The 65276-nt window shown below is 43.7% G+C and overlaps 1 protein-coding gene across 1 annotated transcript; it reads left to right on the top strand.

Moving 5' to 3' along the window:
• Positions 1-30660: 30660 nt before the first annotated feature.
• LOC143275249 (short stature homeobox protein 2-like) lies at positions 30661-59061 on the top strand. The gene is made up of 4 exons (XM_076579224.1): positions 30661-30849; positions 31468-31644; positions 33937-33994; positions 58700-59061. The coding sequence occupies exons 1-4, from the start codon at positions 30661-30663 to the stop codon at positions 59059-59061; spliced, it is 786 nt and encodes a 261-aa protein (XP_076435339.1).
• Positions 59062-65276: the final 6215 nt, after the last annotated feature.

Genomic DNA, 65276 nt, shown 5'->3' on the forward strand with positions numbered 1-65276 from the left:
TTCCCGCCCACCTACAGCGGTCAAGTTTATATCAGCGTGATCAGTATGATTTATTCTATTTTATCGTGAAAAGAACGGTTTTGTTGCAGACATTTTGACCATTTTTGTATCTGTCCTGGACAATAATTTTTTTATGTCCTCAGTCATAACCCCCGTGTATCGTTGGTCTGAATCTTCTGCTGATCTTATTTGTGGGTGTCAGGAAGTTATCTGGTGGTAATTCTGAAATGTCTGCGATCCTGTACAGGGTATGGAGGCGGATATTGCTGCGTCGTTCTCCATGGACGGTTGTCTCAGATCTTGTAGCATGCGAATCACGCAGCCTCTTTCTTTCTTTTCTTTTTCTTTCTGAAGGAAATTACAACAGATGGTTTTACGGTCAACTGAGAGTAAAAGATTACAGTGCTTTCGGAGGTTGGTACATTGGTTGGTTGGATGCTTGGATGGTAGGTTTGCTTGGACGCACGATTGACTTTACTGCCATCGGCATCAGTGTCGGTCTGTTGCCGTGAATGACTGATCAGCAATAAATCGAACAAATAATTGATCTGTTATCTCTGATCTGTTGGTTCGCTGATTTAGCGGTTATTTTTGTCAGCTGGTCGTTTGGTGTTTGGGTGACTGACTGACTGATGGCTTTGCAGGTCGATTCACAGATTCGCCAATTGATTGAATAATTGATTGACTGACAAAAAGGAGAATGATTAACTAGTTCATTGATTGACCTTTTCGTTCCAGATGGATGCTATAACAGCCAGTCATGATGTCGGTTTTATACTTTACTTATGCGTATTGTATCTGGCTCTTTGCTGAGTGCATAATTATGCTAAACTAGAAATGAAGAAAAACAAGGGCTTCAAGACTCACGTGTGATAGACACTTAATCCAAACAAAATCGCAAAGCAGATAATATAGGAAAAAGACACACACTTACATGTGACCTTTATTTTTACCTCTGAATTTACAATGCATTTATACTCTGGCCAAAACAAACCACCACAATGCCATAATTAATGAAAGCTGGATGAAAACCCGAGTTCTAATATGCTTCTACATTTTCCCAGTACGCCATGTTGTGACCCTGACCTTGGCCTCTGACCTCGTCTATCTGCACAAATTTTGTTCTCGCCATGATCAATCAATGTGAAAAAAAAAATTGATGAAAATTATTTATAACATTTTCTCTCTTGCACACAGAAGTTTTACCTACGAATATCGTATGCCATATTGTGACCTTGACCTTTAACCTCGCACTCAAAGGTTATTTATGTCCAGTTCTCATTTTGAATCCAGACCTCTTTCTGTTCAATATGGTGTTCCCTAAGGTTCAGATCTTGGTACAATATTATCCACACTGTACATTCAGCCACTCTCGACATCACCAGCTAACACCGATGTGATTTTCACAAGTTTGCAGATGACATCCAACTCACAAAAGCTCATCTAAGTAATTTTGCTATCCTCCGCAAAAAACATAGATGTGCATTGTTGCAGTGAAGGAATGGATGCTTACGAACAAGTTTAGACTTGATGACGTCAGGACAGAAGCCGTAGGCTCTGAGTCTGCTCTTCGTCGTATTTCAGACCATACATTGACTGTCTGCAATGCTGATGTCAGCTTTCAAAATCTTGTCAAAAACCTGGGTACATAGTTTGATTCAGCTCTGTCCATGCATGATCATTCAATAGTTTATGTAAAACTGCAAACTTCCAGTTGAGAAAAAAACCCGTTCCATTCAACCGTATCTGTGAAGCAACCACCCAGCTTGTTCGTTCCTCAGTTGATCTTAAGTCGCATTGACTACTGCAATTCACTACTTGCTGGTTTGCCTTCTGATTTGTTGTCATGTCTTCGGATGATTTTGTACAATGCTGCAAGATTCATTTTCAGAAAGTAGAAGGAAAAAAATCACATTACTCCACTCTTACGTCAACTTTATTGGTTATCCATCCAGTCCCTAATTCGCTACAAAATTGGCATATTGAGTTATCGCCACTTTGAAGGATCTCTCCCATCTTACTTATCTTCTGTCCTTTATACTTACACCCATTCCCATTCATTCAGGTCTTCTGGAGAAAAGCTTCTTCTAATCCCCAAACCTCTTCAAAGACATTCGGCCGAAGGGCCTTATAGTATCAAGCACAATCTATCTGGAATTATCTTCCCCTGGATCTTCGTCACTTACCGACACTGTCCTCTTTCAAAACCAAAGTTGCTCAAACTTCAAATTGGCATTTGGATGTGACGTGACGACCCATAGTTTGCTTTGTCTGCTACCTCCCACCCAGCCCACGCTCCCCCCCCCCCCCCCCACCAACATTGAAATCATCATAATATAGTATGTGTGTGTGTGCCTGGGAGTGCCGTGGGTGTACTGTGTGTGTGGGCGTGCGCGAGTGTACGTATGTGTGCTGTGTGCCTCTAAGTGTGCGTTTGTAAGGAATATTTTGTGCCTTTTGTGTGTGTGTGTGTGTGTGTGTGTGTGTGCGTGCGTGCGCGCGCGCACGTGTGTGTGATTGTTTCTACCTGCAGTTTGTAGTATTGTCATAGAGATGTACATATATGTGTTGTCCTTTTATCCCCTGATGTATGTTATCATGCACTGTATGTGTATTGTTTCATGTGAAGCGCAGTCGCGTTTCGAGCCCATCATATGGAAAGTCTGCACCATATAAGCAAGCTGAAATCAAATGAGGATAAAACTGAAATAATGATTATCACTCCACAAAGACTTTGCCACTCAGTCTCTCCTCCTTCCTCAGTCTCCCCCAGTGGTACCGACATTCCTCTTTCCTCTTCCGTCCGTAATCTTGGTGTCATACTTGACCAGTCTCTTTCCTACCAGCGGCATGTTGCAAATATGCAAATTGTGTTACTTTGAAATTCGCAGAATTGCATCCATTCGTCACCTCCTGAATTTGTGCTGTTTCGCCTGGCTTCAGAAAATCCAGAACCATGCTGCTCGTCTTGTCTTTCGTTCCTCTAAATTTGATTACGTCTGTCCTCTCCATGCTTTACACACGCGCAAGTTGACCGTTGTAGTTATGCAATGCTTAGCGGACCCATCACGAGAGAGGTGTGTGTGGGCAGTATTTGAAATTGTGTATGTGGCTGAAACCGCCAGGTGTCAAGATCACTCTGAGCAGTGTGTGAAAGACAACCTACAAGCTTCAGAACAAGATAAGTGATTTTTCTGTGAAGTTGATTAATAATTTGTTATCGCGTTATTGTTTAATGTTTGAATTATTAGTAAATTATTGAGAGGGCTCAAAGATAGATTGTCCGTCGAATGCATGGAAAAGTCGCTTATCTTTTTTTTTTTCTTTTTTTTGGACAGAGTAATTTTTCTATGTGATTGACTGATGATTTGTCATCGCGTTATTGTTTAATTATTGAATTATTAGTGAATGACAGAGAGGGCTCGCTCGGGGAATATTAGAGAAGGACCTGTATTTTTCTGCAAAATAAAATCTGCTACGCAAAAACACCCAGATACATCCTTCCACTGGCTAAGAGGAGTCAACCTGACAAAATCCCCAATCCCACGGCTTTCATACAGTACCAATGGGATGAATGGCTGTTGGGTTAAACAGTCACTAACTGTATGCAGTCTGGCCTTAGGGCGACACCAGGCTGACGGACTCCACACAGATGGACATCCATTGCCCTTCCCTGATAAGAGGCTCTGTCAGGGCGACCAAATTTTTTCCCTCACCACATAGAACACCCTTCTATGGATACCAACAAAACCCTGTCTCGCGTGCACCTCGGGGATCAGCTGCATAGCACGAGACATAAATTCAGATCCCCCAAACCCCAAAACAAGCGTGGCAAAAGAGGTGAGAAAAGATTGTGCTTAGGTAGCAGAATGACAAAAGCAGAGCGGCTGTCAAAGAAATTCTTTAGAATTGGCAGTTGGAATTGTTCCAGCGCGAGAATGAGAATTTCAACAATTGAGAAATTGGCATATGATTTTGACATTTTATGTCTCCAAGAGACCAGGACAAGTGCAGACAGACCAATACATTTTGAGAATTTCACAGTCTTTCAAAGGAATGAAGGAAGAGGAGTAGCAATCATACTGAACAAAAACCTAAAAAAACAAAGTTTCCACCATAAATCTAGAGAAATGGTGTAGCAACTCATGTGAACTAGTGGGGGTGCATCTCGAAAAACCTGACGGAATTCACAAAAGCATCGTGCTCATCAATGCCTATGTTCACCCAGGAACCTGCACAACAAAAGAGGATTGGGCCTTTTTAGAGGAAATAGAGAACGAACTTGGAGACTCAGTCATTATCTGTGGAGACCTCAATGCAAGATCGAAGCTATAGGACCAGCGGAACACCAACCCACAAGGACTCGCACTTGAAGGAATGATAGGGGAAATTCTTCTTAGCCCATTAACAACCACATCCCCAACTCGCCTTGGAACAAGACAAGGGGACAGTGACAGTGTGATTGACATCGCTCTAACATCTCCAAAATTCAGAGCAGAAATGAATGCAGAGACGCTTCCACACCAAGGCAGTGACCACCTCCCGGTAGTGTTCAGTCTACAGAAACTGTCAGATAAACCCTGTATGAAACCGCGTGATCCATTTCAGAATGAAACCAAAGAGACAACCGTCATCGAAAAATTAAGACGCAGAAGAAACAAAAGAACGGCACCGAACAGGATGCAAACTATTCAGCCCCCATGGTGGAATACCGACACAGAGAGAGCCTGGATAGAAAAACATGTGGCTGTCAAACTTTGGCAAAAAGAAAGAACAAAACCATCTCCAGACAAAGATATTGAAACAAAAATGAAAGAAAAAACTAAACAGTTTGAAATCATTGCTCAAGAGGCCAAAAATGACAAGTGGAAACAGTTTTGCGAGGCACTCAGTTATGACTCAACATTGACAGAGTTCTGGCAATTTTATAGTCGCATGGAAGGGAAAACGTGCACAACAACAACCCCAGACATGGTAGACACTGACGGAACCAAGCTTAAGACAAACGAAGAAAAAGGATCCGCCCTGCTCAGACGTTTCATACAACAGAGCGATCAAAGAAACTTAGATGAGAAAAAGAAATATGTTGAGGAGTTAAACCAAACCCTTATGCAGACTGGACCTGATGATGACTTGACAATAGATGATCTAAACGAAGCAATAGCTAAATTCAAGAAAGAATCAGCTTCTGGCCCAGACAAAGTTCGCTACTTGGACATCAAGGAACTATTGGAAGAAGACAGAAGCAACCTTTTCAATCTATATCAAAACAGTTTCCACAATGGACATGTGCCGGAGGACTGGACACACAGCTTCTTAAAACCCATACCAAAACCAGGAAAGGACCATCATCAGGTAAGCGGCTACTGGATCCTAACCATGCAAAACATTGTCGGAAAGCTCATGGAACGCATGATAGCCAGGAAACTTGCAAGGGATCTTGAACACAGGCACATTCTCCCTTCAAATCAAGGTGGTTACAGAACAGGCAAGTCCACATGGGAAAACGCAGCTGCTTTTGCATATGAGGTGTATGAAGGATTTCAAAGAAAAGAAGAAACACTAGCAGTAGCAATCGATCTTGAAGATGCCTACAATAAGGTCCAGTTTGCGCACCTCATGGAGCTGCTACTAAGGTATGGAGTAAGTTTGACACTGACAAGATGGATAGCAGCAGCGCTTCAGGAAAGAACCGTCGTCCTACGCCTCGGAGATTGGATGTCTGCACCTTCTAAACTATCCATGGGACTGCCACAAGGGTCTCCGCTTTCTCCTGTCCTCTACAATGTCTACACGAAGGGCCTTGCAGACTTAAACAACAATGGAATAGCTCGGGTGCTTACTCTTGCGGATGATGGCCTGGTCTTCAAAACTTCGAGAGATGCTCAGGAAAGAACTAAAGCCGTCCAGAAACAACTAAACAATATTGCTCAATGGTGCAAAGACACAGGATCTTCCATCAATCCAGCGAAAGCCCAAACGTTGCTGTGCACCCTCAACAACAGAACCGCGAGCAAATCACCACCTTCTGTGTCACTCGATGGGATTCAGATCGAGAAAACTGAATGCCTACGCTACCTAGGAATACACTTCGACAGGATGCTGACCTTCAGAAAACATACGGAAAATACTGTTCTCAAATGCAAAAAGGGCCTTTCAGTCTTAAAAGCAATGGCAACCAAAGGTATTGAACAACGCCACCTCTTCCTGCTATACCAATCACTCGTCCTCAGTGTGATCGACTACGGACTTGGGCTAACAACACCCTTTTAAAGCAACCTCCTAAAATTAGAAAGAGTTCAAAATGAAGCTATGAGGCTGATCCTTGGAACAACAAAAGACACGCCCACAGAAACCATGCGATACCTGCTTGACCTTCCTTCAGTGCAGGCCAGAAACAAGTTAGAACAGGTCAAGACCTTCTTCAAAGCATTAGAAAACCCTCAAAACCCACTGCATGACGCAGTCAAAGAACCAAAAGGCAGCCGCCTAGGACGAGGAAGATCATGGATGGGGCAAGCAGAAGACACAATCCAGCTAGTATGCCGACTACAAGACCTGAAAGAAACAAAAGAATGGGAGAAAAAACCCTAAAACCTCAACCATCTATTCAACACAGCCATTTCACCCACTCTAGGAAGACATTGTCGGGAATGGCCAGAGGGCAAAACTGATGCGGAAGTGAAGCTACTCATAGAAGAAAACAGTAAAGAAGAGGACATCATCATATACACAGATGGCTCAGTCACCAAAGACCAATCCGGTTGGGGATTCACTGCGAAACAAAATGGAAAAACAGTTAGGGAAGAGAATGCTGCCTACAAAGTCACAACCTCCAGCCTAACGATGGAAGTTGAAGCTGTGACACATGCCCTCCAGTGGCTATCGTCCATCCATACGCCCGGAAACCAACATGCCATGATTCTTACAGACTCAATGAACCTCATACAGAAAATTGAAAACGGAATGGGAAGCCCAGAGTGGCATAAGGCAATGCGCAACTTTCAGATTAAAAAACTCACATGGTCATACTGCCCGGGACATGCAGGTGTTAAGGGAAATGAGCGAGCTGACAGACTTGCTGGTAACGCAACACCGACGAGCGGCCTACATCTAGGAAAATCGGAAATCCTCAGAAAAGTCAAAGAATATAAAAAAGAACAGGTACAAGGCCATCACACCATCGATCGCCTCAAAGAAATAAAAGCGGAGAGAGGGAGTGGCCGTAAGTCTAACATGAAAGGTAGAGCACGATGCTTTGCAAATCAAACAAATATCGGCATCATTTCCAAACCAACATTGCGCAAATTTCTTCAAAACGGAACAGAGTCTCTGTGGGCTTTTCCAAATACAATAAACTGAGCAACACACTAGACGCCACGTTCTTGGCATCAGAGATCTTTTCCCATCCCTCTTGCGGCCAATCAGTGGCAGCCTCTGTGCGTGTGTGTATGTGTGTGTTTGTATGCATGTGTGGGTCTGTATTTTTGAGTGCGTTTGTGCATGCGCGAGAGTGTAAGTGTAAGTGTCAGTAGAGTTCTGTGCACGTGCGTGCGTGTGTGTGTGTGTGTGTGTGTGTGTGTGAGGGGGAGGTGGGGTAGAGGATGAGGTATGTGAGTGTATGCATGCCTACACTGTGGGAGCAACAGGATATTGGAATATATATATATATATATCTTTGTATATATGTGTGTGGAGATATGGGCATATGTGTGTGTGCTTGTACAAGTAAGTGTTCATCTCTGTGTGTGTGTGTGTGTGTGTGTGTGTGTGTGTGCCGTGGAAGCTGTGATACGTAGACTAGAAATGAGTGTTTGGAGGAGGGGGGTAGAGGAGGTGCAGGGTAATGTGTTGGTGTGTGTGTGTGTGTTGGAGCTCATGTACGTTTATATGTATTTGACTGTGCTTTCATATCTGTGAAACTGCATGTTCGGTGCATATCTGTTATGCATGTGTGGGTGTATATGTAAATGTGTGTCTTCATGTTTTACATCTATTTGCTTATTTATCATCATTGTTATCTTTTTTTTTTCTTTTTTTTTTTTTTTCTTTTTTTACATTATAGTTATTATTTATTTTATTTATTTATTTATTTGTGTAAGCTTATCTATTATTTATTCACCTTTTTTTTCTTTTTTTTTTCCTCAAGGCCTGACTAAGCGCGTTGGGTTACGCTGCTGGTCAGGCATCTGCTTGGCAGATGTGGTGTAGCGTATATGGATTTGTCCGAACGCAGTGACGCCTCCTTGAGCTACTGAAACTGAAACTGATATCCATGCTTTACACTGGCTCCCAGTACAAGAAAAAATTATTTACAAAGTCGTCTCTCTTTGTTTCAAGTTCATTGAGGCTACTGGTCCACAGTATCTTTCCGATCTCATTCATCCTTACATACCCTCACGCCAACTCCGATCCTCTTCTGACACCCGCATACTTAGGATCCCCCGTCTTCGAACCAAAACGTACTGGCAACGTTTTTCATACCAAGCCCCCACTCTTCGGAATCAACTTTCTCAGCCTCGCCATCACTTAGCTTCCATGCAGTCTTTTTAAATCCAGTGTGAAGACCCTCCTGAATAATTTTCAACAGCTCATCCCTTTCTAGTACGAACTAAAATGACTATCAGTGAGTGAGTGTTTTCTTAGTTTCAGAATTTGTAGGTTGTATTTTTGATTGTGTGCTATTTATGATTGTGTACTATGACTTTTGTATGTGCGTGCACGAGTGTTTGTGTGTGTGTGTTTGGGTGTATGTGTGTGGGAGGTAGGGGTCAATGTTTGTAGTAATGTTTTGCATCTTGTGTTCATGCTCATCTTGCGTAAATGCTCACAACAATGATAATATAAAGATTATATATGATTTATCTATTTGTTTATTTATTTATTTATTTGATCAGGCTCTACCCATGACCAATTACAATACCAAATTTGATTAAAATTGAAAGTAAGATATGGTCTTTATGAAGCCTGTTCTAGTTTTACAAATAATGATCTTGACCTTTACCCTTTGACCTGGCCATATCATCATCAAAGGGCTTGACTTCAAAATGTCGTAGGTACATTCCTACCATCCTGCCAAGTTTGATACCTATGCCAACTGTAGCTGCCGAGAAAATGCCAACAGTAAAGTTTACCACGGACACACATTGCACTCAGTGTTATTACATTCTCCCATTTTGTTAACACACGTGAGTGAAAACACGGACTGATAAATTCTCACGTATAAATTTTACTACTTACATCATTTGCTGTTTTACACATTACATTATTTCAAAACCATTAACAAATAGACTGCATACATACATACATGATGATGATGGAGTCTCCCGTCGGTCCGACGGATGAGTAGGCAGGCAGGCTTATCTGTCGGTGTGTGTCCTCATATGGGAGAAGAGGCCGATTCTAGATGCGCAGCACTTCCCACAGGTGTTGCAAGAGAAAACGTCTCCAGAAGTTGAGCCCTGCTTTCTTCGCTCACGCTTCTCCTTAATGGCCAGCGTTCTCTTGTTTTCAAACGTCTTGATGCCACTAGAGCACCGCATCCTCCAGCGAGAGCGGTCAAGGGCATCAGTTTCCCCGGAAGCGATGTCTATGTCACAGGCTTTGAGGTTTGTCTTCAAGGTGTCCTTGAAACGCTTGCAGGGTCTTCCAAGTTCATGGTGGCCTTCCTTCAGCTGGTCATACAAAAGCATCTTCGGGATCCTACTGTCTGTCATGCGGACAACGTGTCCTGTCCAGCATAGCTGGCACTGGATCAGCAGGCTTTCGATGCTGGGCAGGCCGCTCCTCTCTAGGACCTGGAGGTTGGAGACCCTGTTTTGCCACTTTATGCCGAGGATCTTTCGTATGCATCTCTGGTGAAACTGCTCAAGTTGTTGAATGTGACGGCGATACGTTGTCCATGTTTCACAGCTGTACAACAAGGTGATCAGCACAACAGCTCTGTAGGTTTTCATCTTAGTGCTGAGCCTGATGCCTTTGTTGTTCCACAGCCTGTTGTTGAGTCTGCCAAAGGCGGAGCTGGCCTTGGCGATACGCAGCGTCACTTCCGCATCAAGGGCTCCGTTGCTGCTTAGGGTGCTGCCCAGGTAGCAAAACTTGTTGACTGACTTGATCTCTGTGTCGTCGATCTTGATTGCAGGTGGGGGGGAGGCACTGGCGTTCTGTTAGCTAGCTGGTTGGTACATGGACTCGGTCTTGCTGAGGCTGATGGTGAGTCCAAAGCGCCTGCAGGAGGTTGAGAACCTGTCCATAATGAACTGCATGTCCTCATGGGTGTGTGCAGCAAGCACGCAGTCATCAGTGAAGGGGAACTCTCTCAACAGTGCCTCAAACACCCTGGACCTGTCATGGAGTCGCCGCAAGTTGAAAAGTTTGCACCCCCGAAGACGGAGTATGGCTGCCTACATGGCGGGGTAAAAACGGTCATGCACGTAAAAGCCCACTCGTGTACATGCGAGTGAACGTGGGAGTTGCAGCCCACGAACAAAGAAGAAGAAGAAGAAGAAAAGTTTGCCATCTGTGCGAAACTGAATGTAGATGCCCCGGCGGTCACAGTCTTGGAAGGCGTCAATCAGCATGGCGGAGAAGAGAATGGAAAACAGTGTGTGTGCCAGGACGCAACCCTGCTTTATTCCATTTACCACAGGGAACGGATCCGACATGTCAGCATTTTCCTGTACTCTCGCCTGCATGCCATCGTGGAAGGACGCAATCAACTGGATTAGGCTCTCTGGGCAGCCGAACTTTAGGAGGATCTTCCACAGACCACGACGGTTCACCGTGTCGAAGGCCTTTGTCAGGTCTACAAAGACCATGTGGAGCTCCTTGTTCTGCTCACGGCACTTCTCTTGCATCTTGAGTACAGCAAACACCATGTTACATGTTCCCCTGCCTGAACGGAAGGCGCACTGTGCTTCAGGGATGACTGTGTTGGAGACATGGTCAACCAGTCTGTTCAGTATGATGCGGGCGAACATCTTGCCGGCAATGCAGAGGAGAGAGATTCCATGGTGGTTATCGCAGGGTGTTTTGTCTCCCTTCCGTTTGTAAATGTGGACAATTGAAGCATCCTTGAAATCCTGGGGGACCTCCCCTCTCTCCCAGATAGACTGGAACAGGGCGGTTAGCTTGTCTGTCAGCACCTCGCCTCCATACTTGTCCAAGGCTCGGACAGGGGTTGATCCTGTGACTCTCGGCCCATACGCAGCTCGATGACCATCATGGAAGGTCTTCATGTAGTGAGCATCAGCAGCGGACTGAAGCTCTTCGGACTTTCTCTCCCACCAGGTGTTCTTCATCTCACGCAGCCTCTTCTGTACGAGTTGCTTGGTTTGCAGGAACTGGCTCTCCTTCCTCTGGCAGTCTTTATAGGAAATGTGATCCTGATGCCGTATATGCAGTGTGTTCAGGAGCTTAGAGATTCCAGAGTCGTTCTCGTCAAACCAGTCTTTGTGGCTCCTCCATACACAGCCGAGTGTGTCAGCTGCTGCTGTGTACACAGCATCTCTAAAGGTGCTCCATACCTTTTCTACATCAGTCAATGCAGGAATTTCTTGGAGAGCTGCTTGGATTTGCTGCTGCAGCACGTCCTTGGTGATAGGGAGGCGGTGGATGTTCAGCTTCCTATGGGGTTTCTGGCTGGCTGGTTGGAGCTTGCGTGCAAGTCTGATGTTCATCTTGCTGCGTACCAGGCGATGGTCTGACCAACAGACTGCTCCTCTCATGCAGCGTGTAATGGAAACATCACCTCTGTCCTTCTGCCGGACAATAACATAGTCCAGCATGCCATTGCTTGGAGCGGGGGTGCATCCATGTGTTCTTGTACTTTGTTGTTGTTGTTGTTGTTTTTTGTTTTTGCCCCATCTTCTGCACCATTTCAGTGGCATTACTCTCACGCCGCTCATTTAGATTCCCCCATACACGGCCACACCCGGGTTCGTCCGTCACAGTTCCAGCGTCGGCAGTCAGCAGGGAACCATCGATGTTAGGTCGCCAGGAGGCCACACACCAGAGGAGACCCCGCACTGCTGCTGAGTCACTTCGGTGGTGTTCAGTGGTGCCACAGACTTTGTTTTGTTTATATTGATGAGAGATACAGACACTTGCAGTGTTGGTCAGGTAATTAGAGCAACACACCCAAATACGCATCCTTGAAGTGGATGACACTCGACTGTGTGGTCCCAGTCTCCCCATTTAAGCCCACAGCACACTCAACTCTGGGTAGGAGCCGGCCACGGGCCGAAAAACCCACCTCCGCTGGGATTCGAACCCGCGTCCTCCCAGCCGTCAGTCCGCGACGCTAGCCACTTCGCCACGGTGGCTGGTATGTGTTCTTGTACTTGTCCGCTTGTTGGAAGAGGGTGTTGTTGATGATGGTCAGTCCGTGCTGCGCGCAGAGCGAGAGCAAAAGCAGTCCGTTGGAGTTGCGCTTATTATTGTGCCGTGCTGTCCTAGGACTTTTGGCCACGAGGAGAAGTCCACGCCGACGCGGGCATTGAAATCCCCAAGGATGATCAGCCTGCCCTTTCTGTCTACCGCTGAAATGGTGCGGCTGAGCTCCTCGTAGAATGCTTGTTTGATGTCATCAGGTTTGGTCATCGTCGGGGCATAGCAGCTGATGACTGTGGAGAAGCGATCCTTAGACAACTTCAGACGCAGGGTCATCAGCCTATCGTTTATCCCACGTGGAAGGCTGTCAAGCTGTCGTGCAAATTTGGTTCGTATGGCGAAGCCCATGCCTGAGGTTCTTGGGGTGACATCTGGCTTCCCAATGCAGTAGAAGGTGTAGCCCCCTCCAACTTCCTCCAGCTGGGTTTCACCGGGAAACCTGGTTTCGCTCAGGGCTGCTATATCCACCTGGTAGCGATCAAGCATTCTAGCAATGAGCACTGTGAGTCTCTCTGGTCTGTCGTCTCTGTCTAAGAGGGTGCGAACATTCCAGGCACCCAGAGTCAGGGCATGACTCCTGGTTCTTTTCTTCTGTTGTTTTCGACCGCTAGTGTTGGATGTCCAAGTAGGTGTGGTTTCCTACTAGGTACTAGGTGAAGCAGGCTTTGTTTAGGGATCCTTTTATCTCCCCTTCCCCACGTGGGGAGAGCAGTGCTGTCCCTAAAAAGGGCTGCTCTGACATTGTGGGAGAATACGGGCGCCGCATCCGCCCCAGTCTACGGCGGACGACCATCACCCCACAGCCGCCTGCGTTCAGAGTCGTGACTAGGAACTGCCAGCAGCATCCTCTGCCTGTCCCCGTTACCACTTTTCCATCGCCGCAGGGCTTGGGAAAGCTGGTTGTTGACGGGCTAGCTCGTTTTCCGACATTAGCCTGATTGCCTGACCAGCACAGGTGACTTTTTTTTAGTGAGGAGGAGTTGTGCAGTCTCTTCCCCACTCTCTCGCCTACCGACGCTAACATTCCCACAGGTGCAGATACTGCCACGTGCAGGACGGCCTCGGCAGGAGCAGGTTTTTTCTTCGGAACTCCGTCTCCTAGGAGGACTTCCAGCCAAGGATAAGCGCTCCCCCTGCCCTTTGGTCATCCTCTTCCGCCTTCACAGCCGTTGGGAAAGGTTTCCTCCTCCGCCTGGTCCGTCGTTGGGAGACTTCACATGCGGCAGGTAGTACTGGGTTACATGGTACCAGTAGCAAGGACTATGCCCCTGACCTGACCCCATACATACATACATGGGAAAGGCTAAGTGGCAAGAACGAGGGACTTTCAGTTCATTGTATTATCTTCGTGGACAGCTCCCAATTTCACTTTTTCCACGTGAAATCGTCGAGTAGGTATATAGCTTTTGTGTTGGTGTTGTCACTGCTGAACGGAGATTCGATTTTCTCTGTGCGGTCAGTGACAACGTTTGTGGCTTTGCGCCTGCGCCCGTTTGGTGTCCGGGGCTGTTTCCATTTTGGGTTATTTTTACTTTATCTTTTTTTGTTCAACCCGTGTGTTTTTTTGTGTTTTTTTGTGAATCAGAATCAGAATCAATTTTAATGTCAATTAAACCTGAACAATGTTTATAAGACACGCAAGCAAAGTTACATGAAACCACGCACAAAAAAGCAAAACAAAATAGATAAATATTGAACAAGTCATTGAATCACTCCTGCACGCTATGGCGTTTTTGACAGCAGTTACTGACAAATTTCCCAGTCCCACAAGTTTGTCTTCCAGTATTAGCTGACTGGGTTTAATAATATTTGGAATGTAATTTTGAATTTGTGTGTGTGTGTGTGTGTGTGTGTGTAGTAAAGGTATAACTGCTGTTGGACTTTTCTGTAATTGTTGCAGTGGATGGTATCAATATCATCATCATTACCGTTATTATTATCATCTTGATTGTCAGTTGTTGGTGGTGTTGATTTGTATTGTATCATATTGTAGTGTGTGTGTGTGTGTGTGTGTGTGTGTGTGTGTGTGTTTTATAATTATGTCACAACATATATCTCTGTCTGAAATTTGGACTGATCTCCCAGGGGGGAGAGCACAGCCGTAGGCAGCGCCATCCATTTTCTTCTTTTTTTCTTTCTGTTAGTTTTCATGTATTTGTTTAACATCAAAGTGGATTTTTTATACTGAAGTGTGTTAATTGAGTACATGCAGCACACGGGATCTCGGTTTATCATCTCACCGAATGACTCCACCCAGACATCCCTCAGTGTGGTGCTGGGGGAGTCACGTAGAAAGCATGGTCCGTACAGGAAACGGGAATCAAACCGTGGACACGACGGGCGCAATAGCCGAGTGGTTAAAACGTTGGACTGAGGGTTCCGGGTTCGAATCTCGGTGACGGCGCCTGGTGGGTAAAGGGTGGAGATTTTTCCGATCTCCCAGGTCAACATATGTGCAGACCTGCTAGTGCCTGAATCCCCTTCGTGTGTATACGCAAGCAAAACATCAAATACTCACGTTAAAGATCCTGTAATCCATGTCAGTGTTCGGTGGTTTATGGAAATAAGAACATACCCAGCATGCATACCCCCGAAAGCGGAGTATGGCTGCCTACATGGCGGGGTAAAAACGGTCATACACGTAAAAGCCCACTCGTGTACATACGAGTGAACGCCGTGGGAGTTGCAGTCACGAACGAAGAAGAAGAAATCGTGGGCTCTTCCTTCCTAGTCGGACGCATGACCACCAGGCCACTGCTCGAGAATGATGACGATGATTTTGTTCTCGTTGCTATATTAGTTTGATTTAAAGAGGCACAGTCTGTCGATACAGTTTGTATGGCTCTTTCGACTGACTGGATCTTCAGTTGATTTCCAAAACGCCCAACTGTTTCTCTTTTCTTTGCAAGGCTTTCCATGCAACATCTGGAACTGATTGTTGAATTCCTGATTTCTCTGTTGGCTGTTGGCACTGGGACTGCTGTAGAACAACCTGCGTGTGGCTGTGTGTGTGGGACTCAGGACGAGCGGCGTGGGACTGATGGCACTGCTCTGGCGGTGATGACGGAGCGGAAAATACGAAACAAAACTCCACTACCACATCACTTCTGCCATCACCACCATCACCGACAACAACACCAACGACAAGTTTTCAAGCATATTGAAGAGAAAAGTTGTCCTGGGTTATCACATGTAGGCCTGTATGGTAACTCGTCACAAACAAATACTAATTGCAACCTTGATTAATTTTTGTCATGTTGTGCTATTTTCCCCATACTATTTACAAATGTCGGCTACAACTTGAATGTTTGTAAACAGACATAATACATATATCATGATGACTGAAGCTAAGTGTGACCATTTTCCCATGAAATAACAAATATTAGCAGCAAGTTAAGATCAGATGTTGTTGAACTACTGATTTTAGACAGCATGTTATTATTAACATTTTTCTACCATAGTTCTCATTTGGTATTATCCTAAGCGCATGGCTGACCAGATATTACAATCAAAGTGGAACACATATTGCTGAGATCAATTTTCACACACAAACACACACACACACACACACACACACACACGCTTTTTTTTTATTATAAGGACACTAAACTGATTTTATGTATTGATTGATTGAATTATAGACGGTGAAGAGGTGAATGTCTACATCGGTTACATTGTTTTCTCATCAATTGTGTGTGTGTGTGTGTGTGTGTGTGTGTGTGTGTGTGTGTAGTAGTAGTAGTAGTAGTAGTAGTAGTAGTAGTAGTAGTAGTAGTCGTCTTCAGTTTAACGTCTTCCACTTTAAGTGATATTAGACGGAAAAAGGGGGGTGGTGGTGGAGGGCGGGGCGTGGTAGAGGGAACGGTATTGGGCAGAGGGTGAAAAATGGTGTGTGTGTGTATGTGTGTGTGTACGTGTGTGCGTATGTGTGTGTGTGTGTGTGTGTGTTGGGGAAAGATACAGAGCATTGGAAAAAATAAAGCATTGAAACGGGAGACACAGGCACAATATAGAAGAAAACGCTAACATCAAACAACTGTAACAACTATAACAAATGTCCAGTTGGACTGTGCAGCAAACCTTCTGCAATAGCAGATAGCATCTTGAAATTGTCAAAAATACATTCAAAAGAATTTTCCGAGAAGTTTGGTAAAAACGATTTAAGACTCTGACATTCAAAGAGTATGTGTTTTCTAGAAATAGATTCTCCACATATGCATTTAACATCTCTGCTGAACTTTGTTATAAAAGCGTTCAGCTTTATCCTGTTTGATAATGCCTGAATTTGCCTTAATCTGAATAAATTACTGAATGTATTTGACTGATTGATAGATTCCGGTTGTTGAATATTATTTATACTTTTATTTAAAACTTTGCCATTTTGCTGGTATACTTCCCTGAATTTGCGCGCGCGCGTGCGTGTGTGTATGTGTGTGTGTGTGTGTAAATCGATTGCACCAATATGTGAAGCTATCATCTCCATACCGTTTTAAATGTATGCAGCAATCAAATGTTTGTGTACAGATATACATATGTCAAGCGGAGTTCAGCTAAGTGTGAGACATACACATGTTAAGTCGACTGATGCTGAGTGTGATTTTCGATGTTTCCCCCAAGTGAAACAAATTCTGACTGCAGCCATTATTAATTCATGATGTGGTGCTATTTTCCCTATGCTATTTACAAATGTTGGCAGCAACCTAAGTCACATGTCTGGAAGCAGACAGTACAAGTAATATGGGATTTATGCTGACTGCTACTACATAGGTTCTCATGCAAATCGCAGATGTTAACAGTAATTTATGATTAGGGGTCGGTAAGCAACTGATTACAGATAGCGTTTCACTTCCTTATCTATCATTGTTCTAATTTGATAATATTTTAACATAGCATATCATTCATTATAGGCGTGAGTGCAATCAAAGACTTTATTCTTACAGAGTTTGCCATATGACTTGTAATTATGTATGATAAGTGTTTTAATTATATAGTTTGATAATTTACACACCATTGTATAATATCAGTGTCTTTTTTTTTTTTTTTTTTTTTTTCAATTGTATTGTAACCTGTGTTACTTCATGGAGAACTGTTGGTTCAGCACAAAAATATGCTTATATGATATTTTCCTGCATGGTCTGGATGTAACTGTTATTTTATTTATTTCTTTTTTAACAATAATTTGGAACTGAAGATGTTGGAAATGGATTATATCTGCAGTTACAACAGGTTCAGTATACTGGTATGAAGTTGTGGGGCTGATATGGAGAAGAAAAGAACAATTACAACAACACGAGTGCAAGTAAATTAAGAAGTAAACACATAAATCAGTAAACAAATTATTAAAAACAGACAGACAGTTGGACAAACTGACCCGTATAAGGAATAATACAAAAATAGATAAACAAATACAATTCAGAATACAAGATATCTTCACTGGGAGAAAGGGTTACTGAAAAAATGGATGGTAAACTAGCAAAATTATTATAAAATGATAATAGGTCAACAGTGACTTAGTAGTATGCAGATAAAACAGAATAACGAATAAATGCAGTGTTATGTGTATAAATAAAATGTCTATGACATTCATGAAGTGAATGAAATGAAATGAATGAATATATGAATATAATGAATATGATTAGATATAATTTTATCCAGTTTAACTAACTCCCTGAATGAACAGACAGTTGATATGATATGCCAAACAACGCAGATTTTATTTCATTATATTGTTTGAGACAGTGAACAGATAAGACAGATCATTTGATTGATGTAACAATGAATAAAATGACTGGTGAGTGAAATAATGATCAATCGGACTGCGGATTAAATGATTGATTTTGCAATGAATATCATGCATGGAAAAGTGATTGAATAATAACTGACAAGTAAATAAACTGCATAAATTGTGTGATGAATCGATACTTGGAAACGAGAGAAATGATGTATTTGAAAAAATATCAGAAGAAAAGAAGAAACAAACACTATCTAAAACAGCAACAAAACAAAAACATGTCCTATCTGTTGCCCCCTTTCAAACGTGATTTTTTTTAAATATAGTAATTATATAGATTTTAAAAGGTCAGAAAAGAAAAAACGAAGTTTTAAGATTTTCTTCCTGGGAAAAATTGGGGGCAGGGGGGCGGGGAAGGGGGGGGTGCATTTTCATGGCGACAGTCACTATAACTGTCTCTTCAGTATCAATAATATCGCCAAGGCGACGCCGCTGACAGCACGTAACTTTCCAGATAAGGAGTGTGGTGCCTGATGCCCGGGGAGGCTTGTTGCCCATGTGTGAGCTTCACACCTCGCTGTACGAATGCCATGCACTTCACGTCTTCAGCAGTGTTGATCCATATCCCTGACCAACACTGCAGGTGTCTGTATCTCTTGGGCCCGGTTGACGGCAGGATAAAAAAAAATTAAAGAACCGTTGGGAACTGTCCTGTCACGTGGTGCCATACCTGAACAGACGCCCACAGCAGATTCGTCATCACCCCCATTCATCGTCAAATATAAGAAAGATGAAGGAAAAAAGTCCCCAATCCTTGAGCAGTTCTGCCTTGTAGCTCTCACGGTGACCTGTTCCCGTCCTCCCTCAACTGCCATGCCTGAGGTGAGCCCTGTCAGTCTTCAGAGGGACTGTCTTTGGAGGGACGTGGTGCCAGCTTCCACTCCAGGTGGCACGCTCACGCAGTCTGGCTCCGCGACAATATAAGCGGTTACTGGTCAAGGAAACACTGCACTGGATAGATACCAAAAGAATGATTTGACTGGAAACTACCTTGTAAGCGCCCACCCTCACGTTGCATAAAATTCTCCTGATGTTGGGGGTGAGCTTTTAGTGGGACTTTACCCTTTGAGGTTAATTTCCATGTGGATTAATCAAGTGATTTTGAACTGAATTGAGTTGAGGAAGCCAACTGAATTCCCTCAGACAGCTTCGTTTCACCAGACAGCACTGACTGGGCTGGGAGAGAGAACCAAACGCCAGCTGCTGAAACAGACACTACGTCACGGAGTGACGTCTTGCTCTCACTTGTTTTTGCAATGATATAAATATGCACTGATTTGTAAAGCAACACCTTCACGAACTGAATTATTAGTTCATGATGATTTTTCTTTCTCTTTCCTTTTTGTTCTGAAGTGGGGGATGGGAGTTTACAAAGTATTTCATCTTTTGTACAGTATATGAGGGGTGGGATGGGGGGTTGGGGCGTTTCCTATATACTAGGCTTTACAAAGAAGTTTACAGTAAATACGTCATATGGGCATACTTTACAGTACGTACTGTTGACTATGATGTCTTTTTCAATCCCGCCTTCGATACCTATTTCATAAAAGCATTATCATCACCAGATGTGGGTATACATTGCAAATACTGCACTTTTTCTTTTGTAAGGGATAAAAAAAGGTGTGTGTGTGTGTGTGTGTTTATGTCCGTGAGCGCGCGCGCGCGCGCGCGTGTCTGTGTGTGTGTGTGTGTGCGTGTGATTGTGCCCGTGTGTGTGTGCGTGCGTGTGTGTGTGTGTGTGTGTGTGTGTGTGTGTGTGTGTGTGTGTGTGTGTGTACGCGTTACACATGCTTATGCAATAAAGACCGTGACCTCTCATTCAAGGGATGCTTTGAAAAAACATTTTTCTCCGGAGTGAAATGAATCGTGTCAAGTGAAAACCTACGAAGATATGATAAGATGAGAAGAACTTTATCATCTCATTAAGAGAAATTACATCAGGTGCGGCAAAACTAACGTAGACAATTACTCAACAAAAAAACATGACTTAATATAAAAAATCAGTAACATGTAAAACATTCATATAAAAAGTATTGTATATAATTGTTCACTCAATCAAAATGTTTTAATTAATCATGATTGTATACATATCGAAATACACCAAGATTAACATTGCATGTATCATATTGCACATAAATTAAGATAAGAATGATTTTATTATCTCATTAAGAGAAATTACATCAGGTGCGGTAGCGCACACGAACGCACGCTCACACACACACACACACACACACACACACAATAATAAGAATGCCTCAACTGAGCAGGAACAGCAAACATATGTATAAGTGTTTCATTAAAAACAGGAGAGGCAAGGCCTTCAAGACTCTCTTGTGATACACTTTTTAAAAAAATCTAATCGTTAAAATGTGTTCTGTATTTGTTATTACAAAGCTTCGCGTTTAATAAATAAAAAATAATAATAATAATTTTTTTTAAAAGTCCTAACAAGATTTGAACCCCGCGTGTTCGGGTGAGAAGAAACTGCCTTATCCATTACACTATCGTGGCTCTTTAACTGACGTTCTAAAATTTAACATTTGAACATACTTTTTTAAAGGGCGATAAATCAATTGTGGTATTCGCAGTGAGAACGCTGTTTAAATCATATTATTCTGGTGTATCTTGGGCATTCAAAAAATCTTTAAGGGCAATAAAAAATTCTTTTTAATGGCTATCGCCGCAATCACACTGCAACATTTAGCCGTTTTCACTAGATCTAGATAGATATACAAGTTTAGTTACACCCGCCGGGAGTGTAGTACGACACGGTCGATTCAATTTCTCTTTTATGTTCATTCTAGTTTTAAAGTTGATATGAAAATTGAGTATTTTGTTAAACTAATAACATGTAGAGCCAAGTACAAGTACTTCTAAACGTCGTAAGAAGTGAAAAGGACTTCATTTTGAGAAAAGTCAAGACTTTGGAAATTTTTTCGTTTCATCGTGATCAATTCAAGGGTATTAACTCGCATGGTTTACAATTTTTAACTGTGAATTCCGACTGATTCTGTGGATATTTTTATGGCAGTTTGGGGCATAATCCAGTAAGTGATGAGGCGTTCACAAATCTTTCTCTGAATAAATATTTAACAGTCACCTTCTCCAACTTTCCATCACATGTTATCGTGTATTGTCCATTGAATATAGGATTGAACGGGCAGGTCAACAACTTGAAACAAAATGGCGTCGTTCGCGTTCGCGAAGAATATGAGCACGCGCTTTGAATGTGTATAAATATGTGTACGCAATTGATTTTTGCCCATGACCTTCAGGGCTCAGCCAACAAATCTGTAAAGACCACTCGTCGTATTGATTTGAGTATTTTCCGAAAAAGACCACTTGGGCGAATGAACCTAGTGAAAGCCCTGTACACTGACAGTAAAACACACAAGCTTTTTATGTATTGAGTATAATTTCAAAATGTAATGTTTAAGATGAAAAAGATCAGTTAAGTCCCCTAGCATTAATTACAGATTAATTTCCCTTTTTTACTATCTGCACCAAAACGTTTGCAAAATAAATAAAACTTCCATGCTTAGCAAAAGAAGTTCCTGTTTGAACAAAAAATGATAAAAATGACTGCTCTCTTTGTTGTGTCAGAATATCAGATCAAAGTGCCAAGTTTAGAGAATACAAAAAATATAAATATAACAGTAAATGCAGTTTGCATATAATTAGGCTTCATTTTTGACTCACTTGTGTAAACAAAGTGAGTCTATGTTTTCACCCGGTGTTCGGTTGTGTGTGTGTGTGTGTGTGTGTGTGTGTTTGTCCGTGTGTCTGTGTGTCTGTGTGTCCGTGGTAAACTTTAACATTGCCATTTTCTCTGCAAATCCTTTGTCAGTTGACACCAAATTTGGCATAAAAATAGCAAAAATTCAGTTCTTTCCAGTCATCTTGTTTAAAACAATATTGCACCTCTGGGATGGGCACAAAAAAATAAAAAAAGAAGCCCAATTTGCTTTAAACTGATCTTTCTCATCTCAAACATTACATCTTGAAATTATACTCAATACATAAAAAGCTTGGATATTTTTTAAGTGTATCACAAGTGAGTCTTGAAGGCCTTGCCTCTCTTGTTTTTTTTTGGTGCCCATCCCAGAGGTGCAATATTGTTTTAAACAAGATGACTGGAAAGAACTGAATTTTTCCTATTTTTATGCCTAATTTGGTGTCAACTGACAAAGTATTTGCAGAGAAAATGTCAATGTTAAAGTTTACCACGGACACACACACACACACACACACACACAGACAGACAGACAACCGAACACCGGGTTAAAACATAGACTCACTTTGTTTACACAAGTGAGTCAAAAATAAATTTAAAAAACAGCAACAAACAAGTTAAGTACGCATGCCTTGTGCACTGCTGCCGGCTGCATGAAAGGGAGGGGTAGGGGGGGCGGGGGGGTGAAGGGGTGCGGTCAGAGGATGGATGGACTTCGCAAACCATCCTAGTCAACTACACCAGTTACATTTTCTTCTTTTCCTCGATCTGCCCACAACGGTCGTGACCACATGACGCCACACCAAACCATCCAATGATAGCCATCCCTCGCACGCAACCAGACCCAACTGCGTCGTACACATGAAACGCGGACCCGGAGTGAGTAAATTAATCGTAAATAGGCTACTGCTGAGTTGGCCTCCTGTGTGTGCGCGCGCGGACTTCCATGTGTGTGGTGTGTGTGTGTGTGTGTGTGTGTAAATGGGAGGCGTAAAAAGTATACATAACATCGTCAACAATAAGTCTGACTTGATTTGTCGGGACAGACGCACAGCGTCACAAACTGTGACTGTGGGACGGTAACCAGAGACCGAAGGCTACAGTGATAATTATAGGTATGCACAGTCTTTGCTGCGACAACTGGGACAACCATGGAACCGCCGTGTGTTACACAGTACTGGATTCAAAGCTCAGTATGAGAAAAGCACAAAGAAACTAGCTATGTAAGGGGAAAAAAAAGAAAGAAAAAAGAACAGGATCCGTCGAGCACTGAAATGAAATAAATCTCTGAGCAATGGAGTCAGCACTGAGAAACTGATGAAGTAAGGTTAGACACACACACACACACACACACACACACACACACACACACACACAGAGAGAGAGAGAGAGAGAGAGAGAGAGAGAGAGACTGTCGATCACTAAAATGAAAATAAATCTCGGGACAATTGGAAAAGCATTGAGAAACTGGTAAGGCCGGTAAAAACAGATAAAGAAAATAGATATATGAACAGATAAACAAACTGATAAAGGAATAAACAAGTAATTATATGGATAGATAAATAGATAAATAAATAGATAAATAAATAGATACATAAATAAAAAGGAAAAGAACAGGATTCGGTCGAGCACTAACATGGAAATAAATCTCGGAAAAAAAAAGAAAACGACAGGCAGAATTTTCAGTTAGGGAAAATAATATGGAGAGTTGGAAAAAGGGTGAATTCAAGAGACATGCAAAGAAACTGAACGATTACTTGAAAAACCCTCGACTTTGGTTGATTCAGACAGTTTTGCTTTATTCTACTGGGATTTGGTCACTGTTTCCTATCAAAAAGGTTATATATACCCAACATATATCACTGGGCAAAGACATCTTTCCAGTTGACACTGGAATCTAGAAACATAATTTCTTTTGGAAATTATACTCTCTCTCTCTCTCTCTCTCTCTCTCTCTCTCTCTCTCACTGGCTCAAGCGAAAGTTCTAGTCTCCGTTCACGAAGTTGCCGCCATTATGAAATCAGTCTGAATTATCAACAACACACACACACACACACACACACACACACACACAAAAGGGGGGGGGGGAGGGGGGAAGAAGAAAAAAAAGATACTGTACTTACCAGTTATCAGTGACTCAGATATGGACAAAAAACAAGAAGATAATATACTACCCATTTCGACCCAATGGTTTTTCAACAGGCACAATACGTAACGAAAATAAACAAATAGGAATGTATACAACCAGGTTATTAAAGGGCTTTTTTGTCTTTTCTTTTCTTTTTTACGTGTGTGTGTGTGTGTGTGTGTGTGTGTGTGTGTGTGTGTGTGCGGGCGCGCGCGCGCACACACAACTCTGATGATTTGCAACTATTGCGGTAGCCATACAGTTAAGAGATTCCAAACTAGAAGACAGTATTATTTGTTTGATTCTTATTCGTCTATTCCAAAAAACATGTTTCAGTGAATGATCGTTATCTAACTCGGTGTATGTCAGCGTCCGGAATCAAATTTACGCTCGTGCAGGTTCGTGTGTTTGAAGCTACCATCAGCTGGCTGGTGAAGTTTGAGCAAAAAAAGTGTTGTCTCCCCTTTTTTTCTTCTGAATATCATTTACGCATGTAGAACAGACCACGGTTCGAACATTAGACAGAGACAGACGGAAACACACACACACACACACACACACACACATACACACACACACAGAGGCACACCCTTGCAGGTCACTTAAATGTCAACTGCATACAAAGAGGACAGAATGTCCGTTGATCGGACATACGTCGCGTTCAAATTGTATTCGCCGTGACTGACACGCAAAAATTCCGACTGCGTCGCCACCAGAGCTAATTGCTTAACAAGATAACAAGTTATAGAAGGCATCACGTCCAGTGCCAGTGGGACGATTTAATAAGGTGATTTGGTGATAACATCACACACACGCTGTGACTGCTGGTGTGACTGAAAGAACAGCCTGTGCAACTAACGGGCTGATGAAGCGATGAAACAACTGAAGAATGTTCACCAAGAGGCAGGCAGTGTGTGACGCTGATACAAAGATGTTGTGACACAGGTATTTCAAATGATGACAGGACTAGCGATGACGTCACAAAGGCGCTGACGTTTACCGATGGTACTGTTTGCACGAGTCAATGATGACAGGAGTGGTGATGATGTAACGAAGTCAATGACGTTGTACAATGACGTTGTGACACAAGCCAATGGTGACGGGAGTGGTGTGATGACGTCACGAAGGCGATCTTCATGCAGGAGTAAAAGAGAGAATGATACTGATAATGCGAACATGATTTCATGGTGATCAAATCGATCAATTCAAGAACAAACGCATAAAGACTCTGACAAAAGAAAGTGAAATATGATGTTGGTGCTGACGGCGAGATACTGATTAGATTCGGTGACAAAAGTAAGTATGACGCGATATAGCGGTCTTGTCTGTCACAGAGAACTGGATGGACGTCATAAAGGTGCAATCCATGAAATAGTGGCGTTTATATCGAAACTTGAAAACTGGACTTGCATCTCTGCAACGTCACCAGACACACGACAGACGAGGTTGATGCAGCGTGGGCATGGGGGGTATGCAGCGTATCATGAGCCAATCACGCACTGGACGAAGCAGAAACTATTGTCAACAAATCTAATCACACACACACACACACACACACACACACACACACACACACACACACAATTGATGAGAAAATAATGCAACCGATGTAGACATTTACCTCTCTACCGGCTACAATTCAATCAATTAATCAGTCAATACATAAAGTCAGTTCAATGTCATTAAAATAAAATAAATGAATTTTTTTTTTTTTAAAAGCTTGTGGGCGACAGAATAGCACAATTCAAACTAGGGGTTAAAGTTTTACTGGCCTAATCATCATGCATTTAACATGCAACCATGTTTTCGAAGGGGACAGGAGAATTTTGTGCTTCTCAGCCTCAGTTTCTTATTTGTGTGAGTACCGGCATATCGTCATCAGATGAAAGTTTGTTTGGCTATGTTCATGAGAAAACTTTTTCGGTGCACGTTTTTTTCTTTTTTTGTTGTTTGAGGTAAGTGTGTGTGTGTGTGTGTGTGTGTGTGTGTGTGTGTGTGTGTGTGTGTGTGTGTGTGTGTGTGTGTGTGTCTGTGGTTGTCTCTGGGGGTCTCTCGTTGTCTCCGATATTCTTTGTTGTCTCTTGTTCTCTCTGAGAGTCTCTGGTTCTCTCTCTCTGTTGTCTCTGGGGGCCTCTAGTTTCTCTGGGGGTCTCTGGTTGTTTCTGAGGGTCTCTGGGGGATGGGGGGAGGTCTCTGAGGGTCCCTTAGGGTCTCTGGTTGTCTCTGAGGGTCTGTGAGGGTCTCTGGTCGTCTCTGAAGGTCTCTGGTTGTCTCTGAGGGTCTCTGGTTGTCTCCGAGGGTCCCTAAGGGTCTCTGGTTGTCTCTGAGGGTCTCTGGGGGTGAGGTAGGGGGTCTCTGAGGGTCTGTGAGGGTCTCTGGTCGTCTGTGAGGGTCCCTGAGGGTCTCTGGTTTTCTCTGAGGGTCTCTGGTTGTCTCTGAGGGTCTCTGGTCGTCTCTGAAGGTCCCTGAGGGTCTCTGGTTGTCTCTGAGGGTCTCTGGTCGTCTCTGACGGTTCCTGATGGTCTCTGGTTGTCTCTGACGGTCCCTGAGGGTCTCTGGTTGTCTCTGGCGGTCTTTGGGGGTTCTCTGAGGGTCTCTGGGGGGTCTCTGAGGGTCTCTTTATGGTTGTCTCTGAAGGTCTCTGACTGTCCCACAGGCTATGTCTGATGCCCTTAGGTTTTTAATCAGTTTGCGTATCACACACACACACACACACACACACACGCACACACACACACACACTGGCACCCCCCTCCCACCCCCACCCCACCCACACACACACACACAGAGTTTACATGTGAAGATTTGTGTAGTAGTCCCTTGTTTCCTTGATTCCCTGGGTGTTGGTCAGGCTTGGAACATTCCATGTCGTGTGTGTTTGGATCCAGTGTGCTGTTCTATGACCCAGATTTCTTTTAACCACAGAGCACGTTTCAACACATCGGCACAAAGTCGTATTTTGACGGTAATACGGTTTTAATTCATTTTGTGGATCAACTAACTGCAGTTATTTAATTGTTGATAATACCAAATAAAATAACGCTAACAGTAAGATAGGATATTATCAAATACCGGCTTCTTGTGGTTTTGTTACGATCTGACACAGCTGGAAAAACGGAGATGAAAACATGGAAAGCTCGGAGCTTTGATACAGATCTATATATGATATGCAGGAGAATGCGCGCCCGATTCACCGACTATGATTTTGACGAAAGATCCGGACAGCTGGTATATAGACATGTATTTATACATAGTCCTCACCCTCTCCCTTCCCACCAATCAGGTTTTCGGTTTTCTTCTTGTAGTTTTAAAATCAGCAGAAATCACACGTGAGCCATAAAAGATTTGCCTCTGTTTGTTTGTTTGTTTGTTTATTCATTATTATCTAGTTAGTTAGTTTTCATATTCTTTTCTCTATTTATGGTACTCAAGGGCTCCAACCACTGGAAATGGAATTCTTTCCTGGATTTGGCTTTTATCTGTTCTCGTGACAATTATAAATGTCCTCAATTTTGGCTTCACCCAACTTATGTCTTCAAATTAAGACTGGCCTTAGGCAACTCTTGTCTAAGTTCATTCTGGTTGCGGGCAACGGTGTCTAAATGTTCTGATGTTGTTCTGATGCAGCCACATCGTGTCTTTAAGGCTGGCTTCAAACAACTCGTGTCTTTAAAACTGGTTCCAGGCAACTCGTGTCTTTATGACTGGTTCCAGGCAACTCGTGTCTTTATGACTGGTTCCAGGCAACTCGTGTCTTTAAGATTGGTTCCAGGCAACTAGTGTCCTAATTACTGGTTCCAGGCAACTAGTGTCTTTAAGACTGGTTCCAGGCAACTCGTGTCCGTAAGACTGGTTCCAGGCAAGTCGTGTCTTTAAGACTGGTTCCAGACAACTCGTGTCCGTAAGACTGGTTCCAGGCAACTCGTGTCTTTATGACTGGTTGCAGGCAACTCGTGTCTTTATGACTGGTTCCAGGAACTCGTGTCCGTAAGACTGGTTCCAGGCAACCAGTGTACTTTGAGACTGGTTTATGGCAACTCGTGTCTTCATGACTGGTTCCAGACAACTCGTGTCCGTAAGACTGGTTCCAGGCAACTCGTGTCTTTATGACTGGTTCCAGGCAACTCGTGTCTTTAAGACTGGTTCCAGGCAACTCGTGTCTTTAAGACTGGTTCCAGGCAAGTCGTGTCTTTAAGACTGGTTCCAGGCAACTCGTGTCCGTAAGACTGGTTCCAGGCAACCAGTGTACTTTGAGACTGGTTTATGGCAACTCGTCTCTTTGAGACTCTCTCTCTCTCTCTTCTGTGCGTGTGTGTGTGTGTGTGTGTGTGTGTGTGTGTGTGTGTGTGAGTAACTGAGTGCATGGGTGTGTGTATGTGTGCGTGAGCGAGTAAGTATGGATGTATGTGTGTGTGTGTGTGTGTGTGTGTGTGTGTGTGTGTGTGTGTGTGTTTGTGTGTGTGTTTGTGTAAGTGTGTATTATAGTGTGTGTGTGTGTTTGTGTGTGTGTGTGTGTGTGAGAGCGAGTAAGTATGGATGTGTGTGTGTGTGTGTGTGTGTGTGTGTGTAAGTGTGTATTATAGTGTGTGTGTGTGTGTGTGTGTGAGTAGTGAGTGTGAGTGCATGTCTGTACGTGTGTGTGTATGTGTGTGTGTGCGTGCGAGCGTGCGTGCGTGCGTGTGTGTGTGTGAGTGAGTAGTGAGTGAGTGTGTGTGTGTGTGTGTGTGTGTGTGTGTGTGTGCTTGAGGAAGTGTGTATGTGAGAGAGAGAGAGAGAGGGGGGGGAGAGAGAGAGAGAGAGCTATTTGGCAAAACGTGGTGCACCGACAAATCGCTCACTACACCTCCGCTCTCTCTCGCTCTGGCACCCTTCTCCCCTCCCCACCCTCCATCCTCGGGTGACACCTCCTCCACCCGCCCCCTCGTGGTGACTGACAAATGTTCACAACAACTCTGTCCCCAAGCCCACCCTTGTCCCCGTCACCACCACCTTGCGCCCCCCCCCCCCCAGCCCCCATCCCCTCCCGAACCTTCCATACGTCTCTGTCCACTGCCCTGCACACCTCCCCAGCTCACCAACACCCTTGCACACACACACACACACACACACACACACACACACATACACACACACACACACACACACATACACACACACACAAGCACGTACAAACACAAGCACGCACACACACACACACACACAAGCACGTACAAACACAAGCACGCACACACACACACGCACGCACGCACGCACACACACACGCGCACACACACACACACACACACACACACACACACACACACAAGCACGTACAAACACAAGCACGCACACACAGACACACACACACACATGCACGCACGCATACAGACACACACACACACACACACGCACGCACGCGCGCGCGCGCGCATATCTAAAAGAGCTGCAAACGAGGGGGTTGCAATTTTCTAATCAGAAATTGACAGTGATTACCCTATGGATGACTCATCTGCGCTGACTATGTCCCTGGGCGGAGATAGAGATATATGTATATCATATCCATATTAGGTCATGCACACACAGGCTGCACATAGGTGAGTAAAGGTCTCCCGGCGGCAATGTTGGCAGACATATACACACACATATATATACGTTCAGTTTTTCATGTGGAGATCGGATACGGTTCAAGCCCGTATTCTTTAGTGAAATAATTGGAGAATTTCAGCTGAGATTTTTGTTCGTTTTTATTCTTTCTCCAGAAGCTTATATACTGACACTCAAGTTCCTTTAAGAGTGCAAATTTAATCTGTCAACAGTTTGTGTACCCTGGTATGTATACATCAGAATGGTGTGTGTGTGTGTGTATGTGTGTGTGTGTGTGTGTGTGTGTGTGTGTGTGTGTGTGTGTGTGTGTGTGTGTGTGTGTGTGTGTGTGTGGAGAGAGAGAGAGAGAGAGAGAGAGAGAGAGAGGGGAGACAGAGAAAAAGTAGAAACGTTTTTGTTTTTATGGCCTCATGGCCACATGAACAAGAGTAACAATACGGGCGGTAAAAATAAAGCGCATCCATTTCACACACACACACACACACACACACACACACACACACACACACACAGATGGTGAAGAGAGAAAGATGGAGATAGAGGTACAGAGAGATAGACAATCAGAAAAAGAAGGAGAGATAGGGGGTTGGGGCGAGGGGGGATAGGGAGAGACTGGGTATTTTTTTCAGAACCAGTGAAAAACTCATAGAAGTGGTCGCTCTAGACTGTGAATTTACACACACACACACACAGAGAGAGAGAGAGAGAGAGAGAGAGAGAGAGAGAGAGAGAATAAGTCTAGGACTTTTTTAAGCAGTGCAGATTACTTCGTTCATTTGTTCACTTCAAGCCTAGAGTCTGAATAAACCATAGTTTTACAACTTAACGAGCATGAAAAATACTGCCATCCGTGAACTATGTGATAGTTCGAACGTTCTCTCAAAGTAGAATGAGCAATCTTGAAAAGCAAAGTTTACTGGCACTTGTATCTTTGTATTTCGTAGCTCCTTTCATCGTTTTCGTTCAACATTCTTATTATTTTCACCTCGAATTAAACTCTGTGTGTGTGTGTGTGTGTGTGTTTTCAAGCCATGATGGACAGCAACGATACTTACTGTCCAGCCCAGGCTGCGACAGAAGAGGCCTCCGTCTTTCCCCCATCTTCTGACTGGAAGACCACAACCCGCCACCCACCGCTGTTACCCCCAATCAACAGTCGCCATCTTCTCAACGTTCCCGACAACGCCTCTGACGACATCAGTGACGTCACCGTCAACACAACTGTGACGAATTTGCTGACAACTGAGGCAAAATCTAGTTGTGTGATGAGCGACGCTGGCTCAAAGTTAGTCTCTGGTGACGTAAACTTGAATCTTTTGACTCGTGACGCCTGCTTCAATCTTGCGAACAAAGACGCAAACGGCAGTCTCATGATCAGCGAAGCAAACTTTAATACTGTGACCAGTGACTCGACATTTTCTCTTGTGATCAGTGATGGAAGAAGTAATGAACGTGATATCAATGCTCTCGTTCCGTACACCACTGAAAAATCTGGACAGCGAGCATTGAACGAAACAGAGACTGATATCAACAAATCTAATCACACACACAAAATCGGCGAGAAAATAAACAGTACAAGTGAGGTAGACATTCACCTCCCAACTCTCTACGATTCGATCTCCCCCAGCAAAACAAACTACTCTTCACCAGCCCAAACACACCTCTTCTCTTCCGACATCACCAACAAAACTAATGACGAATTACACAAAATACGCTCCTATTCCCTCTCCTCTGACAACACCAACAAAATTGATGACCAAATGCACGACAGACATCACGGAGATTTTCAATTCTCGAACAAAATTTATGACGCAACACTCAACGAGTCGAACTTGTACCAGAACAAGAACGAGGCTAACGATGAAAAAATGAAAGTGAAAACGAGACGAAGCCGGAGAAATTTTAGCCTGGATCAACTGAGGGAACTGGAAGGACTGTTTGCAAGGACCCAGTATCCTGATGCCTGCATGAGGGAGGAGGTCAGCCATCGACTGGGACTTTCTGAGGTCAGAGTGCAGGTTAGTGACCAATCATAACGATGGAAGCAAGGTCAGAGTGCAGGTTAGTGACCAATCATAACGATGGAGGCAAGGTCAGAGTGCAGATTAGTGACCAGTCATAACGATGGAGGCAAGGTCAGAGTGCAGGTCAGTGACCAGTCATAACGATGGAAGCAAGGTCAGAGTGCAGGTCAGTGACCGATCATAACGATGGAAGCAAGGTCAGAGTGTAGGTTAGTGACCGATCATAACGATGGAAGCAAGGTCAGAGTGCAGGTCAGTGACCGATCATAACGATGGAAGCAAGGTCAGAGTGTAGGTTAGTGACCGATCATAACGATGGAAGCAAGGTCAGAGTGCAGGTTAGTGACCAATCATAACGATGGAAGCAAGGTCAGAGTGTAGGTTAGTGACCGATCATAACGATGGAAGCAAGGTCAGAGTGTAGGTTAGTGACCGATCATAACGATGGAAGCAAGGTCAGAGTGCAGGTTAGTGACCAGTCATAACGATGGAAGCAAGGTCAGAGTGTAGGTTAGTGACCGATCACAACGATGGAAGCAAGGTCAGAGTGCAGGTTAGTGACCAGTCATAACGATGGAAGCAAGGTCAGAGTGTAGGTTAGTGACCGATCACAACGATGGAAGCTAGGTCAGAGTTCTGGCCAGTGACCAATAATAATGTGTATATGATAGTCAATCATGAACAGCAGAACAGCAGAGCAGGCATCTGCTGTCCTGACTATCTTGGCTAGAATTTGATTAAATAACGGAGTGTGTATTGCCAGAGTTACACCCCCACTCTCGCGGCCAAGAGGGTTTTAGGAAAGTCAGCGTTGGGATGGTTCCCAAAGGCCGACTAGCCCCCAAGGCTGCAGCACTGAGAGCCAGTGCAATCTTGCCTCCAAATTTCAGTCCTAGTTCTTCACAAAAGACTAAGCAGTAAATGACTTCCCATTGCATTGGACCATACAGCTCTCACTTTGCTGTTGGCCAATGATAATATTGACAATCATATTGATGATGATGATGTTGATGATGGTGATAGATATCTAAATAGTCCACTTCCTTACTTTATGCTCACTGCGCTTTGCATTTGTGCATACACACACGCGCGCGCTCGCTCACTACCTCACTCACTCACGCACAAACAAAATACATAAACATTTAAAACATCTAAAACGCACCAAAATGCACACACCAAAGTACCCACTACACATAATGACCGAAAAATAACAACAACAGAAAACATTCACAATGAAGGAAGGAAGGTCATAGTACAGGTCACTGACTAATTGTAACGATGGAAACAAGGCTAGAGTGCAGTTCAGTGGCCAATCATGACGATGGAAAAGGTCAGAGTTCAGTCAGTGACCAGTTGTAATGGGGATCAACTTTCAGATCAACAACCAGCCGTAACGGTGAGAGTGAAGGCAAGAGAACAGGAGATTCAATGCCGTTGAAGATTTTTCCTTCAATGTTCGTGTACTGTAACCCCCACGTTCACTCGTACACAGGCACGGGTGAGCTTTTACGTGTATGACCGTTTGTACCCGCAATGCAGGCAGCCACGCTCCGTTTCCTGAGGTGCGCATGGATTATGGAAACTTAAACGTGCGTATTTTTATCTTCTGCTTTTGTACACACACAAAGGGGATTAATGCAATAACAGATCACATAATGATTAGAGATTGGGAAAAGCTCCACCAGACTGACCAACGCACAGTCAGGCCTTGAGTGCATACTTATATATGTGTGTCAAACAGGCCACAGATATACAGACACCCACAGTGTTAGTCAGGAAAAGACGCATCTGTGAGGTGGATGACTCTATGTAGTTCCAGTCTTCCCATGGCAGTCCATAGCACACTGTGTAGTTCCAGTCTTCCTATGGCAGTCCATAGCACACTGTGTAGTTCCAGTCTTCCCATGTCAGTCCATAGCACACTGTGTAGTTCCAGTCTTCCCATGGCAGTCCATAGCACACTGTGTAGTTCCAGTCTTCCCATGGCAGTCCATAGCACACTGTGTAGTTCCAGTCTTCCCATGGCAGTCCATAGCACACTTTGTAGTTCCAGTCTTCCCATGTCAGTCCATAGCACACTGTGTAGTTCCAGTCTTCCCATGGCAGTCCATAGCACACTGTGTAGTTCCAGTCTTCCCATGTCTATGATACGATACAGTAGTTTGCAGTTTGCTGCCGGACATTTTACAGCCAAACTCTAATGATGAACGTGTGTGTGTGTGTGTGTGTGTGTGTGTGTGTGTGTGTGTGTGTGTTCGCACACGTTCGTGCACGTTTATGTTCCAGGTGTGGTTCCAGAATCGTCGAGCCAAATATCGGAAACAGGAACGTGAGTTTCAGAAAGGTAAGCCTGTCTCTGGCACTGTATCTGTCTCTGTAATTGTCACTGTCACTGGCACTGACTTCTTTAATCATTAGGCTGATGTGACATGCCTGACAGCATGGTTAAGGGTGGGTACTTTTCCGATTCCCCAGGTCAACAGATGCCACAGATTTGCTCGTGTCTGAACTCCCTTCCTCTGTGTGCGTATGCCGAAGATCAAATACGTGCGGTGAAGATCCTACCTACAATACATGTCAGTTTGGTGTGTTATAGAAAGATAGGAATATCCATCATGCACAGCCCACGAGGAGGATCATTACCACCATCTTCTTTCTGTGTTGTGCGCCCACTGTCAACACTGATCATTTTGCAACGGATCCAGGGGGAATCACCCACTTTTGACAGAACAAAACATAAATGAAGGGAAGAGGAAGATGAAAAATAAAAAAAAGAAGTCATCTGATTATGTGCTAACAGTCAGGGCCACCTAACAAGATCAGTGTGTCCATTTTTCATCAGTTGCATGCAGGTCATGAAGCACTTTTTTTTCTTTTTTTCTCTCTGGCGTATCAACATGCCTTCTTTACCGCAGTTTTTTTTCCACATGATTTTACAGATCACATGTCTATGGTGAACTAAAGACGGGATCAGAGTGCCGCAAAGGGCACGATTTCCAGTAAATGCCCACCCCAACTTTAGGGGGAAATTTGTGGAAAGAGGGGGGTGGGGTGGGAGGTGGGGGTGCGCTTTCAAGGTAGTTTCAGTACTTTTCACATTGCACATACAGGTCAGGCCTGTACATCATCGTCCCTGATACTGAATAAAGTAGTACCAACAAGCCCACGAAAAAAAGGGCGTTTAAAAAAAAATCCAAGACGGTCGTGTAAAAAGAAAACCGTTTCGTTTTTTGGGGTTTTTTTTTGCCGAAACACCGTTTTTTGTTGTTTTTGTTGTTGTTGTTGTTGTTGCTGTTGTTGTTGTTGTTCTCCAAACTGATGAAACACGTTTAGAGCAACGCCGCCGGAATCGAAGCTGTCTTTGAATCCAGGGTGTCAAGGGAAGAAATGCGTGGGGCTAATGCGAGAGATCCAGTGCATTGTAGGCCTATTGTACTGTACTGCATTGCATTGTATTATACTGTATTGTACTGGACTGGACTGGACTGTAGCCAGCTGTTCTGTACTGTAGCTTTCTGTACTGTCACAACAGTTCTATGTGTGAAACTCAAGCTGCTCTCCCTGGGGAGAACCCGTACCCACAGTGGAGCGCCACCATTCAGAACATCTGATTGCAAACATTGTTTTGCCATCAAAGTGGACTTTTTCAGAATTTTGCCAGGGATAACTCTTTTGTTGCCGTGGGTAGTGTTACGTGCGCAAAGTCCATGCTGTACACAGGACCTCGGTCTATCGTTTCGCGCAAAAGACTAGCACCCTGACCCCCAGTCGAGGTCTAGTGGAAGGGGAAGTAAAAATCCCGGTCCAGTGCGGGACTCGAACCGTGTACTCTCGCTTCCTAGTCGGGCACTTTACCACTGGGTTCCCGCTCCACTACTAAGGGTGACTGTGGCACAAAGTGCTCTTCAGAAAAACGGTTTTTTCTGTTTCTGCAAAAGGGACGTATATCTGGCGTTCCACTCCAGCTGAGACCGATGTTCTCCATGTTTGAATCTTAAAGATTTGTGCAAAACAGCAACGGCTTGGACATGGCCACTAACAACTTTGTATCTGTGGCCCGAATATTTGTTTGTGATTGAGTACCACCAAGGGGTTAGCTTTGGAAATGTGTAATTTCTCCTTCTGGTTGGAATCTTGCCTGGGACCGGCCTTCATGCAGCAAGTCTACCGGACATGTCCGGTTAGCACATGAAGAGGGTCACGTGACACGAGCGGCGCCTTCCACTGACTTAAACATCAGCATTTTGTGGAAACACACTGTGGAAAATAGAGCGCTGTCTAAACAGAATATACACTCGAAACATTGTTAAGATACTTTGCGGGTAATAGAATGTCTCAAGAAAAACACAGAAAACATAAATATTATCGTTTCGAGGGGTTTTACAGTAAAAACAAAAACAAAAAAACCGTGAAACCTCCCGTGTGATATCAGCTTGAACGCCACAAATATATTTTTCTTCTCTTCTGCGTTCGTGAAATGCAGTTCCACTGAATTTTTGTGTGCATAAAACGGTACCTTTCGTATATGTAGTTTTAATATCTACGTGCTTGTTATGGGATTTGTGATGTAATTATTCGAATTTTCACATTCATAGAATGGGGTTGTATACTAAGTGTGTACATAAAGTTTGAATCGCTGCGTGGATATTACGGATTCTGTGTGCAGTATGGATTTCTACACGTAACAGGATTATTAAAAAATGTATATTGTTTGAATTTCTGCGTGTACATGGGTGGACGAGAAGAGAGGAGAAAGGAGAAAGAAAGGCAGTGCTGATGTACATACAAGTTGCTCAGTTTAACAACGCAAACATCAGGTGATAGTCGTTCACCCTTAACTCCATGGGGAATGTGAAAACAGTGTCTTGTGCTCGGGCTGGCTGTGTGTCCTCAGTGCACAAAACATCAAACATAGAGTGAAAGTGAGGACTGTCCATACTGTTGTTGTTGCTGTAGTTGTTGTTTATTGTTCCAAGCCACCACCACCCCCTTTTTTTCATATAATGTTATACCACACCAGTCCATACCAAGTCAGACTATAGTATAAGATAATATAAGAAGAACTTTATCATCTCATTAAGAGAAATTACATCAGGTGCGGCAAAACAAACGTAGACAGGTACTCAACACAAAACATTAAACATGACTTGATTAAAAGGAAGTAATCAATACATAATTCTGCACATTGTCGCAAACAGTCCAATAAACAAGTACTTATAGACGCAGGACTTGGTTTTCTTCCTCCTTTTATTTTAAAAATCACGAATGGTAAAATATCAAAGCATTAAGAAATCATCATCACACACGCAAACTCACGCACACTGGTACACGCATACACACACACACACACACACACACACACACACACACACACACACACACAGAGTATCTTCACTCAGGCCACATTTCCTATATCCAGCTCATCTTGCAGGTAGCCTCTGCCCCCCTACACCCCCCTCCATTCCCCCCACCCCACCCCCACCCCTCCACCCCCACATTCACACACACACCCTTTTTTTTTCTTTTTTTTTTAAATATCGCTCTTTGTGAACAGACGTAAAATCAACAAAGATCTTTAAGAAGGAAAAGAACAAGAAGAAGAAGAACACACACACACACACACACACACACACACACACACACACACACACGCACGCACGCGCGCGCGGAGAAAGAAAGGAGGTGGAAGAATATGAGGGGTCTTTTGCTGCCCAGAAAAAGTGTCCACTTTATAAGCACTCGAGTGTCTTTTAGCGTCCAGTCATTCTGATTAGAGTTTATACTACTGGACTAACGAATTAGTCCAGAGCAGATACAAAAATGGTCAAAATGTCTGCAACAAAACCGTTCTTTTCACGATAAAATAGAATAAATCATACTGATCACGCTGATATAAAGTTGACCGCTGTAGGTGGGCAGGATAACAGATTTTGATTTTTAGTAATTATTGTTCACACTTCTGGCCGTGAGAAAGCGCCTTACAAAGAGTGGCAAGGCAAGAGCAAGCCAGGGTTACGCAAGCGCGAAAAAAGCGGTCGCTAGAGAGCGCGCTACATTACTTGCGACTGACTGTTGCCGCACTGACGCTGTCCTATACCTCCTTTATTAGGACACCGCGGCAGATGACAGATACCGTACAGAAAATAAGAGAACTCTTTGGGGTCAAAAGGAAATACACATTTTAAAGTTCTTGTATTTTATACTAAATTGGTAGAAGACGCAAATTTGCTTTTATGAATGTTTTACAGTTTCTTACCAGTCATGACATTTCATAAAGAATGATAACAGTAGTATACTGACCGCAAAGGTGAATTTACGAAAGCAGCACGGGATCATTTAGTTCGTAAGTACAATTTTGTTGACATTTCACGCAATGCACAACTTGGATATACTTCATGCTCTGCTTATTAATGTGTAATATATAAATATCTAAATACGCGTTAATCAGGTTTGTTTCAATGAACATTGTCGGAACACTGTCCAGACAATTATTTCAGAAAGCATGGAAGGCAGATGATAGCAAAATCGACCAACATCATGTCTTGATGTAAAAAGTACGATATGAAATACATATTTTTCTTTGGAAATGAACCGGTATTTGGAAATGTGACTCACAAACCCTGGCGCAGTAGAACCGTCATCTGGCTGGAGTATTAAGGTGGCAAAATGAAGTGCATCAGATAGTCATGAAGAGCAAAGACTGTCCGGAAGATAAAAATGGGTCAGTCTCCAGAATTTTGTTGGAAATGGGGGTCTCTCAGTCTGATTCAAAATAAACATGTGTTTACAATGATTATTCAAATGTTTCACATGTTATCAGAATTGCAATTGAATAGAGAAATGTCTGCAACAATTTTGTGAGAATCTGTTTTGTTCTTGTTTCTTAAATGTGTTGAAAATTATTAAAAACATCCAAAATTTCGGCGCCACTTTGTGACATGGCAATGTGTCTGAACATGAAGTGGTCAGAAACAAATAAGTACAAACCTTATTAACATCCAGTACATACAGACCTGATCTATCTATATATATATTGTGATAATAAAACATTGATCATCAATAAAAATGTACATTAAGTTTGAAATATTACGCAAAAACCCCGCATGACAGACGTAAACAACCCGTTCCTCTTGACGTTTTAAAAAAAAAAATTTTTATTCATTAAAAGGCAAGAACATTCATGAATACACTACACGTTCTTTACTCGCAACAGGTGGTCAACTCATCTATCTTCGACAGGACATACTCATTTTTTGGTAAAAATGTCTATTCAACTATTTAAATGCAATCGACGTCGCATATTAATTTTCGGTTCCGCTTTTCTGTGTTACTTCTGTGCATGCAAACGACTTAATATAAGTATACATGTAAACAAAATTAGAACTGTTTTCACATAAATCATGCGGATTCATCGCGGGAAAACGTAAATCGGTTTGACAAACACCCTTCAATCGTGTGTGTTTGAACACAGGTTCAGAGAATGCGTTGTTTCCTGACAGCGTGTGAAATGTAAATATGTTACACGGAAATCTCCGATATGTTCATTTGCACCCCGTGGTTGCTATATTGTTTGAAAATAAACTGTGTATGTTAATTTCGTTGTTGATATGTTTTGTTTATGCAGTTTTCTCTCATCCGATTAAGTTTAGACACAATCACTGTTTCTGACACATGGCGAGATGCGGTAATATTCGGATACTGGCGTAAGATTTCGAACCAAGTCAACGCATGCAGTTCGATAAGACTGCTTTCAGTTGAAGACTTGTTGCATCAAAAGTTCCAAACAACAAAGTTCAAAGTAGAAAATCACCCCCATAAATTTGCTGCCTGGCGAAGTTCTATCACGAAATGATGAAGTTTATCAGTTCACGTGACAGACGAAGTGTGGAATGAAAAAAATCGTTGTATCCGAAATATGTCAGTCCCTACGTGCTTATTGTTTTCCAGAATTTGATTAGAACAGCCACATTTTACATCACACAAGTTCTGAAAAACCAAACTATACATTGACTGTGAATGAATTATTTAAAATTAATTAAGTTTGAAGCATTTCACGTTTAGTAGTGCTTGAGATGAAGTCAAGTGTTACATCCGGACACGGAACACATGTTCTTCGGTTCTGCTTTACGCAGATGATAATTTTTAGTTGTTGCTGTTATTGTTGTTGTTTTGTTTTTGTTTTTGCTCATAGTTTAACTTTTAGTACATTTTGTTTTTCTGTAATCCTACAGATTTGTTCACTGTGAGGATAACGCTAATCAGTTTTCTGTTGATTGATCGAATAAAAAGATACAAAGAATCCGGTGTTGTTTTTTTTGTGTGTGTTTTTTTTAACCAAAATTCTTCAGATAAAGAGGATAACTTTTTTTCGTTCTTTAGTTTAACGTCTTTTCACTGTAAGTGATATTAGACGAAGGTAGGAAAAAAAATCGAGTGGGTGTGGAGGGGTGCGGAGGGGGGGGGTAAGGGGGGGGAGGTAGAGAGAAATTTCTGTGTACACATGCGAGTAAGTGAAAGTGTGTGTGCGTGCGCGCGCGCGCGCGCGCGCGTGTGTGTGTATGTGTTACATATAGAAAATGATTTATTTAAATTTTGTTTTAAAAAAAAGGCACAACAATATAACACATTTCTAATGAAAAACTATCAACTATAACAGCGAATCAACTGGACTATTTAACAAGGAGTTGAAAAAGTCATACATCAGCAATGGACTGCTGAAGAATGTCAACACTGAAGATGATTTCAGTTCAGGGATGTGAGACTAACATATCGCAAGTTGGTGTCAAGTGATATAAATTATACAATTCCCATTTCATAATAAGATAAACAGTTGTACTTTAAACAGTTAAACACTGGGGAGAATTGATGTGAAAATGGAGTGCCTGCAGTGTTTCTGAAAAAAATAAAATCATCCAGGGTGGAGGAGTTAGTTTAGGTATTTTGGGTTCCATGTTACATATGTCATAAGGTTATGGGTAATCATTAATGAAATACATAATTTTGCACATACTTTGTTTGATTTCATTGCATGGGCTAAGGATCGCATGATAGATTCATTACTATCATTATTATAAATCCAGTAATTCCAACATCTTTGTCGGGAAAGTTAGTTTAGGTAACTTGGATTCAATGTTACACATGTTACAACAAAGTTTTACACAATCATTTATAAAATCTATGATTCATTGTTATTATTATGATTATTATTTATATTCCACGCTAAATTGACGTCTTCTGCGCCAGGGTTCATGAGTCACATTTCCAAATACTGGTTCAGTTTTGCCACCATCTGCCTTCTATACTTTCCGACTCAATAGTCTGAACAGAGCGTCGATGATGTTCATCGAAACAAACCTGGTTAACACATATTTAGATATTTACATATATATTCTACACATTAATAAGCAGAGCATGAAGTATATCTAAGTTGTGCATTGCGTAAAATGTCAACAAAATTGTACTTACGAACTAAATGATTCCGTGCTGCCTTCGTAAATTCACCTTTGCTGTCGGTATAATACCGATTTCATTCTTAATAATTTTTTATGTCATGAACGGTAAGAAACTGGAAAACATTCACAACAAATTAGCGTCTTCTACAAATTTAGTATAAAATACATGAAATTGAAAATGTTTGTTTCCTTTTGACCCCAAAGAACACTATAAGTTTTCTGTTCAGAATCTGTTGTCTGCCGCAGTGACCTGCCCACAGATCAGCATCAGCGCGGCAGCAGTCAGTCACATGTACGGTACCGCGCTGAGCGCTTTCCTCTGGCTACCGTGGTTGCGGAACACTCGCATGTTCTTGTCTTGCGACTCTTTGAAAGGCGCTCTCACACGGGAAGAAGTAATAAAAAAAACATACGATTCTGGACATTAAAAATCAAAATCTAATTATGTTCCCACCCCCTATAGTGGTAAACTTTATATCAGTGTGATCAGTATGATTTATTCTGTTTAATCGTAAAAAGAACGGTTTTGTTGCTCACATTTTGACCTGACGCAAATTTTATTTTAAATTCCCTTGCCTAAATGGCAAATGCTCAAAGCTTGCAGAGATAATTATCAAGGGTACTGCATAATTGTAATATCAAAAGAGAGACAAGGAGAGTGGGGAGGGGGGGGGGGGAGAGATATGAGAGATAGCAAGAGTGACAGAGACCGACAGACAGACAGACAGAAACAGAGAAACAGAGAGTGAGAGATAGAGGAGAGAGAGGGGAGATAGTTTGTTTTCTAGAATAAGTGCATAATGATTGAGCACTCACGTGCCCTTTTCACGTCATGTCATCCGGAGTTTACATTACGGCACACAAAAGCAAATGGCAAATGCTCAAAGCTTGCAGAAATAATGATCATGGGTATGTCATAACTGTAATATCAAAAGAGAGATAGGGAGAGTGTCGGGAGACAGACAGACAGACAAACATAGATTGAGACAGACAGACAGAGAAACACAGAACTCTAAACGTTTGTTGTTGTTGTTTTTATTCGAGGATAAAGATTTTAGACATGACCTATTCTTCCAGTCTGTCCTTGTTAATCTACATCCATCACAAATAATGCACGTTTATATGAAGGAAGGGGAAGAAAAAAAAGGAGAACAAAATTTTCGTGCAGAATAACATGCAAAATGAAGAATACATACACAGACGCACGCACGCACGCACGTGCACACACACACACACACATAGAATGACAATGACAATGACAATTTCTTAATAATTGGCGAATAGCGTTTTACAGCTCTGGTGCCAAGGGGGATAGTTCGGCTTATGTAAGCAAGCGACGAAAAGATAAAAGAAAAATAAGGGGAAAGAACAAGCAACCGAAGTTCATACAGAGAGAGAGAGAGAGACAGAGAGGGGGAGAGAGAGAGGGAGAGAAAGAGAGAGATGCCGACCGATAGCCGTAGCATTGTTTTTTTGTTTGTTTTTCTTAAGTTAAAAACAAAGGAAACAAAAAATCTTGGACAACTGAAAACAAAGTGTGTGTGTGTGTGTGCGTGTGTGTGCATGTGTGTGTGTGTGTGTGTGTGTGTGTGTGTGTGTGTGTGTGTGTGTGTGGAGGGGTTACGAGGGGGAATAGGGGGACAAACGGACCGCACACCCTTCCCCTCACAGAGAGAAACAGCAGTTGTAGGGAAGGAGGGCGAGGGGGTTGGGGGTGGGGGGGGAGGGGGAGGTCGCAGAATCAGAAGCCACTATCCAGTGCACCCGGATTTAGATGAGAGAGGCAAAGGGCGGACTTAATGAGCGCTAATTAACGATTATTCACAGCATCCGGAGAGCGGGATCACTCTGCTAAACACCATAGTTGCCTGTGTGAGTGCACGTTCTTGGGATGTGTCTCTGGTGTCGCCCACTGCAGCGCTGTGCAGTTAATTTCATTATCACATTCCTTTGGCAAATATGTGTCTGTTGGGCACTGCCGAATGTGCTGTTTATCTGAAATTGATTCTTTTTGTGTCTGATGATCGGCAATACCCACGACTTTTTCAGCCCCCCCCCCCCCCCCCCAACCCTCCTCCTCCACCTGCTCCTACCTCCCCACCTCTCTTTCTCAATCATTTCTAACATGAAAGCAGGTTTGATTTTAACATTCTTTCAATTCGCAGTTCAGGTTTCCTGTCAGATGGGCTTTGATCGAAACGATTTCCTCCTGTTCGTGTGTATCAATGTGTCAAGTGGAATGTTAGCACTTTTTTTCTCTTTTTATTTCACGAGCAGTTCCTCTTTGTTCATGTGCGTTTAGAGCATGCTGCATGTATGATTTTATTTTTACTTTTCATATAAAATTGATAAAAGCAACTATTTTTCATTCAAACACTGGAAATTCCGATGAAACCTGGGGAAATGGAAAAAAACAACCTTATTCCCGTTTCTGAATCTCCCTCCCACCTCACTTTCTATTTCTGCTGCATTTGTAGACCATAGTTTTCATGTTTAAATTATGAGAAGGCTTTCATGTGTATGATCCAATTCCATTCGGGTGTAACACAGACACCCATCTCCGGCGATATGAGCATCCCAGGAAAGTGGAGGGGAAGGGGACGGGTGAGGGTTGGGAGGGGAGTGCTGTGTCAAACACTGCAACGATTCCATCAGAACAACACAGTAAGATGGGCAGCGACCGGTTTTACTTTCATCATCTGAAAGCCAGCCGCACTCCAGTCTGGGGGTGGGTGCATGCTGCTGGGTGTGTTCGTGTTTCCATTACCATCAGATGCTGACATGGGTAACATTATCTTTAACGTGCATATTTGACCCTCTACAATTGTAGGCACACAAAGGGGATTAAAGCACTAGCAGTTTGCACATTTTTTGAATTGGAAGAAAACCCCCACTGATAATCTGTCACACAGTTTGTCGCAAATCCAGACGTGGACGTCGTTGATAAAAAGTCCAGTCTACACAGTGCAGGAACTTGTTGATAAAAAGTCCAGTCTACACAGTGCAGGAACTTGTTGATAAAAAGTCCAGTCTACACAGTGCAGGAACTTGTTGATAAAAAGTCCAGTCTACACAGTGCAGGAACTTGTTGATAAAAAGTCCAGTCTACACAGTGCAGTCTACACAGTGTAGGAACTTGTTGATAAAAAGTCCAGTCTACACAATGCAGTCTACACAGTGTAGGAACTTGTTGATAAAAAGTCCAGTCTACACAGTGCAGGAACTTGTTGATAAAAAGTCCAGTCTACACAATGCAGTCTACACAGTGTAGGAACTTGTCGCTGATAAAAAGTCCAGTCTACACAATGCAGTCTACACAGTGCAGGAACTTGTCGTTGATAAAAAGTCCAGTCTACACAGTGCGGGAACATGTTTTAAAAAGTCCAGTCTACACAGTGCAGGAACGTGTTGATAAAAAGTCCAGTCTACACAGTGCTGGAACTTGTTGATAAAAAGTCCAGTCTACACAGTGCAGTCTGCACAGTGCAGGAACTTGTTGATAAAAAGTCCAGTCTACACAGTGCAGTCTACACAGTGCAGGAACTTGTTGATAAAAAGTCCAGTCTACACAGTGCAGTCTACACAGTGCAGGAACGTGTTGATAAAAAGTCCAGTCTACACAGTGCAGGAACTTGTTGATAAAAAGTCCAGTCTACACAGTGCAGGAACGTGTTGATAAAAAGTCCAGTCTACACAGTGCAGGAACTTGTTGATAAAAAGTCCAGTCTACACAGTGCTCTGGTCCTCCAAAAGCCAGGCAAGGTTGTTGTGGTGTGACCTTGGGAAAATTTGTGACCTTGGGAAAGACACTTCTCCCTTTTCTTCACCCCACCCCGGGGTGAATGGGGGTCTGACTTGCAGAAAACAGTTCACAACTCAGAATCAAAAGTTGAACTTACTTGAATATTCAAATGGTTTCACGCGATCTTTCTCAGCACAAATTTGTGTGTGAAACCATCGAAACATCCAGGTAAGTTCGACATTTGATTCTGAGCCGTGAAGTTTTTTATTTCCCTATCCAGAACCAGAGAACCAAGACCAACAGGTCCCTGACTTGGGCTGGGTAAGGTTAAAACGGCGGAAGGAGAGATAAGAATTCTCCGGTCTGATGGCTGCTAAAGGCTATGGGAGATTTCTTTTAGCCGTCAATTCATCACATTGTTTCCAGTGGAGTTTTTAATGAGAGTTTAATTGTGAGGGCTGCATCCCCCCCCCCTCCCCACACATCCCCCAAACAGGTGATCTTGCTCAGTAGCCAATACTAGGTGCGCATAGGTACAAGCTGACTTCTCTAGCTGCTACAGAAATAGTGTAAGATGAATATTTTTACATCGGTTGGGACTTCCCGAGAAATGATTGCTGGGATATCGCAGTTAGAGGAAACGAAAAGTTGCTTTTGAGGGTGTGGCTTGAATCTAAAGACACCTTCCGGCGTCACTTCCTGTCCACTTTGACTATTGGTTCAGCTTGTTGACTTCCCCATCCAAAGGAGTCATTGTATGTGTCACGTCCTTTTAGAAAAAAAAACCCACGTGGTCGCTACTGAGCAATACATGTCCGTGTCTTTCCCTCTCATCCTGTTTCTCCCAGACGTTCCAAGTGCACGAACCATTGCAGTGACTGTTGCAGCCTGGTGGGTGTAGGTCAGCTGACTAACTCCACAACACAAACGACCAGGGCTGGGTTACATAAGCGATCTTATCAACGCTATTTTTGATTAGCGTCAAGAATTTTCCTTTTATATGTCTTTAATAAATGTACGGCCTTAGCGAAATTCTTAACGCCCGCTTGTTGTTCGCCCTGTGAAAGCAGTTGAAGCGTGACACAGTGAACGCTGTCGAAGTGGGAACATTTTTGATTTAATGAGGTTGGGTGTAGTAAGGTGACACGTCATCGTTGTCTGACGTGGTATGAATCTGCCCTGTATCAGTGGTCAGGACGGTTGGGAGGGACTCCCTCCCCACCCACCTCCCCGCCACCTCTTTCACCAGGAACCCAATTCTCTCCCCTCCACCCCCAGCTCCCCTCCCCCCCAACCCTCGTTCCCCTTGAAAGTGCTCAAGTGAAGCTATGAATGTTTCCCTTAGGATAGAGACCATCGCTAATTTTCTCCTCCAAAATTACCTGAATTCATCACCGATAGGTTGGGATGTTGTCATTGTTTTTATCAATACTTATAATTATAGCGCCTATCTCCGATCATAGACTAACCTCTAAGCAATGCGATAAAACTGTAGTCGTCACAAGATAACCATTAGAGAATAAAAGAGCACGGAATTTGTTACAACGCTTTTTGCTGAAAAAGGGTTAAACCCAATGCTTCTTTTCGTTGGGTGTCCAGATTTAAACCACGATATGATCTGTTGCAGTTTTGGCGAGACAATGAGAGCAGCGCTCAAATGGACATGTACTCAAAGTGGACAAGAGATGACTGAGTGTTCCGAAACGGTTTCTCATTGATCCTACAGCATTGTTGAATCCTGAATTTAACCATGGGGGAAAACGCACACACACACACACACACACACACACACACACACACACACACACACACACAAACACACACCGCGCGCGCGCGCGCACACACACACACACACACACACACACACACAAATAGATCTTATCTTGTTCCAATGGATCCTGAACAACGAGCTCTCGTTTACTTGTTTGAAATATTCTTCAAAATGTGACACTTTGTTGGGAGAGAAAACATTAACAGACACGAAATAAAAACATGAATGTAACATAGAGAAAGAGAGAGAGAGAGGAGGTGGGGAGGGAAAGAGCTGAAGGCGGATAGAATTCAGAAGGATGGGTGTGGAGATGTATAATTAGATAGTAGATAGAGATATACGAAAATCACCCAGATCAAATCTCAAACAAACCTCATATACGCCAGCGTTTGTTACGATCTCGCTGTGATAATGGCATTCATCTTGTCCTAAACCGGGATGACTAATGTGGACGTGCTGATTACGGCGGCAATTGTTCCGGTTCTGACTAAATGGGAATGTGATTATATTGGCGCGGAATGCTCAGAGCTCAGAGCCGTGTCAGTGATTAACCTTTGACCCGTCGATTGGCACTGCCACAGTGAATCACTGGGCTGGTTTGGGATGATTGGCCTATCTGTGTCTGATGGGGGCTGTCGGCCTGTTGGTTGGTACGTCTGCCTCCTCCGTGTGTGTGTGTGTGTGTGTGTGTGTGTGTGTGCATGTGTGTGTCTATGTGTGTGTGTGTGTGTGTGTGTGTGTGTGTGTGTGTGTGTGTGTGTGTGTGTGTGTGTGTGTGTGTGTGTGTGTGTGTGTGTGCGCGCGCGCGCGCGCCCGCGCCCGCGCGCACTCACTCATGAGAAGTAAAAACATTATCTGACTCTGATACTCACACAAAAAAATGATTTTAATCATTTATCAAACTTCAGTCCACCGAAATCTCCTCTCCTCACTCTCTTTCTCCCAACTCTCTCTCTCTGCCCCCCCCCCCCCCCTCTCTCTCTCTCTCTCCTATCGTTTCTTCCCAGTATATACTTCCTCACGCCTGTACTGAAGTTGTTCCCACTGACCAGATGATAATTATATGTGACTTACTTCATTTTTCTTTCTTCTACATTCCAGTTCAGTGTCGTAGGTCCAGCTGTCTACCTCTCAGTCTGTATATTGTTCTATGTATATAAGGATTTAGTGTGTCTGTGTGTTTGTATATATGCATGAATCCAAACCCATATATTTGTGTGAAAATATATGTATGCATGCATCATACGTTAGATCATTAGAAATGTGAATACGAGGGTAGATTTAAAAGAAGAAGAAGAAGAGTTTCAGGCCTAACCTAGAAGGAAATTCACTAACTTTAAAACATGAGTACAACTACATAATAGAATCCCTTTGAATGTTATTTACAAAGCTATAAGTATCTGTCTTGGTGTCAGGTCAGGTCTCTACCTGCCACAGGTACCATGTAACCCTGTGCTACCTGTCACATGCGGGCAGATGGAGCTCGACAGCCCGGGAAGGCAGTCCATCTAAGACAAGGAAAAGTCTGAAGTAAAACCCATGAAGTGCTAAGGAATGCAGGACAGTCTCGACATGCATTGACCCTGGGTCCATGGCCATGTCCCGACTTTCAGTAGCCGCGCCCCCGTGCCTCCGAGGAAGGTTTTTGAGCCAGAGGCTAGGACAAGGACAGTCTGATATAAAACCTACGACCTGAGGACCTCACTGTCACCGTCCCAGCTTGCTAGGCTATGGCAGATGAACCACGGCTGTAAAGGGTGGGGCCAGTACTGCGCACACTGCACTCCACCTAAAAATTCCATTGCGCAGGCTTGAAGAACACGTCCACGTCCGCGCCACCAACTATTCCAAGCCCTGTAGCGATGGGAAAGGGGCGAAAACGGCAGGTGGAAGATGTCACTGGAAGCCGCAGTTCCAATCCTGCATGCAGGCGGTTCAGGATATTGGTCGCCTGATTGTTGACCCGGAGGTGACAGCATCACTCGGCAGCACCCTGAACGACCAAGCAGCCTTTTCTAGGGACAGCACTGCTTGCTCCACACGGAGAGGGGCCTAGAAAAGGTGGTCCAAACAAATGCTCATCTCCATACCCCCCAGTTGGCTAGCCGCGGTCAACGGGCATCTCCAAACGCGGTCGAACAACAATAGAGAAGAAAAGGCCGGCACCTGCCTCACAATTAGGTGCAAAAGGACTAAAGGTAGCATGCTGGAACATCCGAACCATGCGTGACTCTGCAGACAGCAACCACCCAGAAAGGCGTTCCGCTCTAGTCGCACACGAACTTCAGAGACTGAACATTGACATTGCTGCCGTCAGCGAAGTCCGCTTTGCAGGGAAAGGCAGCCTCCAGGAACACGGCGCTGGGTACACCCTCTACTGGTCAGGCAAACCAGAGACCGAGAGACGCCTTTATGGCGTAGGCTTTATGGTCAGGAGCACCATTGCCTCCAAGCTTGAAAACCTGCCAACAGGACACTCAGACCGAATTATGTCCATGCGCCTCCCACTACGGAACAAACAGCATGCCACTCTGTTCAGCGTGTACGCTCCAACCCTCCAAGCGGACCCCACAGAAAAGGTCAAGTTTTACACTGATCTGCGCAACCTCGTTCAGAACACCCCTGCTGACGACAAGGTCATCATCCTTGGCGACTTCAATGCCAGAGTTGGCCAAGATTCAGAAGCCTGGAAAGGAGTCCTTGGCAAGCATGGCGTTGGTAATTGCAACGACAATGGGCGCCTTCTTCTCGAGTTCTGTGCAGAGCAGCAGTTTACCATCACCAACACCATTTTCCAGCAGAAGGACAGCCTGAAGACAACTTGGATGCATCCTCGGTCCAAACATTGGCACCTCATTGATTACATCCTGATGCGCCAGAGAGACGTACGAGACGTCCTACACACCCGAGTGATGCCCAGCGCGGAGTGTCATACTGACCACCGCCTCGTCCGCAGCAAGCTCAGGCTCCACTTCAAGCCCAAACCAAAGAAAGGAGGAGCTCCTAGGAAGAAATTCCAGGTCGGCAACTTTCAGTCAGCTGAAGTGAAAGCTGAATTCCAGGCGAAGCTTCAGGACAAACTTGAAGACCCCAGTTGCCCCACAGACCCCTCCCCAGAAGCACTATGGGCACAGCTGAAATCAGCCATCTTGCAGTCCTCTGAAGAAGTCCTAGGGTTCTCGTCGAAAAAGAACAAGGACTGGTTTGACGAAAACAACCAGGAGATCCAAGAATTGCTGGCGAAGAAGAGATCAGCCCACCAGGCTCACCTTGCACAACCGTCTTGTCCGGTGAAGAAAGCAACCTTCCGGCTCATATGCAGCAACCTCCAGCGCAAGCTTCGTGAGATTCAAAATGGGTGGTGGACCAACCTGGCAGAGAGGGCTCAGCTTTGTGCAGACACTGGTGACTACCGGGGCTTATACGAAGCCTTGAAGGCGGTGTACGGTCCCTCATACCAGGTCCAGAGTCCTTTGCGCAGCGCAGACGGCCAGGCGCTCTTCACAGACAAGACGTCGATCCTGAACAGGTGGTCGGAACATTTCCAGGCCCTCTTCAGCGCCAACCGCACGGTTCAAGACTCGGCAATTCTCCGCATCCCACAACAACCAGTGAAATTACAACTGGACGAGCTACCAACCCTAGAAGAGACTGTCAAGGCCATTGAACAGCTGAAATGTGGCAAGGCAGCAGGGGTTGACGGAATTCCGCCGGAGGCGTGGAAGAATGGAGGCCCAGCACTACACTCCAAACTCCACAACCCCTTTGTCTGCTGCTGGGAGCAAGGCAAACTACCACAGGACCTCCGTGACGCAGTCATCATCACCCTGTATAAAAACAAGGGAGAAAAGTCGGACTGCTCCAAGTACAGGGGGATAACTCTGCTCTCCATCGCAGGCAAGATCCTCGCCAGAGTCCTCCTAAATCGGCTGGTGCCTACTATCGCCGAAGAACATCTCCCAGAGAGTCAGTGTGGCTTTAGAGCCAACAGAGGCACCACTGACATGGTCTTCGTTCTCAGACAGCTACAAGAAAAATGTCGGGAACAGAACAAAGGACTGTATGCGACATTCGTCGATCTCACGAAAGCTTTCGACACCGTGAGCAGAAAAGGTCTGTTGGAGATCATGAAACGTCTAGGATGCCCCCCAAAATTCCTCAGCATGGTCATCCAACTACATGAGGAACAGCGTGGACAGGTCAGACACAGCAACGACCTTTCGGAGCCCTTCCCAATTGGAAATGGAGTGAAACAAGGTTGTGTCCTCGCGCCGACCCTCTTCACGATCTTCTTCAGCATGATGCTCCAACAGGCCACTGAAGATCTTGGCGACGACGACGGTATCTTCATCAGATACCGCACTGATGGCAGCCTATTCAACCTGAGGCGGCTACAGGCCCACACCAAGACACTGGAGCAACTCATCAGAGAGCTTCTGTTTGCCGACGATGCTGCCCTCGTCGCCCATACAGAAGCGGCCCTGCAGCGTATAACGTCCTGCTTCGCAGAGGCTGCGCAGCTCTTCGGCCTAGAAGTCAGTCTGAAAAAGACGGAAGTTCTCCACCAGCCTGCCCCACAGCAAGAATTCCACGCTCCTCACATCAACATCGGTGAGACAGAGCTGAAGTCGGTCCACCAGTTCAGCTACCTAGGCTGCACCATCTCGTCTGACGCCAAGATCGACAAGGAGATCGACAACAGACTTGCAAAGGCAAACAGCGCATTCGGCAGGCTGTACAAGAGAGTGTGGAACAACAAACACCTGAAGAAAGACACAAAGATCAGCGTGTACAGAGCTGTTGTACTGCCCACCCTGTTGTATGGCTCCGAAACCTGGGTCACCTACCGGCACCACATACGACTGCTTGATCGCTTCCACCAGCGCTGCCTTCGCACCATCCTCAGCATCCACTGGAGTGACTACATCACAAATGTCGAGGTCCTGGAGCAGGCAAAGACTATCAGCATCGAGGCAGTGCTGCTAAAGACCCAGCTACGTTGGGCAGGGCACGTGTCCAGGATGGAGGACCACCGCCTGCCCAAGATCGCGCTGTATGGCGAACTGTCCACTGGCCACCGTGACAGAGGAGCACCCAAGAAGAGATACAAAGACTCCTTGAAGAAAGCTCTCGGTGCCTGTCACATTGACCATCGCCAGTGGTCCGCAGTAGCCGCTGATCGAGAGACCTGGCGACGCACCATCCACCAAGCTGTCTCCTCCTTCGAAAACAACCGCAGGGCCAGCCTTGAGGACAAACGCTGCAGCCGCGAACCCAGACCAGACTTTCCCTTGCAACCGCTGCGGCCGACTCTGCTTTTCCCGCATTGGCCTTGTCAGCCATGAGCGTGCCTGCATCAGACGTGGACAACGCCCTTCCTAGATCTTCGTCAGCGAAGCCAGGCCATGAAGTATCTGTCTGTATTTCCAGATGAGGGTATTTGAAAGTTGCCAAGGGTTGTGAAAAAGCAGAAATGGTCAAAAAGGACGCCCATGCGGTAATGAAGTATTTGCAGAAAAAGGGCATGATACTCAAGACCATCCATGATGACATGGGTAAGACACATGGTGACGGCTCCCCTTGTTCAATGATTCAGAAGTGGGTTGCTGACTTCAAGCGGAGCAGGGGGAGCACTGAAGATGATCCACGGTCTGGCTGCCCCATATCTTCCACCACTGATGATCAAGTGGAAGCCATTCACCACATGGTCTTGGATGACAGGCCTTTGTTTATTGCACAATAGCCAACACTATGGGCATCAGCTATGGTTGAGTGCAGACGGTTTTTACTGATAGGTAAGATGTCTGCATGATGGGTTCCTAGAATGCTGACGCCAGATGAGAAGCTGTCCAGACTTGAAACTTCAAGGGATCTTCTGGCTCGTTTCCACGCCGACACAGCTATCATTTTGTTTCGGAGATTTGTCGCCCAAGATAAAACGTGGACTCAACACCATGGTTCTCCGCCTCCCAAGAAATTCAAACAGGTGGCATTTGTTTGAAAGGTCATGGCTTCTGTTTTCTGGGTATTGCGAGGGAATCATATGACTGACAACCTGCAAAAGGGTCACACCATCACTGTCAGTTGAAACTAAAGTCATGTGAATGCAGGAATGATGTCACTGACACTGTATACACTGTCATTCTCTGGCTGAACATGTGTTGTCGTTTCATGGTTTGGCAATAAAACGGAAAGGAAAATTAGACATACATTATCATCAAAGTACAGGAGACTGTTGGATCAAACAAACCGCCCCTGAGTGCATCAAACAAACCAGCCCTGAGTGGATCAAACAAACAGCCCCTGAGTGGATCAAACAAACCGCCCCTGAGTGGATCAAACGAACCGCCCCTGAGTGCATCAAACAAACCACCCCTGAGTGGATCAACCGCCCCTGAGTGGATCAACCGCCCCTAAGTGGATCAAACAAACCACCCCTGAGTGGATCAAACAAACCGCCCCTGAGTGCATCAAACAAACCACCCCTGAGTGGATCAACCGCCCCTGAGTGGATCAACCGCCCCTAAGTGGATCAAACAAACCGCCCCTAAGTGGATCAAACGAACCGCCCCCGAGTGGATCAAACAAACCACCACTGAGTGGATCAACCGCCCCTGAGTGGATCAAACAAACCACCCCTGAGTGGATCAACCGCCCCTGAGTGGATCAAACAAAGCACCCCGAGTGGATCAAACAAAGCACCCCGAGTGGATCAACCACCCCTAAGTGGATCAAACAAACCGCCCCTGAGTGGATCAAACAAACCGCCCCTGAGTGGATCAAACGAACCGCCCCTGAGTGAATCAAACGAACCGCCCTGGTGTGGATCAAACGAACTGCCCCTGAGTGGATCAGCCGCCCTTGAGTGGATCAACCACCTCTGAGTGGATCAAACAAACCGCCCCGATGTGGTTCAAACAAACCACCCGTGAGTGGATCAACCGCCCCTGAGTGGATCAAACCAACCGCCCAGATGTGGATCAAACAAACCACCCCTGAGTGGATCAAACAAACCGCCCAGATGTGGATCAAACGAACCACCCCTGAGTGGATCAAATAAACCGCCCGTGACTGGATCAAACGAACCGCCCCTGAGTGGATCAAACAAACCGCCCAGATGTGGATCAAACGAACCACCCCTGAGTGGATCAAATAAACCGCCCGTGACTGGATCAAACGAACCGCCCCTGAGTGGAGTCACCGTGTAGAACGTGATCACCAAGGAAGTGACGTCATCTGAGCCTGAGGGATCGGATCCCCACACTCGCCAGAGTTTTCTCCCTCTCCACTTGACTTTGAATGGTGGTCTGGACGCTAGTCATTCGGATGAGATCAACCGATGTCCCGAGTGTAGCACTTAAGGCACGTAAAACAACCCACAGCAACAAGCGAGTCGTCCCTGGCAAAATTCAGGAGAAAAATTCACTTTGATGATAAAACAAATACACTCGCAGACATGAAAAATCACAAGTTCAGTGGTGGCGCGGCACTGTGACGAGACGCTCTCCCCGGGGAGAGCAGTCTGACTTTCACATAGAAAAGGGGATTTTGTCTGCACATATGTTTAAGAAAAATTAAGAATAATAAAATAAAATAATTGTTTTCCTTTTTTCTTTTTCTTTTTTTGTTCATTTAATAGAAAAGAGCTTTTATGGAGTCAGTCTTGACAATTCTGGACTAGAAAGAGTTTGGTTTTTTGGGTTTTTGTTTTTTTTCGCAGCCAGTTCCAGTTATCACATCATTCTGTCACTGCTGTCGGGGTGCCAGACAGTCTGATGGACGTGCCGACAGGAAGACTGGGAGATCAGGGGGCAGTGAAGGGGGAGGGGGTGGTGTGGGAGAACACGTACGTGACAGGCATTGAATTGAATCATCCCCGTGTGTGTGTGTGTGTGTGTGTGTTTGTGTGTGTGTGTGTGTGTGTGTGTGTGTGTGCGCGCGCGCGCGCGCGCGTGTTAATGTTGTTGTTGTTGTTTGAATAAGGGAAACGAAACTGGTTCTGATAATTAAGAGATCTGCCATGCTTCTAAGCGGTCTTGGTAAATTATCCTCCTCCCTTCCCCTCTCTCCCTTCCTCTGTCTGTCTGTCTCTGTCTCAGTTAATCGAATTATGCAACATGTTCGGACACGCAAAAAGCAAAAATCATGGTTTCTATTAAAAGTAGTTGCACACAAACAGTGGGTATATATATATATTTTTTTTTTGTATGTTGTATGTGGTGTTTGTTTTGTTTGTTATTGCTCGTCAGAAACTGGGTGCAATGAACAGTTATTGTTGTATCTAATTTTGGAACAGTATGAAGAACGAAAGCCGGTGGACAAGGCAAAGAAAGCAGCTGAACATCTAAAAAGGGTTTTCAAAAACTCCTGTGTGATCTGGGGATTAACCAAGTTGGATTATTGAGAAAAATGATAGCATGCAAAATATTTTTAGGCGTGCCAGTGAGAACACCCAACAAGATGGTTTATGGTGATCTGGATAGCTACCCTCAATATGTAGACACCCGTGTTTTAAGATACTGATTAAAATTCTTACACATAAGTGATAAAAGAAACTACCGCCCATGTCATACCAGATTTTATTTGAAATAAACAGAGATGGAAAAAAAACGTGCTGCCTATCCAGAATTAGGGACATTTTATGTGAGACAGACTTTGATGTCGTTTGGTTGCAATATGACCTTGGAGATGTAGAAATGTTCCAAAGCTTATTCAAGCAGACTTGATTTCTATACCCAAGAATGGATTGACACACTTTGAGACCGTGACATATATGGAATCATTCGGTCAATTAAAAACATTTTTATTCGAAAGAGAGAGAAAAAAATTTTTTACACACACACACACACACACACACACACATATATATATATATATATATATAGAGAGAGAGAGAGAGAGAGAGAGAGAGAGAGAGACGTACTGTTTCAGATTTGCTTGTTCACAAATAAGATTCAATGCGCTTCCACTTAACGATAATGCACACAGGTGTAGTGATTCTAATCGATATAGATTTTGTCCCTTTTTAAAGTCAGCAACAGAAAACGAACGCCATTTTCTTTTCGTTTGCCCCATACAATCAGACCTTTGATTCAAATTTCTGACGAGTTTGAACTCCTTTGCGACACGCTCCAAGTATCAAATGTCTGTCAGATGCACATTTCCACCTATGATTTTCATTCAGTTAGCAGAAAAAGAAATATGTTTGCAAAGATTAATAATCTTCTGACCTTTTTATCATTAGATACATGATTAACAGTCATTTGAAATTGTTTATCAGCAAATAGTGACAAGCATCATGGGACATTTTACTGCTTCCCAAGGAAGATGGACCGCCTCAATCATGTCGGCCGACATGAGAATGCGGAAACATGTAGTAAAGTGATGTTCCAGTTGTAATTACAGTCGTGTCTACGTTTCATGTACAAAATCATTGAATATGTTTATAGTCATGTCTCGTAATCTTTAAACTGACGAACCCCATTCCCACCACGTGGTCAAGGACACACCCTCACATATTTCTGTTCCCGCCCATCTCCTCTGTGTTGTGGGTCAAGGCCGATGTACACTGAGGCTGTTGAGTTATTGTGTTCTCTCTCCCTCTCTCTCTACCTCTCTCTCTCCCCTCCCTTCTGATCAGTGTCTCCGAGTTCCTGTGACGCCCCCCCCCCCCCCCCCCCCCCCCCCCCCCCCCCCCACTCCCTTTTTCCATCTCTGCCTCTGTCTGTCTTGTTTGTCCCTTACCTCTTTCTTGTGTGCAGCATGATATGCGTCATCAGCTGACTTTGAAATGTAGGCTAATCAGTAAATAGATGTGCAGTGTAGATATATGTACATGTGTTCGTTCGTTCGTTCTTTTGCTTAACGTCTGTCCACATTTGTGATTTTAGACGAAAATCCGTCATGTCCCCCACCCTACCCATGCCTTGAATCATCACTACTTTCCCTGTTCCTCTCTCCTCAATTAGCATTAAATAGATAATAATAATATAAAATAATAATAACAAAAAATAGTATATATATATATATATATATATATATATATATATATATATATATATAATTAACGATATAAAACAAAGTAACTAATCAACCAGTAGAATTACAACAAAGAGCCAGTTGGGCTCCAAATTAAATTCTGAACTATTTCAAACACATGTTGATTATCATACAAGATATTTCTAATGGAAGCAGATGGAACTGCAGATTTTGTAAATGACACAGGTAAATATGGTTTTAACTGTTCACATTTATGGATGATATGCACGGGGGTAATTTCATTGCCGCAAATACAAGACACATGAGAAGTATATATTGTTTTTATGGCATCCAGTCGTAGTCCTTATTTCAGACTGGTGAGCCTTCTGCTACTGTGATGTCCCTTTGTTTTAAAAGAAAACATGCGATCAAGTTTACGCGAGGCGAGCTATTGTCCGTATTTTCTCTGTCAGGGTCAGACTCCTGTTTTAGTTTATTGACATGGTTCCAGCAAGTTTTCTCCTGTAGAGAATAACCTTCTTGTAATGAACATGGAATACGAATTTCTATGGCATTGGAAATGTTCATTGCGCCTTTTTTCGCACAACGATCCACCCGCTAATTTCCCACAATCCCTTCTCAGGAATCCAACAAAAGTTAATCTTTGTACCATGGATGATCAAAACATGAATTATGTGACGAATTTCTGTTAAGAGTTCTCCTCTTGTCTTCAAATTAAAAGATTTTAATGCTTGTAATACATATTTAGAATCGACGCAAAATAACACTTGAAATATGGTAATGGGAAGATCTAGTAGGTGTTTAATCCCATTAATATAGCCATAAGTTCTGCTGTGAACATAGAAAAATCTTTACCGATATGATAGGACTTCTCTACTTTTAATGACGGAATTATAAATGCTGCTCCCGTCTGGTTGCTGTCAAGTACTGAACCATCTGTATATACTTAAACGTGATTTGGATAATTTTCTTGAATGTTAACAAAAGCAGGGAGAGCAAGGCCTTCAGCTTTCTTTAAATCTAGGTAATTAATGTCAAATGTTACGTTACTCATCTCCCATTTATGTATTGTCGTGTATGATAACCAAAGGGCAGTTTGATTTGGGTTTACTCCTGATGTTTCAAATATGCCTATAGTCGTGATGGAGTGAATAGACTGTGCTCTTTTAGGGAAAAGAAGGTTTGATTTTAAACTGATCTCGGCAATATTTGAATTTTGAACTGTTGTACTTCCCAAGATATGTTTTGCTGATGCAAGTTTCATCTGTTCTTCTAATGGTGATACTTTAATTTCTGTGTATGTTTTAAAAGTTGAAGCATGAACTGGAACACCAGTAGCAAGTTTATATGCTTTGCTATCCACACTTTGTAATTTCTTTAACACGCATTTTGGTGCAGAAAAGAATACCTGTTGTGCATAGGTTAGTTTTGAACGTACTAGCGATGTTGCCAGGTGGATAAGTACAGAGGTATCCTGACCCCAGTCTTGCCTGCTAACAATCTTTAATAAGATGAGGCTTTTTTTAGCATTTGTCAAGAGGTATTCCAAGTGTATATTCCACGTCAGTTTTGATGTGAGACATACGCCAAGGAATTTTACCACTTGCTTATTATATTCTATCACTGACCCATCTATTTATAAAAAATAAAAGGGGGGGGGGGGGGGGGTAATGTATCTGGATTATAACCAGGATTAAACAGAACCATGCGTGATTTTTCTGGCTGCAGAGTCAAACCATTTTCTGACTTATAGTTAGTCAGCTTATTTAGTTCTTCTTAATACAGCCTCTTTGCATAATTTACCGATCAAAGAGGGTATTTTTTCCATTGTTAGTTTCATCCATATGCACAAATATTGTACTTTTTCAACATTATTTGATAACGACTGTGAAGATCGTGAGTATCTCTCTCTCTCTCTCTCTCTCTATACATATATATATATATATATATATATATATATATGTGTGTGTGTGTGTGTGTGTCTGTCTGTCTGTCTGTGTGTGTGTGTCTGTGTGTCTGCGTGTGTCTGCCTGTCTCTGAGTGTGTGCAGGATAACTGCATAGATGTATGTCTGTGTGTCAGCAGGCAGACTTATTCTCCCCCACCGAACACCCTCAGACCTGCGTCACATTCCCCTGACCCCCCTTCTCCACTCTCGCACAGCCCACCACCACCCTGCCACCCACCACGGATTCCTCCCCCACTCACCCCCTCTCTGCCCTCACCTCGTCCCCCCGGCCTCCTCCAGCAGACCGGCCCCAGTGTGGCAGCCCCTTCCCGTCGTGCTGCCCGAGCCTGTTCACGTGACCGCCTCGCTCCAGGCCCGTGACGCGCCCGTATACAGCTTGCTCAACGCCTTCCCTGGGCCGGGGTTCACGCCCAGAAAAGCCAGCATCGCTGACCTGAGGAGAAAGGCTCGGCTGCATTTGGCTACCATGGGACTGTGACTGGATTGGATCTTTACCCACACTGCACGTGACTGTACGCTGTGACTTTGATTGGATCTTTACCCACTCTGCACGTGACTGTACGCTGTGACTTTGATTGGATCTTTACCCACTCTGCACGTGCCTGTACGCTATGACTTTGATTGGATCTTTACCCATACTGCACGTGCCTGTACGCTGTGACTTTGATTGGATCTTTACCCACTCTGCACGTGACTGTACGCTATGACTTTGACTGGATCTTTACCCACTCTGCACGTGACTGTACGCTGTGACTTTGACTGGATCTTTACCCACTCTGCACGTGACTGTACGCTGTGACTTTGATTGGATCTTTACCCACTCTGCACGTGACTGTACGCTATGACTTTGACTGGATCTTTACCCACTCTGCACGTGACTGTACGCTATGACTTTGATTGGATCTTTACCCACACTGCACGTGATTGTACGCTATGACTTTGACTGGATCTTTACCCACTCTGCACGTGCCTGTACGCTGTGACTTTGATTGGATCTTTACCCACTCTGCACGTGCCTGTACGCTATGACTTTGACTGGATCTTTACCCACTCTGCACGTGACTGTACGCTATGACTTTGATTGGATCTTTACCCACACTGCACGTGACTGTACGCTATGACTTTGATTGGATATTTGCCCACATTGAACGTGACCGTGCACCGTGACATTGATTGTATTGGATCTTTATCCTGGTGAGGCTGAACATTGACAATCATAGACAACTTCTCCAAGGAACTGTTGAAGGAGGGAGGTGAAGGGGGCCCGGGGGGAGATAGAAAAAGCGATGGACTAACAACTATGCAGATTAAACAGGAAAACTATGTGCAGAAACTCAAACTTTGACACACAGCAGATAGACCTGGAGGAATCTGGTGAACAGTTTCAGTGTAGCGCCCTGATGACTTTTCACATAATTAAGAGAGAAGAAAAAGATGAAGTTGTTGACCCTTATTCTGTCTACTTCAGCAGTCAAGTTGTAAAGTTAAGTTTAACGACCTATTGGTTGACACCCTTTAGGCAATGTTCATTGCTGGTCTTGGAGTGACCATTCAGGTATCACACAGCAATAAAGTGTGCACCCAGAACATTTTCATTCTTCAGGAACTCTCTTCGTCAATCCAGAAATCTGAAACGAAGTAGTACAAATTGTTTGGAATGTCTGTTACATACCACGAGGCTGTCTTTTATTTGCATGTTGATACCACGAGGCTGATTCTGTCATTTGTAAAAAATGTATCCTGAATACTTCATTTTAACACGATTGTACTTGGAATATTAAAGTAACATCTTTTTGACATTATGAAAAAGTCTGAAAACTATAGCAGTGGCTGTTTTTGACAGTTTTTTGACTCACTTGTGTAAACAAAGTGAGTCTATGTTTTAACCCGGCGCTCAGTTGTGTGTGTGTGTGTGTGTGTGTGTGTGTGTGTCCGTGGTAAACTTTAACATTGACATTTTCTCTGCAAATACTTTGTCAGTTGACACCATATTAGGCATAAAAATAGGAAAAATTCAGTTATTTCCAGTCATCTTGTTTAAAACAATATTGCACCTCTGGGATGGACACACGCAAAAAAAAAAAAAAAAAAAAAAAAAAAAAAAGAGAAGCCAAATTATATGCAAACTGCATTTACTGTTATATTTATATTTTTTGTTTTCTCTAAACATGGCACTTTGATCTGATATTCTGACACAACAACAAGAGCAGTCATTATCATCATTTTTTTGTTCAAACAGGAACTTCTTTTTCTAAGCATGGAAGTTTTATTTATTTTGCAAACGTTTTGGTGCAGATAGTAAAGAAGGGAAATTAATCTGTAATTAATGCTAGGGGACTTGATTTGCTTTAAACTGATCTTTCTCATCTTAAACATTACATTCTGAAATTGTACTCAATACATAAAAAGCTTGTGTGTTTTACTCTCAGTGTACAGGGCTTTCACTATGTTCATTCGCCCAAGTGGTCTTTTTCGGAAAATACTGAAATCAGTACGACGAGTAGACTTTACAGATCTATTGGCTGAGCCCTGAAGGTCATGGGCAAAAATCAATTGCGTACACATATTTATACACATTCAAAGCGCGTGCTCATATTCTTCGCGAACGCGAACGACGCCATTTTGTTTCAAGTTGTTGACCTGCCCGTTTAATCCTATATTCAATGGACAATACACGATAACATGTGATGGAAAGTTGGAGAAGGAGACCTTCAAATATTTATTCAGAGAAAGATTTGTGAACGCCTCATCACTTACTGGATTATGCCCCAAACTGCCATAAAAATATCCACAGAATCAGTCGGAATTCACAGTTAAAAATTGTAAACCATGTGAGTTAATACCCTTGAATTGATCACGATGAAACGAAAAAATTTCCAGTCTTGACTTTTCTCAAAATGAAGTCCTTTTCACTTCTTACGACGTTTAGAAGTACTTGTACTTGGCTCTACATGTTATTTGTTTAACAAAATACTCAATTTTCATATCAACTTTAAAACTAGAATGAACATAAAAGAGAAATTGAAGCGACCGTGTCGTACTACATTCCCGGCGGGTGTAACTTGTACATCTATGTAGATCTAGACAAAAACGGCTAAATGTTGCAGTGTGATTGCAGCGATAGCCACGTCTTCTTTACCGCGGACTTAAAAAGAATTTTTAATTGCCCCTAAAGATTTTTGAATGCCCAAGATAGACCAGAATAATATGATTTAAACAGCGTTCTCACTGCGAATACCGCAATTGATTTATCGCCCTTTAAAAAAGTATGTTCGAATAATAAATTTTAGAACGTCAGTTAAGGAGCCACGATTGTGTAATGGGCAAGACAGTTTCTTCTCACCCGAACACGCGGGGTTCGGATCTGGTTAGGACTTTTTTTTTTCTTTCTTTTTTTTTTAACCCGAAGCTTTATAATAACAAATACAGAACACATTTTAACAATTAGATTTTTTTTTTTTTTTTCACAAGTGAGTCTTGAAGGCCTTGCCTCTCTTGTTTTGTTTTTTTCTATTTCGAATTCCTAGCTTGTGCTGTCTTGAACTGCAGCAGCTTTGAAAGATATTCTGACCTGAACGTAGTGCTTGTCCTGTTTATGATGACATTCAAGCCAACAGTACTTTTGTCAAACACATAAGTGTTTGGTCAATCTGAAACCGATTAAATCATTCCACTCCGTGACTCCAAGCAGGACAGTCCACACTTTCCTGATGTGAGACTATTGATATTCCATTGCCTGATTCTGTCTGGATTTGGACAAAATGCCAACAAAGCATACCGGGAGAAAATAAGTAGAGCTTGGACGACATCTAAATTTGAGCCGAACCCCACTTGGTCTGCAGTTACAGAAAGTATGGACCCAAACTTAAACTTGGAAGGTCCGAATTAATGCGGCCACGTGAGAAAAGCTCCAAGGGTTTCTATGCTTACGATAAATGACAAAATAGCTGTGTAGTTTCAGTCTGCATAGTCCCACCAAGCACTGCAATGGGTATATTGTTGCCAGCAACACGCAGACATCTCACTGGAACTTGGTCTGTTATCATACTATTCGTCTGCAAATGCAAGCCGCCGAAAAAACAGACCAGAAAGTATACACAAGTGATTTCACAGAAAGCGATAACATGTACACCACGAACTTCTGTTATGCAAGATATAGCTTCTTTTCCCCCATTGTGGATATTGGCGGATGGGTGTGTGTACTTAACATTTGTATAGTTTCCGTTGATTCTGTACGGTAATTTGTCCTGCAGGTGGTGGGTTTACCACTAGGATTTGTGGATACCGTTTCCATTCACACGGATAGCGTTCCAGAACCGCATTCATATTTGTGTTTGTGTCTGCACGTACAAGTAACTGTGAGTCTTGTACAGTATGCAGTTCATGTTGAATGCTTCATTACTGGAGCTAGGGCGGAGTCTCTACATTTGTGTCAGCAGTCGCTAGCATGTTGGCTGCTCGGTTGAACAGGACTTTGGACTGCATTCCCTCTAGTCAGGAACAACAACAAAACCCATAGAAATATAGATTACATGCTGTAACATCTGAACCTATATAGAAAACAGCATGGCCACTACGTAACGGCATGAATTAAAACTTGGCCTACAAGTCTCCAAGATCTCTATTAACACTCTGAATAACACATTGAATGCGATCAAACATGAATGGATCAGTTCCCTTTGGTCAACGTTACTAGCGTTACAATGCGTAGTCTTCCTCAACTGTGTATGGTAATGTGTGTGTATATATATATATATATATATATAATGCGTGTGCTTATCTACTTTCTTTCTGAATGTCACATTACAGCTGCATTGACTACAACATTGCTGTCCTTTAAAAAAGGATGAGTGCAGTTGTCGGTGTTAACCTTCATTGCTATGGTTTATACTTTATTCTTTTTAATTCATCTTCCTGTATACAGCCGTAATTTTTGTCTGTGCATATATTATCTCACTTGCCAAAGGGATAGTATTGTCAATGGCAATAAAACAGTATCAGTCACTCTACATATCTGTCTCTCTGTTTAGCAGTGTTAATTTATGTTGTGTTGCATTGTATTGTAATGTGTTGTATTGTTCTGTTATTTTGTGTTGTGTTATGTTGTGCTTTGTTCTATCATCATCATCATCATCATCCGTAGAGTGTCCACCATCAACAGGCTGATTATTCTGACACTTTTAATGGTTTGTGTGTGTGTGTGTGGGGGGGGGGGGGGGGGGGGGGGGGGAGGGGGGGTGCACAAAAAGAAAAGAAAAAAAAGAACACACACACTACTGGTTGAGTTTACGAGCTCCCAACGTGAACACGCCAGGGGACGCAACTCCAACCACAGCCTCGGTCAAAGTATCGTTCCACTCAAGAGATGGTTCGCGGGAGGAACGAGTGAATCCGCTAGTCCCGTAGACACTGAAATCTAGCAAGCTGCCTTGAATGTGCTCTTCTGTCCCTCTTCTTGGGTGCTCTCAATTTTGGTTCCTGGGGTTTACTAAGTTAATGATTTTGTACATCATGGTGAGCCTTGCGATCTTACGTTGGCTTTGTAGGGATGTCCATCCAAGGTGGTGTAACATGTCGGGTACGCTGGCGGTTCTTTTGTAACGGTTTAAAACGAAACGTGCTGATCTTCGTTGCACGGCCTCAATTTTTGTGATCTGCCCTTCTTTGTACGGGTCCCACACAGTGCTTGCATATTCCAGAACAGGTCGCACCACAGCCTTATAGGCTGTATTTTTGAGTCTGATGTTACTGACTCTAAGGTTTCAGCACAAAAACCCTAACGTTTTGCTTGCTTTGTTCGTGATGTTCTGAAATATGTTGATCCCGGTCTAAGTCTTGTGTGATCGTGACCCCCAAATAGTTTGCTGAGGTGACATTGGCAAGAGTCTGGTTGTGCAGCTGGTACATTGGTGTCAGCCGCTTCTTCTTTCTCTTGGGACTGATAACCAGGAGGGTGATACATTTCCCGGGGTGGAATGACATGTCCATCGTTCCTCCCATTTTTCTAGTTGTTGGAGATCTGTTTGTAGTTGGGTCTGGTCCTGGCCTGCTGTTATTGGCCTGTAGACAGCAGTATCATCTGCAAAGAGTCGCGTGGAAGAGAAGACAGTTCCAGGCAAATCGTTTATATAAACCAAGAACAAGCTTGGCCCAAGAACGGATCCCTGAGGTACTCCAGATCTCACAGCAACTGAGTCTGACTTCGCACTGTCAACCGCCACAGCTTGCCTACGATCTAGTAGGAAACTTCTAATCCATCTGTAAACATGGCCTCGGACTCCATAATGATGACGTTTGTGCAGGAGGAGGGAATGATTAACCTTGTCGAAGGCTTTCGCGAAGTCCATTACCACGATGTCAGTTTGTTGGCAGGCTTCCATATTCTCGGTCAGCTCCTCCATGAACTCCAGCAGCTGGATTTCACAAGATCTTTTACGACGGAAGCCACGCTGCCAGGGAGAAAGGATGTTGTTCTTCTCTAGATGGTCCATGAGTGAACTGACAATGATATACTCCATGATCTTACATGGGATGCTGGTCAATGATACGGGGCGATAATTTGCTGGATCGTAATGTTCGCCCTTTTTAAAGACTGGCACGATGTGGCTGATCTCCAGCCTTCTGGTATGATGCCTGTGTCCACAGAGGTTCTGAACAGCAGTGTCAGGATGGGAGCGACTTCGTGCGCAAGCT

This window comes from Babylonia areolata, chromosome 30, assembly GCF_041734735.1.
Source record: "Babylonia areolata isolate BAREFJ2019XMU chromosome 30, ASM4173473v1, whole genome shotgun sequence".
NCBI lineage: Eukaryota > Metazoa > Mollusca > Gastropoda > Neogastropoda > Buccinidae > Babylonia > Babylonia areolata.

Coding starts and splice junctions, on each gene's coding strand:
- LOC143275249 (XM_076579224.1), top strand. CDS start 30,661: ATGGACAGCAACGATACTTACTGTCCAGCCCAGGCTGCGACAGAAGAG. Junction 30,850..31,467: donor ACGTCACCGTCAACACAACT/GTGACGAATTTG, acceptor AACTTGTACCAG/AACAAGAACGAGGCTAACGA. Junction 33,995..58,699: donor GGAACGTGAGTTTCAGAAAG/GTAAGCCTGTCT, acceptor GTGTGTCAGCAG/GCAGACTTATTCTCCCCCAC.